The sequence below is a fragment of the Muntiacus reevesi genome, chromosome 19 (genome assembly GCF_963930625.1).
Source record: "Muntiacus reevesi chromosome 19, mMunRee1.1, whole genome shotgun sequence".
Taxonomy (NCBI): Eukaryota; Metazoa; Chordata; class Mammalia; order Artiodactyla; family Cervidae; genus Muntiacus; species Muntiacus reevesi.
The window spans coordinates 32,065,976-32,138,064 of record NC_089267.1 but is presented as its reverse complement, the minus strand read 5'-3'; the positions used below and the strand labels follow the sequence as shown (position 1 = coordinate 32,138,064).

The 72,089-nt window shown below is 36.7% G+C and overlaps 1 protein-coding gene across 1 annotated transcript; it reads left to right on the top strand.

Annotated features, from left to right (window-relative positions):
• The first annotated feature begins 43,264 nt into the window (after positions 1–43,264).
• Positions 43,265–68,013, top strand: LOC136150642 (amine sulfotransferase-like). Its single transcript, XM_065911306.1, is given in 8 exon segments — positions 43,265–43,282; positions 43,284–43,331; positions 46,644–46,794; positions 48,828–49,036; positions 55,714–55,840; positions 56,708–56,802; positions 62,943–63,129; positions 67,892–68,013. Coding segments are annotated over 8 exon segments (957 nt in total).
• Positions 68,014–72,089: the final 4,076 nt, after the last annotated feature.

Below are 72,089 nucleotides of genomic sequence, written 5' to 3'. Positions count from 1 at the left end.
TCCAACCTTGTTATGGTTTTCTGCAACCCTTTAGGTTTTCTTTTTGCCCTTTCATTGAAATCGTGGGAAACAACAGAAGGTAAGCAAACGTATTGTTTTCCTTGGTTCACAGTGTTTTTAAGGCAGCCTCCTGAGGTGGAAAAACCAAACCAAAGCAAGAGAAAAATCACACTAGGCTGACACCGTTTTGCAAAGTGCTGACATAATGTTGTAGTCCTTTTGAGAAATACTTAGCTACTAGAACCTTGTGAAATAAGTGTCCTTATCTCAAGTTTAGAGATGAGGAAACTAAAACTTAAAATAGTCTAGCTACATGGCCTCAACCAGTAAGTGAATGAGTTGGGATTTGGTTCAAGTTTCATCCTTTTATGTTTACATTTGTGCCTATTTCTGGTTATATTTAAAGATAGATCAACAACCCTGCTGATAATTTGATCTGCTTGACTGAAGTGAAAAATCATTCACCCATCCCAGAAACATGTTCTCCATTTCCTCAGTGTATAGATGTAATGTTTTTCTCTTGTCCTTGATACTAGTATTTTTAGTAGCTTTTCTTGTCTTTGTGTCTTGGCATGTTTTGAAATTGTTTTCTGTGGAACATGATGTTGAAGATTTTTTTCTATTCTTAGTCTATTTGGAGTTTTACATTCACTTTTGTTTTCGCACTCTTCAGAAAAGGTCTAATGACATAAAACGCCTTTTTTGGCAATTCTGAAGATGTCATGCTTTTTCCTGCCCTTTAATCCACAGTGAAATAAAATTGAATAATAATGATATTTTATTCCTGGAATAAATTTTACTTACTTATAATATTTGTTTTAACAAAATTCTTTTGAGTGCAGGAATTTTCATGTGTAATTATTTAGAAAATAGACTTTAATTTTCTATGATTATTTTATCATTATTTGATTTTATTATGGTAAGTTTAGTCTTGTCAAATAAATTTCAAATCTCTGTAGTTTAGCTATGTTATCAGGTAGATTAAAAATATAGATAAACTGAAAAATGAAAGATTTGATTAAAGTATATTATAAATATGTATATGATCCTGTCAGGTATTTATAATCCTATCAGGTTTATCTATAATCCTACCACATTTTTGTTTTCTCATCAGTTTACTCAAATCAGCTGCCTTTTCCTAAACTGGTATTATATATTTTTATAATTTTTATAAAAGCTAATTGTCCCCGTAGCATCTAGATTTCAAAACATCAAAAATGTTTACACCGTACTTTTTCAGAAATATATCCTTTATTTTCTTAGATGTCAAAGTTTTGCTTTCATATTTAAATCCTTAATCCAGCTGTAAATGCATTTTAGTGTAGGGAGTGAGATAGAAATGCATTTCCTTTCTCTTTTTCTATATGGATAATTATTCCAAAATCATCTAATAAGTAGTTTTCCCTTTTTTTCACTCATCTCCAGTGTTAACTGTGTATCAAATATCACTTGATACTCACCACAAGTGAATTGAATATCTCTGCAAGATAATTTGTGATATTAATCATGTGTACAAACAACTTCACTTTAAGAAATTAATCCGATATGATAGCACATGTAAAATGTCTTGGAAATGAAGTTATTTATTCTATCAGTTTTTGAAATAGCAGATATTGGGAACAACCTACATGTCCATGAGTAGCAAGCTGATGAAATGAATTATTCTGCATTCCTGTAATTAAATACTCTGTAGAATTGGTAGAGAATTTAAAGGCTCAAGACAGTTTTCTATGACAGGTTAACCTGGGGTATCCTCTAATACACATTAATGAAATCTCTTTTATGTATGGTTGGTGAAGTCCCCTGGAGGAGAAAATGGCAACCTACTCTAGTATTCTTGCCTGGAGAATCCCATGGACAGAGGAGCCTGGTGAGCTACAGTCCATGGGGTCACAAAAAGTTGGACGTGACTGAGCGACTAATATTTAGGGTGTTAAAATCAAAACCTGTAAGGATAACCAAGAATTGTTAGAATTGTTTCATTATTTCCTCTGCAGATTATTTACATCTTTAGAAACCCTAAGGATGTTTTGATCTCACTATTTCATTTTCAAATTTGATAGCTACATTTGAGTCTTCAGATAACATAGAACATTGGATGAAAAGGTTTCTGAAAGGAAAAGGTAACTAAATTTACCAGGAAACATGCTATGTTGCTCTTTAGTCAAATTCTCAAGTATAAAGAATAGATTTTGGGAGAAGGCAAATGATAATCATGAGTGAGTGAGTGTTAGTTACTCAGTTGTGTTCTACCCTTTGCAACCTCATGGACTGTAGCCTGCCAGGCTCCTCTGTCCCTGGAATTCTCTGGGCAAGAATACTGGAGTGGGTTGCTATTTCCTTCTCCAGAGCATCTTCATGACCCAGGGATCGAACCCATGTCTTCTCCACTGCAGGCAGATTCTTTACTGTCTGAACCACCAGGAAAGGCATAGAAAGTAGAATGCACATAAGTGGTCACTATTGTCTGTTCATTTAATCTATTACCCAGTGACTTTTCTAATTTCAGCAGGACCACTTGGGGATTGTAAGGTTGTGAAGGCACATTGTTCAAGAAACCATTTTGACTAGATCATAAGAGTAATATAGCAATTCATCTAACCAAACCCAATGCATGTGTTCTAGAAGAGCCAATGTTCAGGGTGGGTGTAATTTTCTGTGTTCTGTCGTGGCCCTGGCATAGGCTTTATAAGGCACCTGTAGAATGTTCATTCCAACTCTGAGGAGGATAAATGAAGCAAGAGTCTTTTGTAAAGTGAAATTGGGGCTCTCAGTCATTTGGAAGATTACATTGTGTTCCTGACCCATTGTAGGTAGCTAAAGTTGCTACCCAAGACAACAAGACAGAAAAATAGAGATATACTTTTGGATAGTGTATGCTAAATTGTTTGAGCTGTGTCTGACTCTTTGTGATACTATGGACTATAGCCTGCCAGGCTCCTCTGTCCATGGGATTCTCCAGGCAAGAAAACTGGAGTGAATTGCCTTGTCCTCCTCCAGGTTTCAGGTAGAGAAAGTAGGAAAAGGGAGAGATTTACCTTAAATAGATATTTACAATTAGGGATCCTTCTACATTCCCACTTTCCTACAGACAGAGTACCTTGCAAAGGCAAGTTTCTATTAAAATCATGTCATTGTTTCGCAGAGAACCATTTGTCAAAGGGAACACATGTTTAATGGTAGAAGCAACTTTGTAATTCTGAAGAGTCCAGAACAGAAAAGAAAGGTCCTCATGTACTCTTTAATTGGTGCAACATCTTTACCTTGTTACTTATTAATTTCTACTCTGTTAGGAAGCCTCTGGTTTGATTGCAACAGAGGCTGGTATGAACATGGGCATGACTTCAATATTCTGTTGGTGATGTATGAGATGAACAAGGTAAGAGAAAAAGGTTTTTTTTTCTTTTTAAAAATTATTTCTTGGAAACCTTTCCTTACCCTTGTTTCCATGAACCACATTCTTCTAGTTGTCTTTACCTAATTGCTTCTCAAAACCCTAATTTGGTGCTCTTCCCTGCCATTTAACAAAGGCATACTCAAGTGTGTGGAGCATCCAAAGTTTAAAAGAAAGAAAAGGCACAACGATGCACTCAAGTTAGAGACCACTAAGATATGGCTAATTAGCCAGAGAAGAACGTGGGCCTGTTCTACAAGTTCTTCCCATTTTTTTTTTTTGTTTGTTTTAAATGAGAATCTTGAAATGTGGCTTTGTTGTGATACCAATAATGCTTACATTTGATTTCCATTCAATGCTGTTTTAAAACATTGCATAAATCAAACAAAATGCATTTGAATGTAACTATTTTTTGATCTCTGATTAATATGTTGATTCACTAATACAGTTTTACTGCTTGAATTGTTAGTGAGAATTTATTTTTCAATTTAAAATGAAATATTAAAAGACTTCAGTCATGAAATTCAGCATATTGCATTTTATTCAAAAATAGAGAAATTGATTAGAATGGTTCTTAAGTATATAAGGAAAATACATTAATAAAAATATACAAATTATGGGTTCTTTCACTAGGAAGTACATTGTTACATTTCATGGAATCAGGCATTTATCTATGATCTAAATTCTATGATGCCTTTAGTAATAATTCTTATGCTTTTCTTATGTAAAGCACATAAAAGAATAAAGTGGGACTATGAGTCAAAATGATAGAAATACAGGTTTTTATATTTGTCCATGTATTTACCTTCATTGGAATTCATTGTATTTTTGTAAGGATTTGAGCTACTGTGCTGTGGTTTGTTGTTCCAACTTAAAGGACTCCCTTTAACATTTCTTGTAAGGGCATCTTGTTGGCAATGGAAATCTTAAAATTTTGCTTATCTCAGATTGCCTTCATTTCTCTCACCTTTTCAAAAGGAGAGTTTTGGTGCACACAGAATTCTTGGTTGATAGTTTTTCTCTTTCAGCATATTTCATGCATCATCCCACTTCCTGACCTGCAAAACAACTATTGAGAAATTTGATCATTATCTTATTGAGGATACTTTAAATTACATTGTTTTGCTACTCTCAAGATTCTTTGTCTTTGACATTCAACAATTTGAGTATAATATGTAGTACTGTGGTCTCTGTGGGTTTCTCCTACTTGTTTGTTGAGCTGCTTCTTTAGGTAGACCTGCTGCTGCTGCTAAGTCACTTCAGTCGTGTCCGACTCTGTGCAGCCCCGCAGACGGCAGCCCACCAGGTTCCCCCGTCCCTGGGATTCTCCAGGCAAGAACACTGGCGTGGGTTGCCATTTCCTTCTCCAATGCATGAAAGTACAAAGTGAAAGTGAAGTCACTCAGTTGTGTCTGACTCTTCGCGGCCCAATGGACTGCAGCCTACCAGGCTCCTGCGTCCATGGGATTTTCCAGGCAAGAGTACTGGAGTGGGTTGCCATTGCCTTCTCCCATGTCTTTCCTAAATGTAGAGATATTTCAGTCATTATTTCTTTAAATACATTCTCTACCCCTTTCTCTTTCTCTCCTGTTTTTGACATCCATGCAATACACTTATGCATATTAATTCTCTTTGATAATATTCCCCAAATCCACTTAGGTTGTGTTTACTTTTTGTCATTCTATTTCTTCTGACTCCTCACATTCTGTAATTTCAAATGACTGGTCTTCAAGTTTTCAGATTCTGACTATTCAAAACTTCTGTTGACTCAGTCTAATGAATTTATCAGTTCAAGTACATAATTTATTTGGTTCTTTTAAAAAAAAATGAATGCTTTATCTCTTTGTTGATATTGTCGTTTTGTTGATTAACCATCTTCCTGGTACCATTTATTCCTATCTCTGTTTTCCTTTATCTTGTTGATTTATTTCAGACAATTATTTTGCTTGTTTTGATATTCTAGTCAAATTTATTTTTAGTGTTTTTTTTCAGGGTTGGTTTCTGGAGATTAATTTTTGCCTTGGATTGTGGCTAATTTTCCTGTTTCTTTGTATAACTCTTGAATTTTTGTTAAAAATTGGGTATTTGAAAAAAATACGTCTCTCAGTCTTTGTAGACTGGCTCCAGGTCTTCCCCTGTGATTCAAATGATAAAGAATCCACCTGCAATGTGGGAGACCTGGGTTTGATCCCTGAGTTGAGAAGATCCCCCGGAGAAGGGAATAGCTACCCATTCCAGAATTCTGGCTTGGAGACTTCCATGGACTGTGTAGTCCATGGGGTCGCCAAAAGTCGGACACAACTGAGTGACTTTCACTTCATTTCCATCCAGAGGAAGACCTTCACTAATCCGCCCAGTGTGATTAGAAGCTTTAGGTATTTTTTGGACATGTGTCTTCCCAGACTTGGGCCTGTTCATTTTCCCCAGTTCCCATGTATGCACAGTTATTTTTAAATGTCTTAATTTCCCAGAGTCTCTTGCCTGCCTCTTCTTAGGACTGTACATGCTTTACTGTATTCAGTTGCCTATAAATATCTGGTCCTGATACCCATGGGGTTATAATCCCACTGTGGCTCCCTCAAACTCTGGCATCTGCCACAGCTTTCGTCAAATTCCAACTCATTTGTATCAATTATGTAAGAGAGAAGCAAGTTTTTGTGAATTATTCAGACTATTGAACAATTTTCCTTTCTCCTCTTTTCATTCTAAGTGAGGAAATGGGAATCTGGCAGTTTCTGCTGATTAGTTAGTCTTATTCCAGGGAAAGTCCGGCAAACTGAACAAAATTATTACATATTTTCCTACCATCATGACTAAGCTTTTTTTCCCCTCAGTTGAGAGTTTGTTTGGTGACTGCACTTTCTTAACTGGCTTCTAATGTTCCCTCAGAGGTGCTTTGGTCAATGATATTTACTCAGTGATTTAGTAAAGTCAGGTCAGATACAAAATCTATATATAAAAATGTGCTGCTTTTCTAATAACAACTAATAGCACTGTTGTTAACACTGATAACAAACTATCAGAAAGAGAAACTAAGAAAACAATCCCATTTGCAATTGCCTCAAAATCAATAAAACGTCTCAGAATGAATTTAACCAGAGTTGAACAATTGAATACATTGAAAACAATGATACTGATAAATTAAAGAAGACACAAAGAAGTGGAAAGATAATCCATGCTCATCAACTGAAAGAATTAATAGTGTCAAAAATATCTTACTCCTCCAAGTTATCTTCAGATTCCATGCATCCCTATTAAAGTTTCAATGGCAATTTTTCACAGAAATAGAACAGATAATCCTTCTAAAATTTGTATGGAAGCACAAAAGACAGTGGGTAGCCCAAGAAATCTTAAGAAGCACATAGCTGAAGAAATCACACTTCTCATTCCAACTATATTAGAAAGTTTTGGAACAAAACAGTATATTAGCATAAAAACAGACAGAACTGTGGAACAGAATATACAGCTCAAAAACAACCCACAGATATAAGGTTAATTAACTTAAACAAAGGACCCAATAATATAAAAGGAAAGCCTTCTCTCTTCCATCAATGGTGTTGGAGGCTTCTGAAAACTGATTGGAGGCTTCTCTGTGTTTCAGTGCCAAATTGGGTCGTGTGACCACCCTGGAACAATCTCTTGGAGAAAGGCTTTCTATGGGGATCTTTGGCCAGTCAAGATCATTTCTGGAATGAGCCTGGGTACTGTTGTCAGAACACAGCCTGGGACCTTTGGCCAAGAGAGAAGAGACATAGCTGAATCGTAGGCAACAACAAATAACTGCTGAATATTTATAAATAGCTTTGGTTAAAATCTGCCCTGAAGTCATGATACTAAGCCTAGACTCTCCTGTTGAATCCAATTACCTACAAAGTAGTCAGGTCCTCTATGACAGTATAACCCCCTCCAGTGCCTTTAGCCACTTCTATCTTCAGCCTCATACCGGGGTTCTTCCCTTAAAGCTCCAGGGATACTGAATTTCTATCCTTTCTGTGACCTAACATCTCACACTTTCAATGCAACAGTTGTATTGCATATATTCTTTCATTTGTCTAAATTATATAACTGAAGTTTTGTTCACGTAGAAAATTCCTGTTTCCCCTTTTTGTGCCAAAACAAATTTCTGTTATTTGTTGAAATTTTCTCTGACTTCTGTTCCAGAATTCCTTTCTCAGTATAAGTCCTTGTACTCAACCCCTAGCACTTGACTTTATCGTTATTTTTTTGTTCACTTGAACCATGACCTGGGCAGTCTGACATATAACCCCAAAATGTTTGCTGAGTGAACACAGATAAAACAAAATGTAAGTACTCTTAAAATGCGGCCAAATAAATACTATAACAGTAGACTAATTTACCAAGAAGAGATAACAAAGTTACCTCTCACTGTCCAAATCAAAATTAACAAACAATTTAAGCACTTCCATCTTTCATTCCCTTGATGATACTTAGCTGTCTGTCATATTTCTTATAATTTGCATAATTTAATATTCTAATTTGTTTTAGGGTCTCAAGTTCTGTGTTAAAATCATGCAAATTTGGGGGGAAAGAACTGAATCAGAAGGCCATGGATGAGTTAAGCAGGCCACATTTTGAGAATATGAAATATGAACTAGTAACAAGTTAAGATGATGTGGAAGCAACCAACTTTGGCCCAAGTGAGAAAGCCATTTCCTTCAAAGAGGTGAAGTTGAGCATCTTCTGGATGTCTTGGAATGCGGTGCAAGTAAACCACCGTGTAGCCTTTGAGTTTCCTTCCTGAGTTCCCAAAAATGGGGTCTGGTTTGCCCTCTTCTCTGGTTAGTTGTATTTCCATGATTTCTGCTTCTTGTCTCTCAAGAAACTACATTATCTTGGAAGATAGCTGATGGATATTCGAAAATTGCAAGTTCTTCTACCTGACACTTGAAAATCTACCAGTGTGCATTTAGTGTTCATTTAATGTTAGACACTTTTGCCTCATTAACAACCTACAAATCTGATGATGTAGTGATGACAGGTCTGTTGTCCATCACAGGCCCCTCTTATTTATCTATGGCTTATCCTGAACCTCCCCATGGGGAGAAGTAATTGCACAAATTTGACCTTATTTTGTTATTGGGAGGTGCTAGTACATGTCTTTTATCATACCAGAATTTTATTATTAAATAAGATGTTTATAGAGGCATTTCATTTATCTGACCCCTGGTGATTTGAGTTTGTAAAATGAATGAATTCTTCATAAATTGGAACACATGAAAATACTTGTGTTATTTTATGCATTCATTCTAAATTATATGTTATGATTTTCTAACTCAGGACGTGGAAACCTTGTAATATAAAATTATAGACATAGATTTTGACCTTAACTATGAGGTTATATGCCTCTATGTCCAGTAGCAATAAACACTGGATTTGTGTTTCTCTAAGTTAATGTTTCTTTCCCTTCATCTGAGGGATAACTTTCCCCCTTATCTTGAAAAGTAAGGAGCACCGGTAACAGGTGAAAAAGGGACACACCCTTTACTATTAGCCTGAGCAAACCCTGTTGTGTGCTGATGCTAAGGCCATTTTCAACTGCCAATATTGTTGTGTTGGTATTTTGTTTTCCTTTGAGAAAATAAACTTTCTTGTGTTCCCATGTCTTTAATATGGGGCTTCCCTGGTGGCTCAGTTGGTAAAAAATCTGCCTGCAATACAGGAGGCTACCTGCAATGTGGGTTCAATCCTTGTCTTGGGAAGATCTCCTGGAGGAGGGTATGACAACCCACTGCAATATTCTTGTCTGGAGAATCCCATGGACAGAGGAGCCTGTTGGCCTACAGTCCGCGGGGTCACAAGAGTTGGACACGACTTAGCAACCAAACCACCACCGTCTTTAATAACACCTGCAGGGAGAGTGTGACATCTTTAATAAAAAGGTAGAAATGAGCAAAATTTCTTTGTGGAAAAGAAGCATATTCCTATATGTTTATTTTGCAGAGACCCAAACATTTTTCTTTTTGATGCTGCCTACCTGAACATCATTTGCATTGGCTTTACCAGTCTTCACTAAGTTTTTGTTTGTGTTTTCAATTTTTCAGTTTCATTTGTTTATATTTCTGTGTATTTTTAAAATCAGTGTTTCTTTTATTGCTGCTCCTCCTCATCAACTGGTATTTGTCATCAGAAATCAGTGTCTCTGTAAGTTAGTTTAAGACTGTCTCACAGTTAAGTTGGATAAAGGTGGAGTAATTTTTTTTTCAATTATTTTTATTAGTTGGAGATTAATTACTTCGCAACATTGCAGTGGGTTTTGTCATACATTGACATGAATCAGCCATGGAGTTACAGGTATTCCCCATCCCGATCCCCCCCTCCCACCTCCCCCCCCACCCCACCCGATTCCCCTGGATCCTCCCAGTGCACCTGGCCCGAGCACCTGTCTCATGCATCCCACCTGGGCCGGTGATCTGTTTCACCCTAGATAATATACATGCTGTTCTCTCGAAACATCCCACCCTCTCCTTCTCCCACAGAGTCCAAAAGTCTGTTCTGTACTTCTGTGTCTCTTTTTCTGTTTTGCATATAGGGTTATCATTACCATCTTTCTAAATTCCATATATATGTGTTAGTATGCTGTAATGATCTTTATCTTTCTGGCTTACTTCACTCTGTATAATGGGCTCCAGTTTCATCCATCTCATTCGAACTGATTCCAATGAATTCTTTTTAACGGCTGAGTAATATTCCATGGTGTATATGTACCACAGCTTCCTTATCCATTCATCTGCTGATGGGCATCTAGGTTGCTTCCATGTCCTGGCTATTATAAATAGTGCTGTGATGAACATTGGGGTGCACGTGTCTCTTTCAGATCTGGTTTCCTCAGTGTGTATGCCCAGGAGTGGGATTGCTGGGTCATATGGCAGTTCTATTTCCAGTTTTTAAAGAAATCTAAGGTGGAGTAATTTTAACTCTGCCATTATAAAAGTAGTAGTAGTGAAAGTCGCTCAGTTGTGTCCGATTCTTTGAGACCCCATGGACCATACAGTCAATGGAATTCTCCAGGCCAGAGTACTGGAGTGGGTAGCCTATCCCTTTTCCAGCGGATCTTACCAACCCAGGAATCGAACTGGAGTCTCCTGAACTGCAAGCAGATTCTTTACCAACTGAGCTATCAGGGAAGCCCTTAAATATATAACATTGGACTAGTTATGAAAACCTCTGTGAACATTCATGTCCTCATCATTAAATATTAGCTGATTGATCTTATGAAATTTTTAAGTTACATCTGTAAAATACAACAACCAGTGTTAGCCTGGAAAAAAACAGTCATCAGTTTGTAGTAACTTTTTTCCCCCAGGTGGTTGAAGGCACATTATCTATATCTAATTATAATATAAATACAATGGCAAGTTTGCTCATATGCTCCATAAACTGGGTGAGTCATGGCCATGAGAAGCATAACTAGAGCTCAATAAGGAGAAAAGTAAAAGAGGGAAAAATAATGTTTCCCTTGACACTAAGTTCTCATGTCCCCCCGCCCTTAAAATTCCACTGAAGCAATTTCTTTGCTCTCCATCCCAGGTACTGTTGGAGAATGGAAAAGTCACCTGACTGTGGATCCAAGTGAAAGGTTTCACAAGATTTTCCAATGGACGATGAACAATTTCCCCTTGGAGTTCATCTGGGATATACATGAAGAATATTAGTTCTCAACTCAGCACAAGCAATCCTAAGAGATCACACGCCAAAGGAAATATATTTATTATATACTCTAATCCATGATTGCCTTTCACTTATTACTGAAAAACCTCAGTGATTAATAAGTATTAATCTAGTAGTTTTATTTGCATTTATGGCCTTTTTTTTTTTTAAGCTTCGTTTATGTATTTATTTTTGGCTGTGCTGGGTCTTGGTTGCTGAGCAGGCTTTTCTCGAGTTGCAGCGAGCAGTGGTTGAAGTACCTGCACTTCTCATTGCGGTGGCTCCTCATGCCATGGAGCTGCAGGGTGCACCGGCTTCAGTGTTTGCGCCACGTGGGCTCAGGAGTTGCGGTTCCTGGCCCGTAAACACAGGCTCCATGACTGTGGGGCGCGGGCTTCGTTGCTCCACCGCATGTGGGATCCTCCCGGACTAACCGCAGGGACTGCACCCATTTGCCCATGCACTGGCAGGTGGATTCTTTACTAATGAGTCAACAGAGAAGTCCTGTGGCCTGTTTTTTATTTCCAGGAACTCCTCGGTTTCTGATCAACAGAGAATTCTTTGGCAAACAATGATGGGATATCTTTAAATTTTACATTCAGTAATTCCCGAGTTTTTGAGCAAAAAGGGCCATCATAACATATGATCAAAATGTAATTTGGAAATGGAGGCCTTGTTAATTTAAAATAAACTGCTTCAGGACTTTTTCATTTTTAATATTTTAATTTTTAAGTAATTAAATGAGTCAAACTTTTTGGGCTTCTAAGTCTTGTGTTTTACTTCTGAGCATCCCTGGCTCATATATTTTTAAAATACAAAAATCATTTCATTTCATTGGATATTATTCTTATGTTTAAGAATACTTTATAATGACCTACATGAAAATATAATCTAAAAAAGAGTTGATATATGTATAACTGATTTATTTTGCTGTACAGTAGAAATGAGTACTACATTGTGAATCAACTATACTCTAATAAAAATTAATTAAAAAATAAAATAAAATTTCAAAAAAGGAAAAGTGTTTTTTTCAAATAAAGCAAATTCACCCTTCATTACTTATTGAACATTCCATCATCTTATTACAAGCTAAAATAGATTTCATCTTCTAAATAATTTTAAGTACTTTATTTGATTTATTTATGTGTGTGTTAGTCACTCACTTGTGTCTGACTCTTTGTGACCTCATGGACTATAACTGGCCAAGCTCTTCTGTTGGTGGAATTCTCCAGGCAAGAATATTGGAGTGGTAGCCATTCCCTTCTCCAGGGGATCTTTCTGACCTAGGGATCGAACGCAGGTCTCCTGCAGTGCAGATAGATCTTTACCATCTGAGCCACCAGGGATAATGACACAATATCCTGCTGATATATTTTTCAAAAAAATTGACATTTTAACCTAAAACAATTTTATAACTCTCATAAAGGATCATACTGGAATTTTGTTAGTATTGCTTTAAAATGTAATTTTAAAAGTGACACTATCACAAATTGATTTTTTCCATTCAGGAATATTGCACTTACCATTTATTTGTTTTCTTTCAGGTCACTTGGTAAAGAACATAGTTCTTATAAAAGCCTTATTCCTTTCTTGTTAAATTTATTCATAAACCTGTATAGATACTGTGTGTAGCTACTGTGAGTAGAAGACTGTTTTAGCTACATTTTCTAATTCCTTTTTGCTCTTCCTGATTGTTATTGGCTCCTCAGATGGTAAAGAATCCGCCTGCAGTGCAGGAGACCTGGGTTCGATCCCTGGGTTGAGAAGATCCCCTGGAGAAGGGAAAGGCTACCCACTCCAATATCCTGGCCTGGAGAATTCCATGGACTATACAGTCTGTGGGGTCACAAAGAGTCAGACACGACTGACTGACTTTCACTTTTGCTTTCCAGAATCTGGGTTCAGTTCAGTTCAGTCGCTCAGTCATGTCCCACTCTTTGCGACCCCATGGACTCCAGTATGCCAGGTTTCCCCGTCCATCACCAGCTCCCGGAGCTTACTCAAACTCATGTCCATTGAGTCGGTGATGCCATCCAACCATCTCATCCTGTGGTCCCCTTCTCCTCCCGCCTTCAATCTTCCCAGCATCAGGGTCTTTTCCAGTGAGTCAGTTGTTTGCATCAGGTGGCCAAAGTATTGGAGTTTCAGCATCGGTCCTTCCAATGAATATTCAGGACTGATATCCTTTAGGACGGACTGATTGGATCTCCTTGCTGTTGGGAGAAGTTAATCAGACTGAGGGGGAAGCGATGCAGTTTGTCCGTGGCCCTCAGTAGAGTAGCTGCTGCACCTCTGATCTCAGATTCTGCATCCACTGGTAACTCTCTGCTAGTTTGTGCCCAGCTTAGGGTTCCTGCCTGCTTCACTTGCTTTTATTTCAATTTGCTCACATGTCTGTCATTATTTCCTAAGAAACACATATAGTTTCTTTCCTAAGTTCATACTTTTTTAAACAAGGGTGGAATGAGTCTTGTTTCTTGCATGAGGAGAGGATTTCTCATTCACCATGCCCCCTCTTAGTTCACCATCTCTTGCCTTGATAGAAGAACTCAGAGCTTCCACACATGGGAAACTTTATCTCTTTCTGAACAAGATTTTATTTTCTTTATTAAGGCATAAAGTATAATTAGAGCTGTCTTGTTTACTAAGCTGATATCAAGCTTTTAATTTTTATTGGGATAATCCCTATGAGTAAACCTGTTTTTACTTTCACAATCTAAGGATTATGTTGATGCTAATCTAGTGAAAAGATCATTACAAGAATTTTTGCCTTTACAATTCTTCAGAAAGCTTAACCTAAAAAAGTGAGAATAACCACTGACCATATAACATAATTAGAGCTGTCTTGTTTACTAAGCTGATATCAAGCTTTTAATTTTTATTGGGATAATCCCTATGAGTAAACCTGTTTTTACTTTCACAATCTAAGGATTACGTTGATGCTAATCTAGTGAAAAGATCATTACAAGAATTTTTGCCTTTACAATTCTTCAGAAAGCTTAACCTAAAAAAGTGAGAATAACCACTGACCATATAACAAAATAGTTATGGATTTAAATACAAATAAGGCAGACCGCAATGGTAAGAAACATTGCTACTGACTATGTGGCTGAAAAGCACTCTCAAATGATTATATTATTTAAAGATGTAAATCTTAAAATGAACCAGTATCACTGTAACTTTTTAAAGCTATGAAGAGAAAGTTGTTGAGAGAGAGGATACAGCTTTGCAAAAAATAACAAATGAGAGTGTTATTAACTCTTGGTAAAAGTCAAGGACAAATCATGTGACAATCATGGTTAATTGGCTGAAAGTGAAAGTTGCTCAGTTGTGTCTGACTCTTTGTGATCCCATGGACTACACAGTCCAAGAAACTCTCCAGGCCAGAATAATGGAGTGGGTAGCCTTCTCCAGAGAATTTTCCCAATCCAGGGATTGAACCCAAGTCTCCTGTGTTGCAGGCAGATTCTTTACCAGCTGAGCCACAAGGGAATCCCAAGAATACTGGAGTGGGTAGCCTATCCCTTCTCCAGGGGAATTTCCTGATCCACTGGGGTCTCCTGCATTGCAGGTGGATTCTTTACCAACTGAAATACCAGGGAAACCCTGGTTAATTGGTTAGTTACCTCCATATCCTCAGATGATCTGCTCCTGAATATGCAGATAATTGAATATTTTGTTTCTTATTGTTAACTTGCAATCATTACTCTGGGCATGTTATTTGAATCCTTATTTTTAAAGTCTTTATTGAATTTGTTACAACATTGCTTCTGGTTTATGTTTTGGTTTTTTGGCCTCGAAGTATGTAGGATCTTAGCTCCTTGATCAGGGATGGAACCTGCACCCCCTGCATTGGAAGGAGAAGTCTTAACCACTGAACCACCAGGGAAGTCCCCTGAATCCTTATTTAAAACAGTGTAATTTCCCACCATTTTCTCTTCAGAACCCAAGTAATGCTTGAGGAACTTCTTACAGTGGGACATGGACCTGCTTCTATTCTTAATAAGCAGGCACATGTCAGAAATTTCTGGCAGTGTAGATTTAGAAGGAATCCTCAGGATTTTACTGCTCAACCTTAAATTTTTCAAAACTGATCTTTCTGTTGCCTCATATGCTCTTTAAAAAAAATAGTTGGTGTAAATCATCAAGTTAAATTATCAAAGTTCATGAACCATATGTGTACATAATGAATCTATAAAGTGAACTCTAGTGCAACCATCATTCAGGTAAGAAAAAAAAAGGCATTCTGGGTATGCAATTTTGATTTAGGTCATCTAGGTAGTCACTTCAATTTTTATGCTGTAAAATTGTATACATTTAGGTACTCTTCAGATAATAATCACTTTATAGAGTAATATTCAACCCAATATTTTTGACTAGAATTTAAATCTCACCAAATTCTTCATTTCTATTCATGTGTTGGGATCTCTTGTAAATTTTCTGTCTTATTATTTTTATAGTTTCCAGTTTTCTGTTAAATTTTAATCTAAAATTTATCTTTGATATCTTAAATAGCATAGTAATTTAATTATTTCAGATATTGCAATATGTGTAGTATCTTCATTCTATTTCTACTAGTTTCTGCTGTTTTTTGACTACATATTCTTATCTCTTCCTGTTCTTGCATATCTTGATTTTATATTAGTTATCTTATACAAATATTATTTAAAGAAATAATTTGATAACTTAGGTCCTAATATTTTAGTCACTCCATCACACTCAGCCTCTGCCATTGACTCAAAGGGAAATATGATCTATCTAAAATATAAAGGTACTAAGGTGCTCATCAGGCTTAGAAGGTCATTCATCTTGCATCCAATTTACCAGTGAATCTGTCTAGTCCTGGGGCTTTTCTTTTTTGTGCCCACTGTATTTAATTGTTTGCGTTACTCTTTTCCTCTTGAAATTGTGAACTCTTAACAAGCAAGCTATCAGATTGTTGTTGTCTTAACCTCCAGGACCCAGTACCATCTGAAACATATAAGATCCCAAAAGTGTTATATGAATACAGGAAGGTGATCTATCCTTATAAAATTAAACAGTAGAATACTCTCACAGAGGTGACAACCAGGGCACTGATTTTCATAGAAGGAATTACAAAGTCAAACTCTGGATGTAGAATAAGCCCAAGACCTTCAGTTTTACAAAATATGACAAAGATGTTGAGTTGCAACTCATAGATTCCTTATTGGTTAAGTACTTTCTCATATTCACAATTCTTTCAGAATCTCAAAAATTCCAGCTTAAAATCAGCAGTTTTCTTGAGAAAGAACTGAGCAAGGAGTATGTGAATGTTAGTGTGAACCAGGCTACCTTTCAGAAAATGAAGTTCAATTGCAAGGCAATTATGATATAATTCTAAAATATGAACTTGGGACAAGAGGGAATTAGGCATATTTCCTGCACAAAGGTGATGCCTTATAAAAGTGGTAAGAGTCCTTGGCCCCTAGACTAGTTAAGAAAAGCCTGCAACAGATTACCTCATTAACCTAATCTTCTATAAATTCAATTACTCACCAATATGCTATGAATTTTATTGTGCTCCTATAACATGCCAGGAATTGTTAAGAATAAATTTTCCTCCTGAATAATCTTAAGTTCAAAAATTTTTAATTTAAACTTTTTAAAGTATATTGTTCTAAAACATAATTTTTACTGTTTTATTTTCTTCATATTTTATTCTCTAACATACTAATAGTTAAGCATTATGATAACGGATAGTAGAATTAACTACTTAACTGTGTAAATATACTCTAGATACTAATATTATTACCATTATTATTCTATTTTTTTCTTATTTATTAACAACTTTCAATTTCATTGCTCAAGTAGATCATATATGAAGCATTCTCCATTTCAGCAGTAGCTTGCTAACTTTTCCAAATGCCAATCATAATATCTGCACTAGAAAATCCAACAGCTTGAGATGCTAAATTATTTATTTAAAAATTGTCTCCTATCAAGTACCCTGCAACAATGACAGCTCTGGGAACCCTCTGTCATCTTGACTTTATTACTTGAAAATTTAACAATCTAATTCATTTCAGTTTTATGAATAAGAAATAAGAAATACTTACCTTTTAAGGATTGTTTTAAGAATTAATATTACATGACAGATGTAGTTTGCCAAGAATGGTACCTGTCATTTAGTAAAATATATTTAAGTTTTCAAATCTCTTCATGTATTTTAGTTTTTTTTTTTCTTCCCAAAGAAATGTTATAATTTAATGGTAATGGTTGTTAGAAGTCTAACTGATAATGTCGTGGGCTAAATCCTACTTTCAGTCTTACTACATCCTAAATTTGTTTCTTAGCTGATAACTGTAAGAGAAATGTGAAAGAGCGTACACTATGGAGAACTAACATATGTTTAACTGACTTGAGAACAGACTGAAATAAGTTGGAGAACAGATTAAAGAGGGGTGGAGGAAGTTTTTGCTCTCATAGTGCCACCTTTTTACCCAGTTGTTGATGTTCTTGTCCCATTAGGTAGCCTTGGAGACTGGAAACATCACTTGACCGTGGAGCAAAAATGAAACACTTGACAGGGTATTCCATAGGAAGATGAAAGATTTTCTTGTGAATTTCATCTGGGACATAAATGAGGGATAGAATCAATGGAAAATAATGATAACAGTCTACTAAATTAGTGGGCATATTTTAATATACATTTTAATATGTACTTCTCAAGCTAATATTGATGATAAAACTTTACTATTAAATAAAATTAGTGAAGAGTACTGACATTCATTGCCATGAGTCTGATGAACATTTTGAAATTTCAAAATTAAAATGATTTGGGAGATAACCTGCTTTGGTAACCTGTATGATACAGGGAAAAACAGAAATTATGCAAAGTTAATTGTAAATGCCTCAAGAGAGTTTCCGGTCCTGTGTACTTTATCTACAATTAAATTTTGGGTCAAAGATTAAAAATCCTTTCAACTTTCTAAGTGTACTTTATACTTCAAGTTTTAACCAATGTGAATGTCAAAATAGAGAATTCACATGAAAGGCATGCATCATGCTTTCTTAATACTGGCAAAACCGTTGCGTCTGAGAATTATGCTCAGCAAATCAATGAGATACACCAAAAACTGCAATGCCTGCAGCCCGCATTAGTCAATAGAAAGGGCCCAATTCTTCCCCAAGACAACGCCCAACTGCACATCGCACAACCAACGCTTTAAAAGTTGAATGAATTGGGCTACAAAATTTTGCCTCATCTGCCGTATTTACCTGACCTCTTGACAACTGATTACCACTTATTTGCATCTTGACAACTTTTGACAGGGAATACACTTCCACAACCAGCAGGAGGCAGAAAATGCTTTCCAAGAATTTGCCAAATCCCGAGGCACAGATTTTTATGCTACAGGAATAATCCAACGTATTTCTCATTGGCAAAAATCTGTTGATTGTAGTGTTTCCAATTTTGATTAATAAAGATGTGTTTGAGCCTACTATAATGATTTAAATACACAATCCGAAACCACAATTATGTTTGCACCAACCTAATATTTTTGTGGAAATTGAGATCAGTTCAAATCTTCTTTAAAACTCTTTTGAAACAGAATCAAAATAATCATATTCTATGGTTTCTAGGAAACTCCTAAATTCCTATTCAACTAAATTAATTTTACACAATTTAAAAGTTATCTTCATTACATTTACTTGTTAACTAACATGCTTCCATGCAATTGCCTTATTTTTATTGCACAAATGAAACATCTTTTTACATTTTGTGGAGAACATAAGGCTGCAGTTCTGTCTCATTTTAGAATCTTTCTGATGGCATCCTGGTCAAGCAAAAAAAATTTTTTTTAAAGAATAACTTACTTGTAACTAACTTATGCAAAATAAGGTGATGCATTAAAATGATTCATAGAACATCAGAAAAAAAGAATTGTCATAAACTTCCTGAAAAACTAGAACTAAGAAGTATGAGACCATCAGGGATATGTATATGTTTTCATTTTTTTTTTTCTCTCTGTCTCCTCATCTTAGAGTTTTATGTTTCTCACCTCCGTGAGCTTCAAGTGCAGGATTCATTTTTCCTTCCTTAGTTTCTGAAAACTGGATTTGCTTTAACACTATGCCAGTCATACACTATGTCCAAGTGACCTCACTTCATACAACAAAACAGAGATAGGTTGGTGTTGTGGAATTCAAGTTTAAACTGTGAAAACAAAACCTTAGTGGTGTAGGTTAGGTCTCTTCACTTCCTGGAGCAATCTACCTGTTGTCAAGGCAAAAAGAGTCATGGAGTACAAACACATTACCAGAACCTGGAGTATCTTTGAAATAATGGGGTAAGCAGTGAAAAAATCTATTATTCTTGATTTTGCTTCAATCAACCCCAAAGGATATGTTGAACTGTAATTCTCATTACCTCAAAATGTGACAGTATTTGGAAATAGAGTTATTGCAGATGTAATTAGTTAGATTCAGGTACTGGAAGAGCATGTGTCTTTAATCCAATAAAATTGGTGTCCTTAAAAAAGAGGAAAGAGATACAGAAAGAAAATGGCCATGTGACAATAAGAGTCTGAGTTTGGAGTGATGCACTGATAAGCCAAAGAAAACCAAAGATAGTTGTGAAGGAGGAAACAGACAGAACAGGCTCTTTCTTGAAAGCATGACTCCATCTTAGGCGGGACTGCGAACTTTGAGCTATATGTCCAGTATCTATGGAAACGACATACCAACTGGAAAACCAGATCCCTGGTAGGAAGAGCCCCAAGGCTCGTACCTAGACTCTCCATCACCTAAAAGAATACCCTAATTATCTGTGTAACCGAGTAGAATCATACATTCTATTATGCTTATTGGGGTATGACCACAGGCCTATTGATAATTGTCCACTGTTAACTACCTAGGCTTAAGGCATATGAATCAAGGGTTAACTTTGTATCTTTCTTTTCCTTTGTTCAGATTAGTTTCAAGGAATTTGGGGAGGTGGGTTTGGGCCCATAAACTTAGGGTATATAAGGTTTTCCCAAAAGCTGGTGGGGTCCTTGGCTAAGAGGAGACTCTGCCTTGGGTGCTCTGGTGTAATAAACTGCACTCCACTGTCTGCATTGTCCTGTTAAGCGAGTTTGTTTCCTGGAATGTGTGGCTACAACACTTGGAAAACACCAGGCCCTAGAAGATGGAAGTAAGGGCTCTCTCCTACAGGTTTCAGAATCGGAATGGCCCTCCTGACATCTTAATTTTGAAATTCTAGCCTCCAAATGGTGAGACAATAAGTTTCTATTGCTTTAAGCAGCCTTCATATCAGTATTTTATTACAGCAACCGTAGCAATTGAATACAGTATTCTCCAACTCAATTGAAGAATTGCTATTCTAAATCACAACCAATAAGGCAGGTTCTGGAGCCAAACCAAAGAGGTCAGTACGGCAGCATAATGCTGATTAGCTCTGATTGCATGACATAAATATTAAAAAAAAAAAAGAAAAAAAAAACAGCAAAACTGTAATAGTCACTGGAGATTTAGCTCTGTTCTCATCTCTCTCATTAAGCATAGTACTGAAGAAAGGTCACCTGAGACAATACGTCAAGAGGAAATAAAAGCCATATAGTATAGAAAGAAGAAACAAAACTATTTCTGTTTGCAAACATCTTGATATTATATACAGACTATTTCAAGGGATAAGCAAAACAAAACAAAAATTACCAAAACTAATTAGTGAGTTTGCAAAGTTGTAAAATATAAGTCCGCAACACAAAAAAACTCAGTTGTGTCTCTGTATGCTAGCAATGAACAACTGGAAAAATTTAAAAACAAAATACCATTTACAGTTGCTCCAAAAAGAATCAAATATTTAGGTACACATCTAAAAAATATGTATAGGGTCTGCGTGCTGATGAACAGCAACAACAAAATGTTAATGACAAAAATCAAGAAAAACTAAATGAGAAAATGTATGATGCTCAGTGATTGTAAAATTTATCGTACTAAAGATGCTAGTTTTACCCACTTTAAACTTTGGGTTTTGAAGGAAAGCTACACGGCTCAAAATAGCTTGGAGTTAAAACTCCCCTCCAGGTCCTCCCCATCATTGTATAAAAAGTTCTATAATGAACTTTCTCCCCCAGAGAAAGGAATGGACATTAAGATTGATTATGTTCAGCTCCCAGCCGATCCCAGTCTCTGGCCGGTCTCAGGAATTCCTTGGCCCGGTTGTTGAAAGCTAACTAATAAAAAATAATCATGAGGAAAAACAGACCCCCTCAAAACGATGTATCTCTGCATATATATGTTTTCTATATATTCCTACTCTCTTCTTGACTTAGCGCAGCAACTCACCAATCTGAATGCTGCCCCTTCTCGCCTCGTTAAAGGTGATCTGTTCCTGTAAAGTGCTGGTCTTGTTTATTTTTTTTTCTCGAACGTTGCCTTCTCTGACTCCTTTACCTTACAGGTTTAATTAAATTACTGCTGCTGCCAAGTCACTTCAGTCGTGTCCGGGTCTATGCGACCCCATAGATGGCAGCCTACCAGGCTCCCCCGTCCCTGGGATTCTCCAGGGAAGAATACTGGAGTGGGTTGCCATTTCCTTCTCCAATGCATGAAAGTGAAAAATGAAAGTGAAGTCGCTCAGTCATGTCTGACTCTTAGTAAACCCATGGACTGCAGCCTATCAGGCTCCTCCATCCATGGGGTTTTCCAGGCAAGAGTACTGGAGTGGGGTGCCATTGCCTTCTCCGTAGTTAAATTACTGCCAATATCCAAATATAATTCTTTGTAGCTATAGAAAAGCTAATTATCAATTTTACAACTTACTAAAGATCAGCAGCTAATGAAAACAGCATGGTGTTGCAGAAAAACAGAATAGAGGTTCCACACACAGAGCTACACAGTACACCAACTGAATTTTGATAATGGTTCAAAAGCAGTCCCATGGAGAAGGAGAAATTACAGCAAAAGATTTTGAAATAATTGGACATTAATATACAAAAACATTGACAGCTGACCTAAATATCATGCCTTTACAAAGGAACTCAAAATACTTTTTGGTTCTAAATATGAAACAGCATTCTGTAATACATTTAGAAGAAAACGTAGGAGAAAATATTCATGACCCTGGTGTTGACAAGGAACTCCTAGACATAATGCAAAAGGCAGTAAAGAAGATACCACAAATTAACTTTATCAACATTAAAAAAAAAATCAAAATGTAAAAACAATCAAAATGTTTAAAAAAAATAACAACATAGTCCTTGTTTGGAGATTAAAAAGAGAATCTACAAAATGAGAGGAAATATTTGCAAATCCTATATTTGATAAAGGAATTACATCCAGAATTCCCTAAACTCAATAGTAAGTAAACCAGTAGTCCAATTAGGGGAAAAAAAAGACACTTTACCAAAAGGAGGATAAAGGAATGGCAAATAAGCACTTGAAAAAATGTGTACTTCCATTAATCATCACTGATATGGAAATTAAAAGTGCTGTGAGATACCTCTGCATGTTTATTATAATAGATGATCAACTATTAGCAGCATTATGTCTGACAAAGATGTGAGGCAAATGGATCTCTCTTTCATTGCCAGTGACCAAATAAAATGGCACAGCTAGTTTGGAAGGCAGTTTGTCAACTTCTTAAAAAATTAAACATGTATTTAACATAGGATTCAGTAATCCCTCTGTTGGAATTTATCCTAGAGAGTGAAAACTTATATTCACACAGAACCTTGTACATAAAATTTCAAAGTATCTCTTGTAACATCCCCAAATATGATGCATCCCAAGAGAATAAAAAAACAAACAAACAAACACAAAACTATAGGATATCAATACAGTGGAATTCCACCCAGGAATTAATTGCAAGGGCATTAAACTAAGTGAGGAAAACCAAATGCAAAATATCTCAGTGTTTATGATTCTATTTTTATGAAATTGTCAATGTGACAACATTATGGTGATGAAGACCAGATTCATGGTAGCTAAGTGTTAAAGTTGAAGGCTGCAGTGATGACTAAGATGAAACACAAGAAGTTTCTTTGTGGTGCTGGGAGTGTTTTGTGTCCCAGTTGTGCTGATGGTTACATAAATCTGCATGTGGTAAAGTTTCAGTGAAGTATAATCAACTCATGCCTTCAAAATGCGTGTGTGTAAAAACTAGTGAACTGAAATAATGTCTGTATTTGGGTTTAATAGTCTTGTGCAATGTCAACTTCCTGCTTTTGATAAAGTATTCTGATTATGTAAGATACATATTAAATATCATCTTTGGGCATGCAGCGTAAAGGGAACATCAGGATTATGTATTATTTTGCAGCTCTTATGACTCTTAAACTATTTTTCAAACAAATATATATCATAAAATAGAGTAGTCAATATAATCTTGAAGAAGAATAAAGCTGGGGGATTCATCCTAGAGAGTCACCAAAATACATTTTAATACTTTTTATTATTAAATAAGAGATTACAGAAGATTTCCAAAGGTAGTAAAAAGACTTTCGACATTCCTTCTATCTCTCACAGTAAGAAACTAGTACCTACAATAAACTTGCTTATTTGTTCAGCCCAAGTGTGAAAGTGAACATCTTAGTCACTTGATCATTCATGTCCAACTCTTTGTAACCCCACAGACTGAAGCCCACCAGGCTCCTCTGTCCGTGGAATTCTCCAGGCAAAAATATTGAAGTGGGTTGCCATTCCCTCCTCCAGGGAATCTTCTTGACCTAGGGATCAAACCTGGGTCTCCTGCATTGCAGGCTGATTCTTTACTACCTGAGCCCATGAGTACATGTAAAGTAAGTTAAGAATTATTAAATCACACCAACTGGATACAGAATTGACATTCAGTTTTGTCTTTAGCCTAAGAGCACCTAGACAAAATGCCAGTATCTAAAGTTCTTTAGATCAGATATTTTTCCTCCATCCACTACAGTAAGGCTATATTATACATCTGAAATACAGTTAGATTCATTTTTCACGAGTTGAATTTCATTCTGCATTCCTCTGGCAACTTGGTAGCTTTTAAAATTTACATTTGGGAACATTTTAACTTACCCAAGTAAAAGCCTTTTTTTTTTTTTTTTTTGGTATGAAATGATAGGTGAAGTCATGTAACCTCCACTTCGGTATTTCTAATGGACTGAATGATTGTGTTCCCCGAAATTCACTCTTCTTCTGTTATTGGGAGGGACTATTACATAGCTTTTATTAAACCAGAATGCCACATTATAAAAATTCGAAGTAACATCCCATATAACTGGCATCTAGTGATTGAGATTTTGGAATAAACAAATTCTTCACACCTGGGTGCCCTTTCCCAATAAAATCGCTTGCTTTGTCAGCACGTGTGTCTCCTCGGACAATTCATCTCTGACTGTTAGACAAGAGCCCAGTTTCGGGCCTTGGAAGAGGTCCCTCTTCCTGCAACAAATCCGACTCTGGTGGGGACTTTTCTTCACTGCGACTGACATCCTGACCACTTGGGGTACTCAGGGAAGAGCTTGCCCGCTGATGGGCCAGACCCAGCAGCTGCAACTGGGACCCTTTTGTCTCTGGCCTCCTCCTGATGAGGACAATTGGCCAGACTACCCCGACTCGGTAAAGAACAAGAGACTTTACTGCCCTCTCTACACTTCCCTCTCTCTTTTCTCTGCTTAACCCTTCCTATCCTTTCCCCCTTTTCTAGTCCCCCAGTCCTGGACACAGGAATCTGGTCAAAGGGCCTCAGCGTGAGCTGAGGATGGGAGACTGATCATCTCCTCTTGGCAGAAAACACTAACTCTAGGCTTCCCTGATAGTTCAGTTGGTAAAGAATCCGCCTGCAATGGGGGAGACCTGGGTTCAATCCCTGGGTTGGGAAGATCCCTTGGAGAAGGGAAAGGCTACCCGCTCCAGTATTGTGGCTGGGAGAATTCCATGGACTGTATAATCCACGGGGTCACAAAGTGTTGGACACGACTGAGTGAATTCCACTTCACTTGAAATATAAGGAGCACTGGTAGCACAAAGGAAACGTGAAGAGGGCACATGTCTTTTACTCTTAGCCCCAGAGCGTCCTATTGTGTTCCCATGCTAAGGCTGCTGTCAACAGCCACTATCGTTGCATTGTTTATTTTTTTTAAAAAAGAACATGTTCTGTGTTCATATGTCTTTAATAAAACATGAACATGAGAGACTGAAATAGATAATAAAAAAAATAGTAGTGAGCAAAATTTTCTTATGGAAGTAAAGCATCTTCCTATGTTTTGATTTTGTACATATACAAAAACTTCTCTCTTTGATAAGTCATTTGCATTGACTTTTCCACCCCTGCACTAACTTTTTGTCTGTGTTCCTTGCTGGCTCAGTAATATCTGATTTTATTTTAAAAATGTAAATGCTTCTGTAAAATACAATAATATTAGCCTAGAACAAAATAGTGATCTAATTTGTAGCAATTTTCTTTTTTCCAGATGACTGATAGCTGAGAAGATGGGGCTAATTATATCTAATGATTGTGTATTTGCAACGTTTGCTTAATAATTGTCATAACTGGGTGAGTGAAGAGTCATGACTATCTGGTGGAGTACCTAAATGGGGAGAAATATAATGAGAAAAATATTGCTTCTTCCAACACTAAGTTCCCAGGCCCTTTCCCACCCCCAAAACTACACTGAAGTAATTTCTTTGGTCTTCCTTCCAAATACCACTGGAGATTGGAAAAAACACACAATTGTGGAATAAAGTAAGAAGTTTCACAATATTTTCCAAAAGATGAAAGGTTCTCTTTAGATGTTCATTTGGCATATAAATGAAGAATAGAATTCTAAACCCAGTGTAAGAAATCCTAAGAAAACATTTTCAGAAAAAAAAAAAAAATATATATATGTACACTTTAATCTTTGACTGTCAGTGTATAATTATTGATAAATGTTATTGATACTGTTATTGATAAATGTTAACATAATATCTTTACAACACCTGCCATCTGTGCCTATTTTCCATCTCTTGGGATTCCTCTTTTCTGGTCAAAAGAGGATTCCCCTTCTTTTCAGGCCTATCACTATGGAGTAATTTTTTTTTTTAATTTTACTTTCAGAAATTGCTAAGTTGTCAAGCAAAAGAGGGAGATTGTAACATGGTCAGATTGCTGTTTGGAAATGGAAATCTTGTCAATTGATAAAATCTGTGTATATTCTTTTATCATATTTAATATTTTAATTTATCTGTATACAAATAAGTCAGCCTTTTATTTTATCAGACATTATCTTATATTAAGAAAGCTATTTTTAAAAATATATAGAAAATTGAAACATCATTATTGAATAGTCCATACTATTTTATGTTATCATATTGCAAATAATTGTATGTATGTGAGTTGGATCAAGTATAATTACATATTATCCTGCAAATATACTTTTCTTATTAAAGACATTGACATTTTAATTTAAGATAAATTCACAACTTGTGAGAAATCATATTGAAATTTTGTTAATATTGCTTCTCACTTAAAAAGTAACTTAAAGACTGACATCATTGAAAATTGAGTCTTTACCTTCAGAAACATGGCATTCTTACTATTTGTTTATGTTTCCTTCCAGGTCATTTGGTAAGGAACATGGCCTTTGTAAAAGCCTTGTTTGTTTCATGTTAAGTTTATCCCCAGCATGTATAGATAGTATTTGTAGCTATTGTAAGTTGGACATTATTACAGTTACAGCTTTTTAGCTACTAGTTGCTGCTCATGGAAGGTTTTCATTCTCACCCATAATCTGCATTCTGGTATTAAACCTGGCTGGGGGCGGTCCTAAGATGGTGGATAAATAGGATGGGGAGACCACTTTCTCTCCCACAAATTCATCAAAAGAGCATTTGAATGCTGAGCAAATTCCACAAAACAACTTCTGAACGCTGGCAGAGGACACCAGGCACCCAGAAAGGTAGACTTCGAAAGGAGGTAGGACAGAATATAAAAGATAAAACGAGAGACAAAAGAGTTATGGATGGAGACCCATCCCAGGAGGGAATCGTAAAAGAGAAGTTTCCAAACACCAGGAAACCCTCTTACTGGCGGGCCTGTGGAGAGTTTTGGAATCTCAGAGGGCAACATAACTGGGAGGAAAAATAAATAAAACCCACAGATTATGTGCCTAATGGCAACTCCCAGGAGAGAAGTAGCCCAGACGCTGGAGTCTGCCACCAGCAAGTGGGGGCTGGACAGGGAGGCGCGGGCTGCACTTTTTAGGGTAAGGACCAGGCCTGAATGCCTCGAGGGCAATCTGAGGGAGATAACAACCCAAACTGTGGGTTAGCCAGAGAGAGCGAGAAGAAGAGAGAGAGAGAGAGAGAGAGAGAGAATTTTCCCTCTAAAAGCCCTAACCTAAGCACTGCTGGGCCCACTCACAGAACAAAGGACTGAGCGAATACCAGAGGAGAGCTAGCCGGCTGCAGACTGGCCCATCCCCTGCTGGAGGCAGAGAGGCAGGTGGGCAACAGCCAGAACTGGAAAGGGGCAATCTCGGCCTCAGAGACGGCATCCTCTACCAAACTGCAAGCAGGCTCCCAGTTGCTAACCAAGTCTTCCTGGGATCCTGGATGGTTGACATCAACCAGGACGGTGGTCGCAGGCAGAGGTCAGCTCCCCAGAAGAGACACACAGCGCAGCTGAGATGGCGCTCCCGCCGCGCACCCAGGAAATCGAGTGCCTGGGACAGACGCACCGCTCCTGGGGAGTGTGCGCTCACCAAACACCTGTCGCCTGAGCTGCTCAGACCTGGGAAGGGCACAAAACGCAGGCCCAACTGAATCTGTGCCTTTGTGGAGTACCCGAGAACTTGAACCTGAGCGGCTTAGACCTGGGAAGTGCATGCAACCCAGGGCCCACTTTAGACAGTTCCCCTGCAGAGCAACCTGGAGCCTGAGCAGTGTGGACTGGGAAAGCACACGCCGTGAGCAGGGCAAACCCAGTGTGGCTGAGACACTGTGAGCACTCCCCACACACGCCAGTGATTTTTGTCTGCAGTGTTCCTCCCTCCTCACAGCACGACTGAACAAGTGAGCCTAAATAAGTGACCACCTTTGCACCCTTGTGTCAGGGCGGAAATTAGACACTGAAGAGACTTGCAAACAGAAGAAGCCAAAATAAACAGAGTGAACCGCTGTGGAAGTGACAGGTACAACAGATTAAAACCCTGTAGTTAGCACCGACTATATTGGAAGGGGCCTATAGATCTTGAGAAGTATAAGCTGGAACAGGGAACTATCTGAAACTGAACTGACCCCACACTGCCCACAACAGCTACAGAGAAATTCCTGGATATATTTTTACTATTGTCATTTTTTAAATTAAAAAAATTTTTTTTTTTAAATTTTAAAGTCCTCTATTACTCCTTTAATTTTCATTTTTATAACCTACTATTACCTTGCAAAAAAATAAATACCCTGTTTTTAAAGCAAACTTCATATATTTTTTTATATTTTTTGTGATTTTGTTTTGTTTTTTTAATATTGTATTTTTGAGTCTAACCTCTACTCTAGATTTTTAATCTTTGCTTCTTGGTATTTGTTATCAATTTTGTACCTTTAAGAATCCAATCTTCAGTACCCAGTTTTACCTAGGAGTGTGATTACTGGCTTGATTGTCCTCTCCCCCTTTGGACTCTCCTTTTTCTCCCCTAGGTCACCTCTATCTCCTCCCTCCCCCTTCTCTTCTCTACCCAACTCTGTGAATCTCTTTGGGTATTCCGGGCTGTGGAGAACACTTAGGGAACTCATTACTGGCTAGATCTGTCTCTCTTCTTTTGAACCCCCCTCTTCTCCTCCTGGTCACCTCTATCTCCTTCCTCTCTCTTCTCTTCTTTATGTAACTCTGTGAACCTCTCTGGGTGTTCCAGGCTGTGAAGAACACATAGGGATTTGATTACTGGCTAGATTGCTCTCTCTCCTTTTGATTCCCCCTCTTCTCCTGGTCACCTCTATCTCCCTCCTCCCTCTTCTCTTCTCCATGTAGCTCAGCGAACCTTTCTGGGTGTCCCTCATTGTGGAGAATCTTTTCTCCATTAACCTAGATGTTTTATAATCAGTGCTATATGGATGGAGAAGTCTTGAGGCTACTGCAAGAATAAGACTGAAAGCCAGAGGCAGGAGGCTTAAGTCCAAAACCTGAGAACACGAAAGAACTCCTGAATCCAGGAAACATTAATCGATAAGAGCTCATCCAAAAGTCTCCATACCTGCACTGAAACCAAGCTCCACCCAAGAGCCAACAAGTTTCAGAACAAGACATACCACGCAAATTCTCCAGCAACGCAGAAACATAGCCCTGAGCTTTAAAACACAGGCTGCCCAAAGTCACACCAAACCCATGGACATCTCGAAACTCACTACTGGACGCTTCATTGCACTCCAGAGAGAAGAAATCAAGCTCTACCCACCAGAACACCGACACAAACTTCCCTAACCAGGAAAACTTGACAAGCCACTCGTTCAACCTCACCCACAGGGAGGCACCTCCACAATAAAGAGGAACCACAAACAGCCAGAATACAGAAAGGCCACCCCAAACACAGCAATCTAAACAAGTTGAAAAGGCAGAGAAATACTCAGCAGGTAAAGGAACATGATAAATGCCCACCAAACCAAACAAGAGGAAGAGATAAGGGGTCTACCTGAAAAAGAATTCAGAATAATGATAGTAAGTAAAAATGGTCCAAAATCTTGAAAACAAAATGGAGTTACAGATAAATAGCCTGGAGACAAGGATTGAGAAGATGCAAGAAATGTTTAACAAGTACCTAGAAGAAATAAAGAGTCAATCAATAATGAATAATGCAATAAATGAGATCAAAAACACTCTGGAGGGAACCAGAGTGGAATTAAATTGAGGCAGAAGATAGGATAGGTGATGTAGAAGATAGAATGGTGGAAATAAATGAAGCAGAGAGGAAAAAAGAAAAAAGAAGTAAAAGAAATGAAGACAACCTCAGAGACCTCTGGGATAATGTCAAACGCCCCAACATTCGAATCATAGGAGTCCCAGAAGAAGAATAGAAAAAGAAAGGCCATGAGAATATACTTGAGGAGATAATAGTTGAAAACCTCCCTAAAATGAGGGAGGAAATAGTCACCCAAGCCCAAGAAACCCAGAGAGTCCCAAACAGGATAAACCCAAGGCAAAACACCCCAAGACATACACTAATCAAATTAACAAAGATCAAACACAAAGAACAAATATTAAAAGTAGCAAGGGAAAAACAACAAATAACACACAAGGGGATTCCCATAAGGATAACAGCTGATCTTTCAATAGAAACTCTTCAGGCCAGAAGGGAATGGCAGGACATACTTAAAGTGATGAAAGAGAAAAACCTACAACCCAGATTACTGTACCCAGCAAGAATCTCATTCAAATATGAAGGAGAAATCAAAAGCTTTACAGACAAGCAAAAGTTGAGAGAATTCAGCACCACCAAACCAGCTCTCTAACAAATGCTAACAGATCTTCTCTAGACAGGAAATGCAGAAAGGGTGTATAAACTCGAACCCAAAATAACAAAGTAAATGGCAATGGGATCATACTTATCAATAATTACCTTAAATGTAAATGGGTTGAATGCCCCAACCAAAAGACAAAGACTGGCTGAATGGATACAAAAACAAGACCCCTATAAATATCGTCTACAAGAGACCCACCTAAAAACAAGGGACACATACAGACTGAAAGTGAAGGGCTGGAAAAAGATATTTCATGCAGATAGAGACCAAAAGAAAGCAGGAGTAGCAATACTCATATCAGATAAAATAGACTTTGAAATAAAGACCATGAAAAGAGACAAAGAAGGACACTACATAATGATCAAAGGATCAATCTAAGAAGAAGTTATAACAATTATAAATATATATGCACCCAACATAAGAGCATCACAAAATGTAAGGCAAATGCTAACAAGTATGAAAAGGGAAATTAACAATAACACAATAATAGTGGGAGACTTTAGTACACCAATCACACCTATGGATAGATCAACTAAACAGAAAATTAGCAAAGAAACACAAACTTTAAATGATACAATGGACCAGTTAGACCTAATTGATATCTATAGGACATTTCACCCGAAAATGATGAAGTTCACCTTTTTCTCAAGTGTACACGGAAACTTCTCCAGGATAGATCATATCCTGGGCCATAAATCTAGCTTGGTATGTTCAAAAAATTGAAATCATTCCAAGCATCTTTTCTGATCACAATGCAGTAAGATTAGATGTCAACTACAGGAAAAAAAACTATTAAAAATTCCAACATATGGAAGCTAAACAACATTCTTCTGAATAACCAACAAATCACAGAAGAAATCAAAAAAGAAATAAAAATCTGCATAGAAACGAATGAAAATGAAAACACAGCAACCCAAAACCTGATAAGAAAGCTGTGGTACATATACACAATGGAATATTACTCAGACATTAAAAGGTATGCATTTGAATCAGTTCTAATGAGGCGGATGAAACTGGAGCCTATTATACAGAGTGAAGTTAGTTAGGAAAAAAACACCAATACAGTATACTAACATATATATATATATATATATATATATATATATATATATATGGAATTTAGAAAGATGGTAATGATGACCCTATGTGCAAGACAGCAAAAGAGACACAGATGTATAGAACAGTCTTTTGAACTCTGTGGGAGAAGGAGAGGGTGGGATGATTTGGGACAATAGCTTTGAAACATGTATATTATCATATGTGAAACAGATCGCCCATCCAGGTTCAATGCATGAGACGGAGTGCTCAGGGCTGGTGCACTGGGACAACCCTGAGGGATGGGATGGAGAGGGTGGTGGGTGGGGATTTCAGGATGGGGAACACATGGACACCCATGGCTGATTCATGTCAATGTATGGCAAAAGCCACTACAATATTGTAAAGTAATTAGCCTCCAATTAAAATAAATACATTTTAAAAAGTAAAAATAAAAAAATAAACCTGGCTGAGTGGAAAGCAAAGCAGTTTGCCTGAGGCCCACAGTAGAGCAGATGCTGCCACCTCCAACCATCAGATTCTGCATCCACTGGTAGCTTTCTCTTGACTCATGCCCAATGTAAAGTTGTTGGCTACCTGACTTGCTTTCATTTCTAATTTGTTCATCTCTCTCTTCATCTTTGCTAAGAAATAGGATCATTTCTTTCATAATTTGTTCCTTTCCACAAGAATATAGTGGCTTCAGTTCTTGAATCTGGAGAGGATTTCTCATTCCCCATGCTCCCTCCTGGTTCACAACCTTCTGCCTTTCTGAACTCTTTTGCTTTCAGGAGCTCATAACTTCCATGAGGCTTGGGAGAGACAGTCTGGAGAGAAATATTCCTTTTCTCCTCCTTTCTTCTTCTTTCTTCTCCAGCAAGGGCTTGGGTTACTAGTGGGAGGGAAATCTCGCACTTTAAAAATGTAAATATTGGCACTTTATGCATACAAGAATTCAGTTTCAAATTGTATGTGAATTATCTCTTCTATTAACAAAAACTTTATGAGGTAGGTACTGTTTCATAAATGAGAGAACAACAAGTGTAGAGAGGTAAAATAAATTTTAAAGTACAATATTTGGTGTTAGCTCAGTAATCCCAATCCTGTTCTGACTCTAAGACTGAAAACTCTTTAATACTTTTTTCATTGAGCTTTTGGTTTCCAATGAGGGATTGAGACGGTTTGGGACTAAGTTGTTGTTTAATATAATTCAATTTCTATCTCTGGTTAATCCCCATTACACTGAGAACCCAGAAGATTTCCTTTTCTTTAGGCCTTGAAAGTTGAAGTATTTAGTTTTTTTCTTTGAGGTGTTGATTTTAGTCCCATACTACTTTGTCCTAAAGTTTTAAAATCTGGCCTAAACGGAGAATTGGCAAATGTACTCAGGGAAGGAAATAAAAAATAATTCAAGTTTTTAAAAAAAGACTATTTTTTTTTTAACCTCTGGAATTTTAGTTAGCTTAGTCCTATTGTTCCCAGAGATCAAAGTGACTTTTGTATGTTAAGTGCTTTTTAAGTGTTTTGTCATGGGAGCATTGATACCTCATGACCCAAGAGACACGTGCACCCCAATGTTCATTGCAGCACTGTTTATAATAGCCAGGACATGGAAGCAACCCAGATGCCCATCAGCAGATGAATGGATAAGGAAGCTGTGGTACATATACAACATGGAATATTACTCAGCCGTTAAAAAGAATTCATTTGAATCAGTTCTAATGAGATGGATGAAACTGGAGCCCATTATACAGAGTGAAGTAAGCCAGAAAGATAAAGAACATTACAGTATACTAACACATATATACGGAATTTAGATAGATGGTGGCGATAACCCTATATGCAAAACAGAAAAAGAGACACAGAAGTACAGAACAGACTTTTGAACTCTGTGGGAGAAGGTGAGGGTGGGATGTTTTGAAAGAACAGCATGTATATTATCTATGGTGAAACGGACCACCAGCCCAGGTGGGATACATGAGTCAGGTGCTCGGGCCTGGTGCACTGGGAGGACCCTGAGGAGTCGGGTGGGGAGGGAGGTGGGAGGGGGGATCGGGATGGGGAATACATGTAACTATATGGCTGATTCATGTCAATGTATGACAAAACCCACTGAAATGTTGTAAAGTGATTGGCCTCCAACTAATAAAATAATATTAAAAAAAAAAAAAAAAAACAAAAAAAACAAACTACTTTTGGTGAGATTGTTACTTAGTCTCCATCATTATATTAAAACTGTTTTTTTTTTCCCTTTATTCGAGGCATATAAAAGGCACATAAAAGGAAAGTCTATGAAAAATAAACAAAAATTTGTGACAAAACTGAATTCAATTATGTTAACTTTCAGAGTTACTGAGAATCCTGAACTGAGCTACAGAAATTTCTTCCATTATTTTATTATTTCTTCCATTATTCTATTAACCTTGCTCTTGGGGATAAAAGACAAAGAAAGGGGGAATTTACTTCAAAATTTGGAGCTTATTTAGGAACCATATTCACAGTGAAAATGGTTGTTATATTTTCAGTTGTATATCAGATGAATTTTCTCTGAGTTCTTTTAATGGCTTTACTTGGAAATTATTTACATACCATAAAAATTAATCCATTTTTAGTTTGTGTTTCAGTGATTTTTAGTAACTTATAGAGTTGTGTAATCATCACCATAATTCAGTTTTAGAACAAATTTGTCAGCTCCAGAATTCCTTAAGGCTGATGATAGTTAATCCCCATTCCCCTCACCCCATACCCAGGCTTATTTCTACTTATCTCCACACTAAGCTACTTTCTTCATCTATTGAGTTGTTTCTTTTGGACTTTGCAGTTTGTGCCTGTTGTAGCATGTATTTTGTTTATTTTGTTTATTTATATCCCCAAAGAATATATTACTATATGAATATGCTACATTTTGTCTATTCACCAGGTGATAGACATTTGAATTAGCTCCAAATGACTGTTAAAGTAATGATGCTATGAACAATCACACACAAGTATTTGAAAGGATCTGTATTTTAATTTCTTCTGGGTAGATATCTAAGAGGGAATGCCAACTCCTTTCCAAAGAGACTGTACCATTTCCAGCCCTTCTACATGTGAGTATTCCCATTTATTCACAGCTTTGCAAGTACCTTTTGACTGTGGTTTTATCATTTTCATAATAACAGAGTTATGGGAACTTTCCTCATGGTCCAGTGGTTAAGACTCTGCACCTTCCAAAGCAGAGGGGTGCAGGTTCAATCCCTGGTTGGAGAACTAATTTCTCACATGCCCCACTGTGCAGTAAAAAAACAACCAAAAACCTTGCAGATGCATTTTCCTAACAGAATGACAGAATTTCTCTGATAACTGAGTAAGTGTTGCATGTGCTCATTAGTCATTTGTATGTTTTGTCATAAATGTCTATTTAAATCTTTTGCCCATTTGTCAATTGGGTTGCTTATGTTCTTACTATTGAATGTAATCGTCTGGCTTTATGTTTTTTAAATCAATACATGATTTGCAAATATTCTCTTAGTCTATATCTCATCTTCCCATTTTCTTAACCATGGCTTTTGAAGTGCAAATTTTTTGAAATTTGTAGAGATCCAAATTATCCATTTTTAATTTTATGGACCTTGCCTTTTCTGTCTTAAGAAATTCTCTCCTATCATAAGGCCAAGAAAATTCTTCCCAGGTTTATTTCATGGTTTTATCATTTTAGCTCTTGAATTAGGATCTATTCATTCTGAAGTAGTTTCTGTGTTTGTGATAAAGGTCTAAATTCATCTTTCTGAGGTGGATATCTAAGTTTCAAAGCACCATTTGTTAAGACTTTCCTTTCTCTCATTGAATTACCTCGGCAGCTATGTAGGGAATAAATTCAGCATAGGTACAAAAGTTTATTTCTAAAGTCTCAATTCTATTTCATTTACTCATATGTCTACCTTTACACTTGTACTGTACTATCTTTATTGCTGTTCTTTTATATAAAGGTTTGAATTCAGAATCCAGTTAGGAAGAGTATGTTTTCCTACTTTGCTGCTATTATTTAAAGCTTAAAAAAAAAAACTATTCTAGGTTCTGCTTATTTCCATAAAAATTTCGGTATAAATGTTAACAACAATAGTAATTTTTTCAGTCCCATGAACATGGAATGCTTCTTTTATTTAGGTTTTCTTTAATTTTCTTCAACAGTGCTATAGTTTTGTGTGTATGTCTTGCATTTCTCTTTTTAAAGTTGTATGCAAGTGTTTTAGTACTTTCGCTGATACTGTGAATGGAATTATTTTTGTTGGATTGTTTATTGCTTGTATGGAGGCATGCAGCTGATTTTTGTGTACTGATTTTCTTTTCTGGTGAGAACCTCTAGTAACATATTGAACAGAAGTTGTGAGAGTGAACATCATCACTTTGTTCCTACACTTGGAAGCATTCAGTTTTTCATCATTATGCTTACCAGTAGATTTTTTTTTATAGGTGCTTTTTATCAGCTTGAGGAAGTTCCCTTCTATTCCAAATTTGGTGAGAGTTTTGTTTGTTTTTGTTAATCATGAATGGGTGTTGAATTTTGTCACTTGCTTTTGTATTGCATCATTGAGGTGTTCCTGTGTCATTTCTCCTTTATTCTATTAGCATAATGTATTATATTGGCTGATTTTCACACACTTAACCAACATTTCATTTCTGGAATAAATTTCAGTGGGTTTTAAATTTATAATCCTTTTTGTTTGCTGCTGGATTCATTTGATAGTAATTGTTTAAGGATTTTGTGTCTTTAATTACTAGGGACATTGGTTTATAATTTCATTTCTTATACTGTCTTTGTCTAGCTTTGGTAACAGAGTAATATCACACTCAGAGAATGATTTGGATAAAGTTCCATCTTCTTTATTTCCTCAAAGAATGTGGAAATTCTTCTCTAAATGTCTAATATGGCACCAAGGATGCCATATTGGACTAAGCTTTTCTTTGAGGGAAAAGTTGCTTAATTGCTAATTAAGTTTATGTGTTAAAGTCTTGGGAGGGGGGATCGGGATGGGGAATACATGTAAATCCATGGCTAATTCATGTCAATGTATGACAAAACCCACTACAATATTGTAAAGTAATTAGCCTCCAACTAATAAAAATAAATGAAAAAAAAAATAAATAAAGTCTTGATTCTTTTACCTCTGCATGCCCCCTACACTGATTTATTTGTGTCTTGTTGTTATTTTTTGTTTGGTGACATGCTTTGACTAATTCGAATCCTCTTTCCTGCAATGATCATTGATATCCCTTGTGTTTATTTATTTATTTTTAATTCTCATTTTTATTTGTAAGTTTGGCTTCCTAGGTGCCAACCCTGGGTCAGTCTGGCTTAATGATAAGGCAGGAAGTGTCATAAGTTGTATGTGAACACCTGGAGTTAGTAAGGTTTCTACCTTTTTGCTGAGGTATATGTGGGTTGGTGTGTACATTCAAAGTTAAGACAGTTTACAAATATTCCATGGTTTTTACCTTCTTCTAGCATAGGACATCATATTCATGAGGGAAAAGCTGATAGTTAGAGACGCCTCAATCTTTCCTGTGTGTGCATATGCCCATATACATGTGTCCAAACTCCCAAATTCCAAGGAATATATGTTTGATTACCAAAGTCCACTATGGCTGTCTCATTCTTTAGATTTTTCTGTTAAGTTTCTGGCTGTTCTGTTGCTTAACCAGCCAGTATCACAGCTGCAATACTGACCTTCCCTGAATGGTTGTGACCACTGAGATTATGACTGTTTGACTGTTTTCAACAAGGCCACCGACCATGGGGCTTTTTCAAGCTTTATTCCAAATTGGGTCAGCTCCCTCAAGTCAGTAAGTTTTATGGAGCCTCCAAGTTACAAAATTTTCCAGAAGGAATGGATCATCACCATGTTAAAATGCTACTGAATCATTTACTGTTACTGAGATTTAATAGTTTTCTTAAACATTCACAATTTGTCCTAAGCCTTTTGCCAATTTCCAGATGCATGAAATGGTTTCTTTTTTGATAATTGTGCCTAGGGTTGCCATTTCTTTGAGGGAGAGAATTTTCTGAGGTCCTCATTCTGATATTTGGAAGTTCTGCCTCCCTTCTCTGAGCTTTTGGAGTGTATGCTTTTATCAACAAATCAGCCCTAAAAACTGAAAGAAAAATCACCCTGAGTATTCTTGAGGATTCCCTCCTATCAGCCCATATCAGTATAAAGAGTCAATGTTTATTAAACATTCATCTGTTTGAGTGTGCCATCTAGTTCCTGGGGGCAAAGAATATATGTGCTATAATGACTTCAATCAAAGAAGTATTATTTACAATTCTCATTAAGAAACTCAAGGACTAAGAATTGCACGAATGAGGACTAAGCTACAGTGACTTGCAGAATTGAAATTAAAACAACCCTAATGCATAATGTTCATCAGTTCAGTTCGGTTCAGTTGCTCAGTCGTGTCCGATTCTTTGTGACCCCGTGAACTGCAGCACGGCAGGCTTCCCTGTCTATCACCAACTCCCGGAACTTGCTCAAACTCATTTCCATTGAGTCAGTGATGCCATCTAAACATCTCATCCTCTGTCGTCCCCTTCTCCTCTTGCCTTCAATCTTTCCCAGCATCAGGGTCTTTTCCAATGAGCTAGTTGTTCGCATCAGGTGGCCAGAGTACTGGAATTTCAGCTTCAACATCAGTGCTTCCAAGGAATATTCAGGACTAATTTCCTTTACCATGGACTGGTTGGATCTCCTTGCAGTCCAGGGGACTCTCAAGAGTCTTCTCCAACACCACAGTTCAAGATCATCAATTCTTCTGTGCTAAGCTTTCTTTATAGTTCAACTCTCTCATTCATACATGACTACTGGAAAAACCATAGCTTTGACTAGATGGACTTTTGTTGGTAAAATAATGTTTCTGCTTTTTAATATGCTGTCTAGGTTGGTCATAGCTTTTATTCCAAGGAGCAAGCGTCTTTTAATTTCATGGCTGCAGTCACCATCTACAGTGATTTTGGAGCCCAAGAAAATAAAGTCAGTCACTGTTTCCATTGTTTCCCCATCTATTTGCCATGAAGTGATGGGTCTGGGTGCCATGATCTTAGTTTTCTGAATGTTGAGTTTTAAGCCAACTTTATCACACTCCTCTTTCACTTTCATCAAGAGGCTATTTAGTTCTTCTTCGCTTTCTGCCAGCAATCTTGATTCCAGCTTGTGCTTCCTCCAGCCCAGCATTTCTCATGATGTACTCTGCATATAAGTTAAATAAGCAGGGTGACAATATACAGCCTTGATGTATTCCCTTCCTGATTTGTAACCAGTCTGTTGTTCCAAGTCCGGTCCTAACTGTTGCTTCTTGACCTGCATACAGATTTCTCAGGAGGCAGGTAAGGTGATCTGGTATTCCTATCTCTTTAAGAATAATGTTCACACTGGTCAACAATATGGAACATGCCAGCAAAAGAGATGAATAATATGTGGCGAATTACATTAGCTGTAATCATTTTCAGTAAAAACACAGTGATGTATAGCACAGGGAACTCTACTTAGTATTCTGTAATAACTTACATGGGAAAAGAATTCTACAAAAAAGAGTGGATACATGTACATGTATAACTGATTTCACTTTGCTGTACATGTGAAACTAACACAACATTGTAAATCAACTATATGCTAATAAAAAAATTTTAAAAAGGACAGTGATGTAGAACCTTTGTTGGTAACTATTTTATACATTTGTGATCCTGTGATCTTGTTAGGAGGATATGATAAAGACAACTGAATTATTTATTTTCATTGAATAAGTATTTACTGACTGCTGACTCTGTTCCAGACCCTGAGGTCACATGGGAACAAAAAACTGGTCCCTGTCTTCAAGGAAATTGAAACCTACACCTAAATTTATTATGCAGTCATTGAAATGACTATAAATATATAGTGAGAGAATGTGACAAGTGGGAAACTTAAGTGATAATTAAGGTATGATATTATGACATCCTCAAATTTTTTTTGGTAATAAAATTTGGACATGCAATTTTGCAGTTGTGCTTAGAACTGATTCCCAAGGATTCTTGCTTTAGAATAGTGGGAAAGGGAATGTCCTTCAATCGAATCCGACTCTTTGCAACCCCGTGAACTATAGCCTTCCAGGCTCCTCTGTCCATGGGATTTCCCAGGCAAATCTACTGGACTGATTTGCCATTTCCTTCTCCAGGGGATCTTCCCAACCCAGGGATTGAACCCAGGTCTCCTACACTGCAGGAGGCTGCTTTACCATCTGAGCCACCAGGGAAATCCTAGAATGCTGTACCTGGCCTTAAAGTTTATTTTAATTCCCAATGTTTTACAACTGTGGAAACTGAAACTTAGATAGATTAAATAACCTGCCGTACAATTAGTAATTCATAGAACTGCAATTAGACACCCGGGCTCCTCTTCACATGAAGCCTAAGTAGTTCTTATCTCTTAATACTACATAATCCCAGCTCCTGAACATTCACAGCTCAGCCTCATATCAGTTGTCCAACTGATAGTTAGGCTCTGGACACTGCGCTTTTAATGGTGACATTGACAATAACTAAATCATTGAAGTGTGTTGAATAATAAATATAATGGGCTTTAGCTTTGTATAACTACATAACACATTTTCACAAGCCTATGGTTTAAAATAGCACCCATTTATTATCTCAGAGTTCTGTAGACAAAAGGTCCAGCATGATATCTGGGTTCTTTGTTTAAAATCACCAAGGCTAAAATCAAAGAGTTGGCCATTTTTATTTCTTTTTGAATACTCTGGGGGGGGGGGGGGAAACCCACTTCCAAGTGCATTCAGGTTGTTAGAAGAATTTAGTTAGTTGTGGCTGCAAAACTGAGGACCCTGTTTACTTGACAAGTAGCCCCTTCATCTTCTGGCAAGCCATGGCCTCTTGAATCCCTCCTGTTCTTCAAATCTTGCTGACTTTCCTTTCACCTTCCTCTTCTGACCCACAGAAGAGGGTCAGAATCACCTGGATCACATTGAGCCCAAATGGATAAGCCAGGATAGTCTCCCAACTTTTATTAAGGTCAGCTAATTAGTAATCTTAATTACATCTGCAAAGTCCTTTTTTGCCATGGAAGGCAAACACATGCATAGTTGTACAGAACGGTGGAACTTCTTGAGAGAAGATTCGTAACTCTGCCTATCCCAGAATGTTGATTTGATTCAAGCCCCATAGCAAGGGCTCATCAATTTCTATGAGGATGATAGAAATACTAAGCTACCCCTTTGTCCACTTGTCCTCTGCCTTTTAAAGGGATGGTTAGAGAAGGAAATGGGGAGAATCCTCTTCTTAAGCAAACTGTCTTTCTCTCCATTTAAAAACTTTGAACCTTGGAGTAAAGGCATCTATGAAGGCAGTAAAGGCTTTGTGGAAAAAGTAGTCCATAAGGACCACTTCCAGAAAGGGGGAACCTTGAAACTAAAAGTGGCATGTCCTCCTTTAACGGTGGACCTTAGTGACTTTTTATTGGTCCAGGCTGCACAGCATGCAAGCTGTATCTTAGTTCACCAACCAGGGATCGAACCTGTGCCCCCAGAAGTAAAAGCACATTCTTAACCACTGGATGGCCAGAGAAGTCCCCCTTAGGGACTCCGTAACATGGACTTCAGTGAAGGATTTCTTTGCAATAAAGAACACACAAAAAAGAAGTACTTAAAATAAAAAGTGGGAAACTAGTCAGATAGGTGCAGTCTAACTAATGGAAAACAATGGGCTTATGTGCTCAGAGGACCAGTGACATTATCAATAATCTGGACTATTGCCCAAGTATTGCACCTCATACAATACAGTCCACACTCCCAAGTGAGAAATGGGCCTCTTACCTGCACCCTGAATTCGTATCAATGGGAAAGAACCCAGGAGTCTGGGGGCATGCCAAGAAGTTGGGATAAAAATGGTAATATAGAATATTAGGTTGTCTTTTATTATTTTAGCATAAAGGACAAAAAAATTGGTAATTCTATAATTATAAATAAGTCTATAAACTTATTTCCAGTTTTAGAAATAAGGTATTATCTCACCACTGTGACTTAAGTGTCTGTTCAAAATATTAACTAAAGGCAAAATGGAAGGAAGGGTTTAAGATTCAAATTGTTCCAGAACTGGTCAGATGCAATATTTCAAGGCTGGTTCTGGTGTCCTTTTGACATGTCTCCAAGATTGTTTGTATACCTTCTTTCTTTCTAGCATAATAAGATGATCCATACTCATTTGCATTTTCTTTGCCCCATCTCTGTAATCAGTTATTTCTCCTGATTTCTGTAAATACAGATTGGTATTGAGAAAACAAGAGCTTGGTTTTATTCGCTCACTGCTCTGACTTCTCATAGCTTTTTATGTCCCCCAGCAGACAGACATAGAAAATATAAAATGGTACAGTCTGAGATGATATGAAATAATGCGCTCCCACTTACCTCAAGGGACATAGAAAGAAATGATGAAGTGATTATTTGAAGTGAGGAAGGGAAACCAGTTACTACATCACAACTATATAGGACTTTCTGAATCCTTTCTTCCATTTTGCCATTAGTTAATATTTTGAACAGATAATTATGGTACCATCCAAAACCTTAGAAAGCTAAGATTTCAGTAAGCCTTGGAAAGTTCCATGGAAAAAAAGATTACTAATATTCTCACTTGCTACATGAACCAGATCATTGTTTGGTATAGAAATGAGACAACTAAAACAACGCTTTTGATCACTGATGCAGCACTATTTTTTTTTAAAACTTGTGTTACTGCAGACTAATCTCGAAAGAACGGGGGAAAGATCTCAGAGCATCTCAAAAGACACCTAAAGTATTTAGTTTAATGAAAATTCATGTTATACATTCAGAAATTCTTGACTGAGATATTAATTTTAATAACAATTCTTTTATCATTGATTTTTATTTTTAAGGCTATGCCACTCTCACAAAATGGATTAGTGTTTAGTTTACAAACATTGTAAGAAACCAGATAGATGGAACGTTTAGAAGCTTAACTCCCCCTCATATTAAACACTAGCTCATACCAGTGAAGATTTGTACATTGAAAGGATGAAAAATCTCCTCTAGGATCAAATACTGGGTTTAGTGGAAACCTGAGAATCATTATTGAAGAGCAGCTTATGCAGGTTAGTTAACAGAAGAATGAGTGAAATCTCCAAAGAGATGCTAGCACAGATCTGAGACAAATGTTAATTATGTAGAATATAGAAAAGATGGGCTGAATTTTCTGTAATATCTAATAAAAAAATAAAGAGAGGTGAAATGCCTCATTTAAGTGATGAACAAATCTGGGCACTTTGAAAAATGCACTTAAATACTCAGTGAGTTTATAAGGCTTTTTTTATATTTTCATAGCCAGTTTTACGTGGGGTGATATAAAGAAATGAAGAATGCACATCTGCCCTCTGAGATATATCTACAAGATTTTACTAACCTCCCTTCAGGCCGAACAAAGTTGTTTCTATACCTTTCAAATATTATACATCCTTTTGTGTGTTGTACAGTTTTCAAAGTTAAGTAAATATGACTTACTGGCTACATATATTTCTCTTTAATATCCCCCACAGTTTTGACTACTTTATTGTTTCTGAGAAACCTGATATCCTTTCCCTAATGTCAACATAATCTTAATCTGTTTATCCACACTGGGCTACTAGACGACATGCGAGAACACTACTCATTGGTCAAATCAAACTCTGCAAGGAGTATTTCTTCCTCAGCAATATGTCAATCCCTAACACCCCTAAGGCTGTATCAGAGTGAATCCTGCTTCATCAGTTCACCTCTAACAGTGAGTAGTAACAGGGTAGACTTAGGCTCTTTCAAGTCTTACCCTCTTTTCAGCACCCAAACACATTTAATTTTTTCTCCTCAGTTTTCTGTGTTTTTCCCCCTCTCCTTTTATTTTAGACTTCAGTGCAAGAATAAGGAGAAACAAGATGTCCTTTCTCTCTACTGTCACTTTCTCCTATATTCATCATGAAGGTATATACAAGTCTTGCCAATGCTGAATTCCTGTATGAATCCACCCCATAACCAACTCTTCTCTTGCATCTGTGACAAACAACTCATGATTTTCTCTTAAAGCTGTGCAAAACAGACTGAACTATTAATAGCAAAGAAGTGGTATTCAGAAGGTTTGTGTGGACTGCCTGATACGCTTTCAACTTTTCTTAGCATTCAGTGTCTGGAATCTGTGTTTTCTAAGTGGTTGTTTGGGGCATTGTGGGGTGTCAGGTGGTTTGTGATATTGACTCATTATCATCTTTGCTTGCATTTCAACTATAGTTTCTGTTTATGAACTTCTGCATTTGTCCATGTTATACAGAAAAAATGCTGCCACACCACACTCCACAGTATGAATTCTTCAAGGTTTTTCATGCATCTTTGTGATGCCATGTCAAAATAGCTCTACAGATATTGAAACCATTCTTTGCAGGTTATCATCTATTCTGTTCTCAGTCCTCACTAGTTGAGGTTCTGTGGACTGCAACTTGAGAGAGATAACTACTAGCAGGTTGGTAAAACTCTAACTGAATCTTCAATTGAGAGGCAAATTGTTGCTGTTGTTTACTTACCAAGGCTTGTCCCACTCTTTTGTGACCCCATGGACTATAATGCACCAGGCTTCTCTATCTATGGGATTTCCCAGGCAAGAATGCTGGAGTGGGTTGCCATTTCTTCTCCAGGTGATCTTCACCACCCATGGTTTGAACAAACATCTCCTGCATTGCAGAACAGCATGCCCCAAAGGCTTCTCTGAAAGTTGAGATAAAACATCAATTGAAACAAAGATAGTGAATTAACATTATTTTGATTGTCATTTTTGGAAAGGCTAGTTTGTTAAAATGCAGATTTCCAAGTCATCCTCCCCAGAAATTCTGATTCTGCCAGTCTGAAATACGGCCTACAATATGAAAGCTTGTCCAGACTCCCAGGTGATTCTAATACTCTTCCTTAGAAAACTAAGCCTAACTTTTATCTCCCTTTAATGATAAGGTGGTCTTTCTCAGGTGGTTCAGTGTAAAGAATCTGCATGCAAGGCAGGAGATGCAGGTTCAATCCCTGGGATGGGAATATCCCTTGGAGAAGAAAATGGCCACACACTCCAGAATCCTTGCCTGAAAAACCTCATAGACAGAGGAGCCTGGCAGGCTATAGTCCATTGGGTCACAAGAGTCAGATACCACTTAGTGACTAAACAACAACAGCAGTGATCAAATGAGTTAGATTGTCTGAAAGGATTAAATGTTTCTTTGTGATTAAGAGATATTTGCAAAATTTTTAACAAATTCATTTTCTTGGTGTGCACAGAAATTTTTAAAAAGTACATAACTGAAATATATGCTGGCTCTAAATATAATATTATTAGAACTTCTTGGATTCCCTCATCTATTTAAAAATTAGGAATAGATTTCTTCCTAATAAAGGGCCACTGGACAAGGGCCCTGTCCTTTCCTCACCCAGACCCATCAGCAAATCTTACTGTCTGACAAAAATAATTATTAATAGTAAAGTCTTAGATATAGATTTAAAAATAGAATAGATTTCTCTTTTGGAGCTAATGAAGAAATGTTTGGCAGGCATGATTTTTGAAGATGCATCTTTAGACTGCTTCCAATTTTTGCCATTTTCTTTTTTAGACTTATTTCAGAATTCTGATTCAAAAAGCAAAACAAAACTTCTATTGGAAAATACAATAATTACCAAATAGTATCTTGCAACTATATGAAGGAATATTTCCAATGTAAATCCAATTGGTATTTCTCCCACAGAACATATACCACAATTCATTTGAAAGAGCATATCAGATCCAAGAACCTCAAAAGCTTCTTTCAGGCATAGCAGATTCTTCATGTTCCAGAAGAAAAAGAGAAGTTAAAAGTACATTCATTAAAGAAATGTCTACTTTGAAAACAATGAAAAGCATGTAAAGTGTAAACATATAAGATCATAGGAAACTGTATGATAAAATGTTTAAGACCATGGACTCTGTTGCCAAATTATCTGACATCAAATTGAAAGGTTGTTGCTGAGCTGTGAAAGACGCTGAGATTCTTGGCCTCCAGAGGAGAATTCAAGCTGGGGCCAGCGACAAAGTTTGATTGCTCAGAACTTTTGTGTAATAATGTTTTATTAAAGTATGAGAAAGCTTCTAACACAGACATCAGAAGGGGGCAGAAAGAGTGCCCCCCTGCTAGTCTTTAGCAGTATGTTTTATAGCTATTAGCAGTCAGCTAATTAAAAAAAGGAAATGTCTCAAAACTCAGACAATGGCACCAGGCCCCTCACCCACAACATGCATTCTGAAATAACATTGGCACAGTGTGAGTTGTCCTGGACCATAAAATGATTGCCATGAATCTTGAAGAAAGGCAGGTATCCAAGCAAATACAGTCTCATTAACATGGCTTAAGAGAACATTTGCTTGAGTAAAACATACTGGTTTGTCAAAGTTAGTTCTGAGTCTTAGCCAAGAACTGACTTGAAGACAGAGTCTAGGATAAATAGATAGTTCATTAACATAGCTTAAGATAAACATTTCCATAAGAAAAATGCATTGGTTAGCTCAAGGTTTGAGAAAAGTTAAGTTCAGGTGGAACCAGGTGTCCTCCTTATGTCAACACAGAATTTTAAAAGAAATCTCTTTTTAAAAGAAACTCCTTTTTGAATTTGGATAGAGAAGGGGGAAATATCTAACAATTGTAGTTGGTTTCCTCCTGCTGCTTAAGAGAGAGATTAAAAATGTCTGACACTTGCAGTCTATTTCCTCCGTTTGGAGACCCTGGCCTTTCTGCCTGTTGCCCTCTCAACATCTTGCAGCTCTGGTAACTGGGCCACCTTGAGCCAAATGTTTGAAATCATGATAATATTGCCTTCAAGGCAAGCACTTTAACTTAGTATCTTCCTTACCCCATCTTTAACACAGTGGTAATAACAATATCTCTAGAAACAAAGGGTTCCTCTGAAAATTAAATGATATACTGTATGTAAGCTGGTTTCTCTGGTAAACAAGTTGATCCATATTGAAAATTCAGGAAGTCTTATTCATTATTGTAAATACTAAGAATTTTAATTGCATTCTATCTGTTTTTACTTGTAGGTGATAATTATGGGTGATGAAGACATATATTTATTGAAATTTAAAGGCTATAATTTTGAACGTTCTTTGGTTGATATTGACTTTCTAGAAAATCTAGATGACTTTGAAATTAGAGATGATGATGTCTTCATCATTACATACCCCAAATCTGGTAAGTCTGAGGCATGGCCACCTGTTTCATTCTTCACTCTGATTTGGTAATATGTGTGGACAGATGTACACTTATCCATATTTTGACAGTAGCCCAGCCAACAATTAGGTAACCATTTAGGATCAGAAGAAAAGTTAAACAAATCTCATATCTCTATCTTATAAGGTCATTTAAAATGCTTATATTGTCATCTCTGTTAGCACATATGAAGAAACCAAATAGGAAGTCAATAGGACATACTTAGTAAATGCTGCCCTTGGTCTGAAAATGAAAAAAATACATTAAAAAAGAAAAAAAAAAAAGCAGGATTTTTGTTAGGAGCATATCTCAGTCAGAACTAATTCACGATTTCGAAGTTCTCTAATTGTTTTGTACTTCCATATAATAAGAAACCCCAGTAGCTCAGATGGTAAAGAATCTGCTTGCAATGCAGGATACCTGGGTTCAGTCCCTGGGTTGGGTAAATTCTTTGGAGAAGGAAATGGCAACCTACTCCAGTATTCTTGTATGGAGAATTCCATCAATAGAGGAGCCAGGCGGGCTATAGTCCAGAGGGTCACAGAGAGTTGGACACAGTTGAGCAACTAACACTTTCCATATAACAAGAAAATAAATTTCTCTAGGACAAATTGTCCTCAACATGAAATTTTTACAACTTATTTTTTTTTAAAATATATTGGGCTTCCCTGATAGCTTAGATGGTAAAGAATCTCCCTCAATGTAGGAGACCCGGGTTTGATTCTGGGGGTGGCAAGATCCCCTACAGAAAAGAATGACTACCCACTCCAGTATTCTTGCCTGGAGGATTCCATAGACAGAGGAGCCCAGTGGGCTACAGTCCATGGAGTCCTAAAGAGTCAAACACAATTTTTCATATCAGACAATTTTTTATGTTACACTGTTGAGAACATAAGATGACCGGGGCCACTGAAGCAACGTTGTATGAAGCGAATAATGTTCTCAAAGACACATTGGAATCTAAGTCAATGGAAATAAAAGCTTTCCTGATTTATATGAAAATACTCCAACTCTTTCCTTTACCATCTACTTTGAAATTCATGACCTTGTTTACTTCCCTGAAATAGTAATACATCCATTTACCCCTGGTTTCTTCCACTCTGCCCAACTATTAACACCTCTGATTGGTGATTATTTTTCCTCCCTTAGTTATCAGTGGCATCTCTAGCTTTAGTTCAAACACTGAAGTCTATATCTAGTTTTTCCTTTATCGTTAATTTTTCCCCAAGTATTTTGTCAAGAAATAATAAGTAAGCAAAAAAAATGAAAGAGGTCTTGAGCTCTTAATTCGTCTATTCTTTTAAATGACAAGGCTTCTATATGCAAGACAGCAAAAGAGATACAGATATAAAGGACAGACTCTTTGGCTCTGTGGGAGAAGGCGACGGTGGGATGCTTTGAGTGAATAGCATTGAAACATGTATATTACCATATGTGAAACAGATGACCAGTCCAAGTTCCATGCTTGAAAAGAGCCCTCAAATTGTGCACTGGGGCAACCCTGAGGGGTAGGATGGGGAGGCAGGCGGGAGAGGGGGCTCAGGATGGGGGACACATGTGCACACATGGCTGACTCATGTCAGTGTATGGCAAAAACCACTACAATATTGTAAAGTAACTAGCCTCCAATTAGAATAAATATATTAATTTTTAAAAAAAGATAAGAGATGAAGGAAAGGGAAACAGAGTTAGTCAGAGAAAATTTTGGAAACAGACTTTACTTGAAATAGAGGAAACAGAAAGAGCCGAAGGATGAATCTGTTTCACTACTATTATGGAATCAGAACCCCCACAGCTCTTCAGAGTGAAAAAGGAAGTAAAAGCCCTTGATAACATCTCTAATAATTTTAATGTAAGACACAAACAAACGGAACACTTGGATGAATTCACTGACATCTTTCGGGTGGTAAAAAGAAAGAAAAAGCTCCAAATAATTTTGAGATGGGTGGCATGATTATTGACATTTATTGTTCAAAATTAATTCAAGGTTGAAAACAAGATATATATTTTTACAGGTACCATCTGGACTCAGCAGATATTAAGCTTGATTTACTATGAGGGACATCGTAATAGAACTGAAATTGTGGAAACAATTGACAGAATCCCCTTCCTGGAATACAATCTACACAAAATAGACTATGAGAAGAGACCATCCCCTCGCCTGTTTACCTCGCACCTCCCGTACTATTTAGCACCAAAAGGTCTCAAGAACAAAAAAACTAAAGTATGTCACACAAATAGCTCATGAACCTTTTAAACAAACAAAGATAGTTTCTTTACATAATGTCCTCCCAAACCCACTCATTCACATTCCTTCTAATGTGATGATGATAATCTTTCTGATATTGTTCTTAGTCGCTCAGTCCTGTCTGACTCTTCACAACCCCATGGACTGTATTCCATCAGATTCTCCTGTCCATGGGGATTCTCCAGGCAAGAACACTGGAGTGAGTGGGTTGCCAAGCTCTCCTCCAGGGGATCTTCCCAATCCAGAGAGTGAACCCAGGTCTCCCATGTTGCAGGTGGATTCTTTAGAGTCTGAACCAACAGGGAAGCCCATGAATGCTGGAGAAGCCTATCCCTTCTCCAGGGGACTTTTCTGACCCAGGAATCAAACCAGGGTCTCCTGTACTGCAGGTCGATTCTTTACCACCTGATCTACCAGGGAAGCCCTGGTACCTGCTACACCCCACCAAATAAAAATATTACTTAACACATTAAAGCTGTATTTGAAATTGTAACTATATACATGGATTGGGATCTCACACACATTGTTTGCTGTGTAATTACAAAACATATAGCAAAAATTATTTTGCCATCACATAAAATTCTTTTGTCTTTAACAATTTAGTAGGATTTTATTCTATGACTATATATACAGTATATATGATTGTGAATTGACAAAAAGGTTAAGTTTTAGAAAATGTCTGTACCGTATTGCAATAAGCAGTTTTATAGATCTTCACACTTTTTTTGTTCTGATGAAGTGTTTCCCTAAAAGTGAAAATTTCAGCTTTAGATGCCCAAATTTTTAAATGTTGGTAGGTATTATCTACTTGTCTTATAAAATCTATCACTGACACTTCATCAAATAGTATATAAGAATATTTTTTTCTTTACACACTCATCAAAGAATGAAATTATAAATCTTTGCTAATGTGTTAGGTAAGAACGATCTTATTCTTGAGTAACTGTAGTCCTTTTTTTTAAAAATAAATTTGAGCCCCTTTCTGTTTATTTCTAGGCCTTGAAATATCCTTCATATCCTTTGCCTATCTTTCTTAAAATTTGTCTTTATTTACTGTTTGCTTGAAGCATCTATATGGGGTAAAAATTGTTCCACTTTAAGAGTTTACCTTTTAAACTTGTTGAATGATTTTAATTTCATGTAACCAACTTAACAATCTTTCCTTCATAGTATCTTGCTGTTGAGTTTTGTTAATAAACACTTCCCAGCCAGAAAGATTGTGTAAATACTTTCCAGTTTTCCTGTTTTTATTTTTTATATTTAATTATAAATTATATTGGATATCACAGGTGATTTAAAATATGCTTATTGCATAATAATTGCAATGGGATTGGCCAATTGATCCAATATGCTTTTAGCATTTAGTCTTTCCCTACTGTTTTCAAGTCTACATTTTGATATACTATTTCTATATTTCCATCCTCTGATTATTCATTCCTCATTCCAAAAATTAATAGATATATTTAATATGTGCCCATTCTTCACTGTTTTGAATGATGTAACTGATAAGGACAATCCCATGAAGTATATTCTTTAATATGTTAATTTCCCAATAATATTTAGATACTGATTAGCATTAATAAAATAAGATTAAGTCTGAGAAAATCATTATCATTGCTCTTTTCCAACAACTGCTGTTTTCCATCCAGCAATATTCTATTGCTCTTTATTTATCAGATGTCTGGGCTTCCCAGGCAGCTCAGTGGTAGAGAATCTATCAGCGAAGTAGCAGATGAGGGTTATATACCTGGGTTGGGAAGATCCCTTGGAGAAGGAAATGACAAACCTCTCCAGTATTCTTGCCTGGAGAATCCCCATGGACAGAGAAGCCTGGCAGGCTGCAATCCCTCGGATCGCAAAAGTGCCCGGACATGACTCAGCAACTAAACAAAAACAACATTTCTGTCCACCACGAGTGTTGTGATGCTCTTTGTATGCTTCCTATATTTTTTTCCCTGGATTACCAGTTTTTGGTTTAAATTTTACATAAGTAATTAATTGGTTTTCATTATTGCCTTCTCTATTTAGCTATTACTGTTATAAAGTAAATGATACTGATCTGGTTACACTATTATATTTGGCTCCACAAATCTCTTCATTTGTTTTATTAATTTGCCCTATATTCTCTGAAATACATTTTATTTTAAAATCATGATATATTCTATGTTTCTCTGCTTTTCAATATTTGCACTTCCTTCTTTTCTGTTTCAGGACTTAAAAATCTGTAGAAGAAAAATAGCATATTGAGGTGATGAGAAATATTATGTCCTTGACTGACATTTTTTAGTATACTTTTCTTGATTTTGTTTTCTGTTGCAATGATTTTGAGGTACACAATGCTGAGGAATACTTTCCCCCCCTTTCTCAGTACTCTTGAAATTTGAATTTTGTTCTTCAAACAGTTCTAATCACTTAAAAGTCCTTTTTTGGCACCCTATAGGTACAACATTCCCTCTTTCCCACCTTTAAACTAAAGCAAAAAGTAACTGATTAGATATTTACTAATATTTTATTTCTGAGATAAATCTTACATTTTTATATTATTGTATTTTATTAACATTCTGCTAGAAGAGTTTTATTTATTTTTTCAGGAAATTTTTTCTGTAATTATTTTTAAAATAGACAGTTTTCTATGATATTGAAAGATATTTGATTTTAATATCACTATAAGTCAGTTTGTAAGACAAATTTTGAAGCTTTTAAAATTTGGTTAGTTTTTCAAGTATTTTAAAATTACAAATAAGAAGAATATTTTGAAGATTTAATTAAATTCCACTACAATATGTCTCATACTGATAGCTCTATAGTTCTAAAGCATTTTCCCTTTTTCAGTTTAATTTATTTATTTACCTTCCCCTAAATCATTAGTATAATTTTACTTTCAAAATAAATTATCATCCTTTCATCTATATTTCAAAACTTGGAAAAAACTGCAGCATATACTTTCATAAACTAATGAATATTTATCTAATTCTATGGTTACATCTTATCATTCATTAATAACAGTGAAAATTTTTAGGTTCTTTCCTTTGTACTTTTTTCAGACTATGGACATTTTCTTATTATATTTCTTTTTTTTGCTGTAAAGAACTAAAAGTTTTAAACATAATTTAATATTCTCCACTTCATTGATTTTTGCTTTGATTTTAACTTTTTCTCATATTTTGTTTGAACATATTTTTGTCATGTGGTATCCAATATTTATTTGTTAAATATGGACATTTTAAAATGATGAATATCAATTTCAGCATTGCTATGGGTATAATGTTGTTAGCATCAAAGTAACCTATCTTTTCATTTTTATTTTCTCATTGGTTCAAATTATTCTGAAGAATTTTTATTTTCAAATAAAAGGTTTATAAATATTTATAAAACTAAAATTGTTTTTCAGTGTTGATAATTAATATTATGGAAGAGTAATTATGGAATCAGGTAATGGTATAGTAAGAATTCTAAGTTTTGAAATTCATTAAGAAGTTTTATGGCCAATTACATGTAGATCAATTTTTCAATACATTCCATGACTACATGAGAAAATAATGTATATTCTCTGCTTGGGGCACCAGAAATTGAAAGTGTTAGTCATTCAGCTGTGTCCAACTCTTTGTGGCCTCATGGACTGTAGCGTGCCAGGCTCCTCTGTTCCTGGAATTCTCCAGGCATGAATACTAGAATGGGTAGCCATTCCTTGTCCAGGGGATCTTCCTGGCCTAGGGATCAAACCCAGGTCTCTTGCCTTGCAGGCAGATTCTTTATCATCTGAACTACCTTGGGATACTAACACAAACATATAAAATAAATTTTTCTAAATAATATTATAAATTTATTATGTTAATCCTTTATGCTTATGTCTGAAGATAAGTGTGTAAATTTTCATGATTGTTACTAAATTGAAATCTTTACAGAGTTTCTAGACATTGTGCTATTAACATTTTTCTATTAATGCAGTATACAGATTCCTATTCTGTTAGTCATTAGAACCAATTTTTTTATCATCCTATTAAAATATTTGGCTTTAACTTCTACTTAGCTATATATTATCAATTGTTTTCCCTTTCCCTGAGATTTTGACATGTCTTTTCTTGTTCTTTATTTTCAATATTATTTTTGACTGCTGTATAATTTTGTATGTTATGTAAGTAATTCTATGAGACTCACACTTTTCCTTCATTGAATACTTAGGTTATTCCATTATTCTGTTATTAGAGCTTGCCATGTTACATTACATTTTTGAGCATGTCCTGTGGTGCACGTCAGCATGAACTTCCCTAAGCACCCAAGAATAGAATTGCAAAGCCACAAAGGACAAAAATATTCAACTTCATAAAATGACGCTATTTTTCTCAAACAAAGTTATTGCAGGATAAACAGTGAAAACTACAAAATATGAGTTTTTATTTTTCTTTTAGTATTTTTTTTCTATTGGATTTCCTAATTTTATCAATTTGGTGATTATAAGATGCTATCTAAAATGGATCTTAATTTCCATTTATTTAATCAATAATGAAATTAAGCAGGTTTTGAAAACTTTATTGCCCACAGTTATTTCTTATTCAGTGAAATTATTATCATTTTTGTCAGTATTTTTATGTTACCTTTTTCATAGAGATTTGTATTCGTATCTTCTGTTTTATTTTGTTGTTGTTGTTGTTCAGTCTATAAGTCATGTCCGACTCTGTGGGACCCCATGGACTGCAGCATGCCAGGCTTCTCTGTCCTTCACTATCTCCTGGAAGTTACTCAAACTCATGTCCATTGAGTCGGTGATGCTGGCCAATCATCTTCTCCCCTGTCGTTTCCTTCCTCTTTTTTCCTTGAATCTTTCTCAGTATCGGGGTCTTTCACAATGAGTAGGCTCTTTGCATCAAGTGGCCAACATATTGTCCCTTCAGTTTCAGCATCAGTGCTTCTGATGAGTTCAGAGTTGATTTCCTCTAGAAATGATTGGCTTGATCTCCTTGCAGTCCAAGGGACTCTCAAGGGTCTTCTCCAGCACCACAATTGGAAAGCATCAATTCTTTGGTGCTCAGCCTTCTTTATGGCCCAACTCTCCCATCCATACATGACTATTGGGAAAAACATAGCTTTGACTATATGGAACTTTGTCAGCAAAGTGAACTCTCTGCTTTCTACACTGTCTAGGTTTGTCATAGCTTTCCTTCCAAGGAGCAAGCATCTTTTAATTTTGTGGCTGCAGTCATCATCCACAGTGATTCTGGAGCCCAAGAAAATAAGATCTGTCACTGTTTGCACTTCTTCCCCACTATTTGCTGTGAAGTGATGGGACTAGATGTCATGATTTTAGTTTTTGAATGTTGAGTTTTAAGTTAGCATTTTCACTCTCCTCTTTCACCCTCATCAAGAAGGCTCTTTAGTTCCTCTTTGCTTGCTGCCGTTAGAGTGGTATCATCTGCATATTTGAAGTTGTTGATATTTCTCCCAGCAATCTTGATTCCAGTTTGTGATTCATCCAGCCCAGCATTTTGTATGATGTACTCTGCATAGAGGGCTTCCTAGGTAGCGCTAGTGGTAAAGAACCCACCTGCCAATGCAGGAGACATAAGAAAAGTGAGTTCGATCCCTGAGTCGGGACAATCCCCTGGAGGAGGGCTCACAACCCGCTGGAGAATCCCATGAACAGAGGAGTCTGGTGGGCTACAGTCCGTGGGTTGCAGTGAGACAGACATGATTGAAGTGACTTAGCACACAAGCACTCTGCATAGAGGTTAAATAAGCAGGGTAACAACACACAGCCTTGATGTACTCCTTTTCAATTTTGAACAATCCATTGTTCCATGTATGCTCTCTGCCTTTTCTGAATCCAGCTTGTACATCTGGAAGTTCTTGGTTCACATACTGCTGAAGCCTAATTGCAGGATTTTGAGCATTACCTTGGTAGCATGTGAAGTGAATGCAATTGTATGATAGTTTGAACATAATTCTGGATACTAATCTATTCTTGGCATCTGTGCTGCACTTATATTTTCTTGCTTTTTGTAAAGCTTTGGTACATTTTGATGAACAGCATTCTTATTTTAATGGAGTCTGATTGATCCATTTATATGTATTTCTGAATGGGAATATTTTCCTGTTTGAAAAATAGTTTCTTTACACAAGGTCAGTAATACGTTCTTTATCTTTTTAGACTCTAAAAATTTGCTTTCAAAGTTAAATCGTTTATCCTTTTGTAAATATGTTTCTATACATTGTGTGAAGTAGAATCCATTTTTTAAACACGGATTATTATTTACCCAACATCATCTGTTAAGTAGATTTTCCTTTTCTCACTGATCTTCAATGCTACATTGTATATCAAATATCACTGTATATCAAATATCACTTAATGCTCACAGAGGGTAAATGGAACCTCTTTTACAGAAGGTAATTTGCAAACTTAATCAACCTTACAATAAATAATTTCAGTTTTAGAAATTAGTCCTATATGCGCAAACAAGTGAAAATTCATAAGAATAAAGATTTTATTCCCATGATCCTTTTGATAGAAAAAACCTTGAGAACAAGTTAGTTTCTGTCAGTAGTAGCCTGGATAAAATAAATTACTTTGCATTCATATAATGAAATAGTAAGTAGGTATTAAAAAATCTGTAAAGATAACCCAGAATTGTTCAAATTGTTCATTATTCCCTCTGCAGATAATTTACATCTACAGGAACCCCAAGGATGTTTTGACCTCATTTTTTCATTTTTCTAATTTGGTGATTAAATTAGAAGCTTCAAGTAGCATAGGACATTTCATGGAAAAGTTTCTAGATGGAAAAGGTAACTATGAATTTATTTATCAAGCAACATGTTTATGAGGCCGTGTTGTCATTTAGCCAAATTCTCAAACCAAGAGAACATATTTAGTGAGAAGAGAAGGCTAATCATAATATGCTCAATATACACAAGTGGTTGGTATTGGCTATCTACATGCCACCCTATAGGTTTTTTTTTTTTTTTTTAACTAGGACCACCTATACTGAGAATTGTCAAGGCTATACAGTATATAAGAGAATCTTTGACCAGGGAATAATAGAACCAGAAAAGGTCTAGATCCAAAGCTCATTCCAGAGTAGCTAATCTAGGTGTTGTTTTGTGCTCTGTGATGGTCCTGGGGTAGACCTGATCCGGCAGCTGTGGGATTCTCGTTCCAGCACTGAGAAAGATAGATTGATGCAAGCGATTTGTGGAATGTGGGAAGCGGGATTTCTCACATTAGAAGTTTATATTCATGTGCTGGTTTGTAGGTAAATAAAGTTGTTATCCACAGATCTTTAAATCGACAATAATAGGAAAAATAAAAATGTATGTTTTCAGGTGAAGGAGGCAGAAGAAGGAAGGGAGTGATCTTAACAAAATCTTACTTCTTAACTAATCTTAGTTCTTACCTAAGAATTTAGTTCTTCAAGATTCTTTTTTCTCTCCATTGCTGCTTTCCTACAAAAATAGAATAACTTGCAAAAGCAGTTTTCTATTAAAATGGTGCAACTGTTTCCCACAACTCCACTTTTTAAAAGATAGCATAGATGTCCTGTGGTTTGGAGCTTGGTTTGCCTTTTGAGGATTCTTGAACAGAAAAGACAGACTATAGCTTGTTAAATAATAAGTGTGACATCTTTACCTGCTAACTTATTAATTTTCTCACAGTGATAGGAAGCCTTTGGTTTGATCACATCAGAGGCTGGTATGAGCATAGACATGACTTCAATATCCTGTTCATGATGTATGAGGAGATGAAGAAGGTAAGAGAAGAAAGTTATTTTTAAATTCCTTCTTAGAAATTCCTTCTTAAAAGGTTTCAATGAACCACATTCTCCTACTTATCTTTTTGTGGTTGACTTAAAAAATGCACTATGTAAAAGCTGTGAGTTAAGTTTTATTTGGGGCAAAATGAGGGCTGCAGCCCAGAAGACAGCACCTCAGACAGCTCTGAGAAACTGCTCCAAAGACTCAGGAGGGAAGGTTGGTATATGTGTGATTTTGGTGAAGGGGGATACATGCAATCGAGCACATGTTTTCCCAGAAGGTTTCTTCTAGTCTTGTGGAGCTTTTTCTATCCACGGGAACAGTCGTCATCATGCAGGATTTTTAGTGGTTTTCTAGATATGAAAAGATATAAGAACTGGGCTCATAAAATCAGCTCCTGAAAATATCTAACTACCTGAAGACCTATCCTGCCAGAAATGAGTGCCTCATTTCTGGTCTCCAACTGAACTCCTTTCAGGGGGTGTTGAAGGTCAGCAGCTGCAACAGCTCATGATTTAATCCTTGTAGAAGTAGATGGCAAGTGTCAATTTGTAGTTGACAGTATCTATCTACTTTTCAGGGTTATTTTTTTCTTGGAGGGAAGGGGTTTAATTTTCTGCTGCTCATTCATTACTGGCCTTCGATGGTCTCTTCTCACTGTACCCACTCCTCATTTTTGACTCCTCTTCATATAACCATCTGTCACAATAAAGGCATACTCAACTGTGTAGAGCACTCATACTTTAAAATAGAGAAAGGGCAGTAGGCATCACAGAGGTGAAGAGCTACTAAAATAGGGCTAATTAACTGAGGTGAATGTGTGCTCTGTGATGCAAGCGCTTCCTGTTTTTTTTTTTAAGAAAAATTTGAAACCAGCCTTTCTGCATAATCTCATAATGTTTATTCTTTGTCATTCAATTAAAGGTGTCTTAAAATATTGCATAAACCAAATAGAACACGTTTAAGTTCACTATTTTGTAATCTGTGATTGATATGTTCATTCACTAAGACATCATTTCTTCACTCATTTCATCAAAAATTATTGAATGCCTAAAATGTGACAGACAGTAAATTATGAGAAAAAGAGAAGTGAACCTTTTATTTGCACAGTTTGTCATCTAACAGGAAAGACAGGTATTCCCAAGCAAATATAAATAATTAAAAACTATGATAAGTAATATTAAGAAAAACCGCCGATTTCATAGAAGTATATAGAAGAGGATCTGGTATCATCAAAGGTGATAGGCAGTGTTTTCTGAAAAAAAGTAACCTGAAAACTGCTAATAAAAAGCTAATAAATATGTATCAACAAAAAAGAGAGGCGGAAAAAGGAAGCCAGAGAATGTGCAAATTTTCTGACGCATTAAAGTGGATGAAAAATGAAGGAAGAAGAACAGGCAAAGTGAAAGTATTAAAAGATTGAGAAGTCAGTAAGAGTCAAGCTGCTGAAAGACTGTAATAAATGATGATGATTTGTTTCACCTTAAAGGCAGTAAGAAGTCTTTTAAGAATCACAAAAAGGAGTGTTATGTAATGCAATTAATATTTTTAGAATATCATTCCCTGTTGTGGATTGAAAAAGATGGTAGTGAATACAGGCAAATTAGTTAGAACTAGTGTGATAACCCACTGAACACCAGTGATGCTTTGGGTTTGAATGGTCACTCTGAGACTGGAGAAACTGCGGAGTTTTAACACATATGTTTACAGTCAAAAGGAAAGGGATTATATACAGGAAAAAAGAAAAAGGGAGAAATATTAAGATGCTTTCTATATTCTGGCTCATATACCTGTGTTGACAATGATGTAATTAATTTACTGTTTAAGGAACACTGAACCAGGGTAAAGCTAAGAGAAGATTGAGATTTGTTTTGACATGGAGTTTAAGATGATTTAGAAGTATCCAAGAAGATATTTGAAAATTAGGGGAACATACATTTCAAAGAGGTTTGCTCTAAAATTATCGATGATATTAATTTGGACATCACTATATAGACTATAGTTGAAATCATGATTATGCTTAAAATTGAGAGTGAAGAGGAAAAGGTCAGAAAAAGAGGAGGAAAAGAGAAACAAAGAAAGAGAGTGTATGGGAGAAAAACAAGGGGGACGAGTACTATTTCTGAGAGAATTTAAAACATAACTTTTGGGTAGAAAGGGTGAGCCCATGAAGGACACTGAAAAGGAACTCTCAGAGAGGAAGGGAGAAAAAAGTTGTGTGTGCTGACAGAAGCCAAGCAGGTGTGTCAAGAAACCTTTTTAAGACTTTTTAACCTGTCAGGGCTGAGAAGTCAAGTGAAAATGAAAGTTTAAAATATCCATCAAATCTAATTATGTGAAGTCTAGAGTGCAGCAGAGTAAACTGGGTTGGAGGGGTTGGGGTTAAATTGATGAATCCCAGATGTGTAACACTGGCACAGACACATATATTAATATATTGCAACTGTCTTCTATATACCTATTTTTATAGCTAATATTTGAACTTCCAAAAAATCCTGCCCCCAGTAGAATTATCATCTCCCAACAGAAGTTGCCTGTTCTCTCATGAAATATACTTTATCTCATGATCAAAGTCAGAAACTAGCCTTCATGCTTGATATATCCTTCTCCCTTGCCTCTTAATTTCACTAGTTAGTTAATGTCTGAATTCTGTCTCTGATTCCTTTGTGGAAAATGCAAACATATCAACCTATATAGCCCCTTCCATGGTCCAGATCACCATTATCTTTGCTTAGCTTCTGTAGCAACTCATCTAACTGATTTGTCTATTTGCAGTTCTCAGCCCATCTCCATTTATTCTCTCTTCTTCAATCCGTGTTATCATCTTAAAATGCAAATGTGTTCCCTTCCTTATTTTTATATTTGAGCTGTTCCATAAGAATGTGATCACAAAAATATATTCATAAACAACAGATTTTGCTGAAAATGTGGATATAGAAGACACTGAGTAAGCTATGCAAAATCCTGGAGTATTTGTCTGCTCTGTCATCAGTATACTGTCACCAGGTATCAATTTTATCTTACCTTCCACCAAACTGCCCATTGTTTATATATTTTTGCTCTAGTTTTTTCATCAGCCTTTCAAACATATATTTTTTTCACCATATCTTGGGGAGAAACTCTTAACTTTCTCTCTCCAGGAAAATAGATTTGGTCAGCTCAAGTTTCTGCTTTAAAGCCCTTTCTAAAATAGAATCCCTATGTAGCTCAAGCAATTATGTACCATCACTATTGATGCAGATTTTGAGGTCTTGTTTGTCTATTACTCCCCTTGAATATTTTTTGATAATTTGAGCTAATACAATTTATGTCTATTCTTTGATTGGAATTGACAAGTCCATATAGATTATCACAAAGCACTTTGAAGATTTCTCACAGAGCTGAAGGTGGTATTCTTAACTATATAATGTCTATACAACTGTAGAAAATGTTGAAACATTTTCTAGATACTCGTGAAGTGTATCGAAGTATGTAGCTTAAATGAAGGCAGAAGTAGCTATGTTGTTTGGAGATTCATAACTAAATTATAAAATTATAAGTAAAATCAAAGAAGTAGTTATATAAATAAGGATAGTGGTTATTTGGGGGCAGTAACTGCTATCCTTATTTATATAACTACTTCTTTTCTGCCCCTATTCCCATATCACTGTCTCTCTATTCTTCTGCCTATAATATATGAGTAAACTTAATCACCAAGGTCTTCATTTCTATTCATGAATTGGGATCTACTAATTTATTCATATAGTAAAATATATCAGAATTGCCTTTCTTTTGAAGGGTGAATGATGTTTCATTGCATCTATGTATTTTGTTTATACATTCATCCATTGACAGAGACATGGATGACTTCCACTTCCTGGCAATTGTAAATAATGCTATTCCCATGAGAGTACATATATCTGTTCCTCATCTTCATTTCTTTTGCATGTATGCCCACAAGTGGACTTGCTGGATATGGACTTTAATTTTTTGAGGACTTTGAAAGAGGAAGTCTAATGCCTTTATATGTGATATTCTCATTCAAGACTCTATTGGATATCTAATACCCCTTGAGATTCCATTTGAATTTTACAATGAATTTTTCACTGTGTAAAAATATCATTGGGATATTGATAGGGATTGCACTGAATCTGTGAATCACTTTTGGTGGTATTAACATCTTGACATTATTAAATTTTCCAGTTCATGACCATGAGATGTTGTTCTAGTCAACTTTCTAAAATATTTTCCAGAACACAAATATTTCATCACATTGATTAAGCTTATTCCTAGTATCTTATCAATTTTGAAACAATTGAAATTAGAATTATTTTGCTATAATTTAGCCTTTTGGCGAAGAAAATGGAAACCCACCCCAGTATTATTGCCTGGAAAATCCCATGGACAGAGGAGCCTGGTAGGCTACAGTTCATGGGGTTGCAAAGAGTCGAACTGAGCAACTTCACTTTCACTTTTAGCTTTTGGATTGTTCATTGTTAGTGTATAGAAATATGAGTTTTGCATGTTGGCTTTGTATCCTGCAACTTTGCTCAAATTGTTTATTAGTTCTAGCAAGGTTTTGTGTGTGTGTGTGTGTAGAATCTTTAGGATTTTTCTAGGTATGAAATCATGTTCTTGTGAACAATTTTCCTTTCCAATTTAGATGCCTTTTATTAATATTTGTTTATTTTTTCCTAACTGTTCTGGCTAGGACATCCAGTACTATGTTGAAAAGTGGGGAGAAGTGTTGAAGTGGACAGAATGAGCATCTTTGCCTTGTTCCTGATTTAGTAGAAAATCTTTGAGTCTTTCACCATTAAGTGTGATGTTAGCAGTAGGTACTTTATATAGAGCTTTTTCTTGTTGAGATAGTTTCCTTTAATTCTTCATTTGTTGAGTGTTTTTGAATCATGAAAACTTGTTGGATATTGTCAAATGCTATTTTTGCAATAAGTGATGTGATCATGTGGTCTTTCCCTTCATTCTGTTTATGTGATATTACACTAAAGAATTTTCTTAGTTTGAACTATCCTGCATGCCAGGAGTAAATACAATTTTATTATGGTTTTTAATCTTTTAAATATGTTGTTGAATTTATTATTAATTTGTTGAGGAATTTTGCACCCTATGTTTCATAAGTGATTTTGGTCTTTAGCTTTTTCTTACACCGTTTTTCTGGCTTTTGTACCAAAGTAATTCTTGCTTAAATGAATGCTTTTGGAAATCTTTCATACTCTTCAATTTTTTGGAAGAATATGAAGAGAACTGGTGTTAGTACTTTGTTAAATATTAAGTAGAAGTCACCAGGAAAGCCATCAAAATAGGTTTTTCTTTGTATTCAGTTAGTTGCTTTATTCATTCACTTATGAATTATGGACTCCCGGGGGCTTCCCAGTTGGTGACAGCAATAGAGAATCTCGCTGCCAATGCAAGAGAAGCAAGATACGCGATTTTGATCCCTGTGTCAGGAAGATCCCCTGAAGTAGGTAATGGCAACCCACTCTGCTATTCTTGTCTGGAAAATCCCATGAACAGAGGAGCAGGTGGGTTGCAATCCATGGGGTTGCAAAGAGTTGGACATGACTGAGAGGCTGGGCACACACACGACAAACACAGAGGAATAGTCTGACCTGATAACACACTGCAGAACTTGGTCATTTCTGAAATGCATGCATGTGTGCACGCCATCACCTCAGTCGTGTCGGACTCTTTGCAACCCTCTGGGCTATAGCCCACCAGGCTCCTCTGTCTATGGGATTCTCCAGACAAGAATACCTGAGAGGGTTGCCATGCCCTCCTCCAGGGGATCTTCCCGACCCAGGGGTCGAACCCCTGTCTCACACGTCTCCGGCACTGGCAGGCAGGTTCTTTGCCACTGGGGTCACCTGGGGAGCCCTCTGAAGTGTACATAATAAGTCTCAAAGTGTTGCTTGAATGAGTGACTGAAGTTGAGCTCTCCTTATAAAATCAAATGATAGGAAACTAACAAAGCTGACATCATCACTCAGTTTAAAAGATTGAATGTTACAGATTTTAGCCAAACTTTGGACTTAGAAAAAGCCCAAGCACTCTCAGTTTTCTAAAATGTGGTAAAGATGGTGGGCTATAACTCAGGTGTTCCTTATAGAATGAACAGTTTCTCATACGATTCTTTCAGGATCTCAGAAGTTCTGTGCTGAAAATCAGCAGTTTTCTTGAGAAAGAACTGAGTGAAGAGGATCTGGATGCTGTTGTGAATCAGGCTACATTTCAGAACATGAAGCTTGATCCTCAAGCTAATTATGATAGTATTCTGAAAAATGAAGTCGGGACGAGAACAAACGAGGGACACTTCCTGCGCAAAGGTGGGTTAAGTGAGTAATAGAAGCAAAAGTGTTGAGACTTGTCTTGAGTCCTTGGCTGCTAGATTAAGTTAAAAGTGGCCTGCAACATGTCTCTCCAAGAATCACCACTGAAGCCAAACAGAGAATCAATGATCCTAACTAAGATGAACCTGAAAATTATCCCAGGAAACAGAACACAACTTCAGTACCTGACTAATAAATATTAGGTTCCTTCTTTCTAGACCATATGACCCTAATTTTTAAAATTTGTTTAAAAGTCTTACCGAAAGGCAAAAGATATGTGTCCAGGAGAGCTCCAATTCTTGGTTTACCTTATTGCTCTTTAGAACATTCTAGACAGAAGGTTAATATGTATTTTGTTTTGAGAAGGATTTTTATATCATTACTTTCCCCTCAAGTTCATTATTCTTCATTGTAAAAAGTGGATTAATACCTCATTAACCCAATCTGCTATGAATTCTATCATCTAACAATATGAATAATTTTTTTTAATGCTCCATTAAGTTACCAGGGGTTGCTAAGAATAAATATATTTTCTCCTGATACTCCTTAATTTCAATTTTTTCATTTCATCTTTTTAATGTACATTATTCTAAAACATAATTTGCACTTATCTACATCACTAGACTCATATTTTATCCTAATATATTCATTAGAGCACTAAGACAATAGACACTGATTAAATTTTAATTATGTAAAGATCTTATTAAAATTACCATGGATACCAATATTTTAGAAAGTCATTGCTTCCTCTTTGTCCCATTTATTATCAATTTTCACTTCTCGTTGCTCAACTAGATCTGATATAAAGTATTTCTCATACCCATGTAACTAACTTACTGCCAAATGACCATAATATTTACAAAATAAATTCTGATAACTAAAGATGACAGTTTATTCATCTTTATTACATAATTGAATTAATGTTGGTTTCAAACTTCCATCAAGTGAAACTTTTGTATTAATGACAGCCCTTGGCACCCTCTGTTCCTTGAATTTATGACTTGAAAATCTATTTGTAATGGTTCCTCTTTCCATGGGATGCTCCAGGCAAAAATACTAGAGTGGCTTGCCATGCCCTCCTCCAGGGGATCTTGCTGACCCAGGGATCAAACCCCAGTCTGTGTGTCTCCTACACTGGCAGGCGGGATACAGTTTATTTACAATATTATATTAGTTTCAGTTGTACAGCATAGTTCAGTTCAGTTGCTCAGTTGTGTCTGACTCTTTGTGACCCACAGACTGCCCATGCCAGGCTTTCCTGTCCATCAGCAACTTCTGGAGTTTACTCAGACCCCCTGTCCATTGAGTCAGTGATGCCATCCAATCATCTCATTCTCTGCCATCCCCTTCTCCTCCCGCCTTCATCTTTCCCAGCATCAGGGTCTTTTGTAATGAATTGGTTCTTTGCATCAGGTGGCCAAAGTATTGAAGTTTCAGCTTCAACATCAGTTCTTCCAATGAATATTCAGGACTGATTTCCTTTAGGATGGACTGGATAGATCTCTGTGCCATACAAGGGACTCTCAAGAGTCTTCTCCAACACCACAGTTCAAAAGCATCAATTCTTTGGCTCTCAGCTTTCTTTATAGTCCAACTAGATGGACCTTTGTTGACAAAGTAATGTCTCTGCTTTTTAATATGCTGTCTAGGCTGGTCATAACTTTTCTTTCAAGGAGCAAGTATCTTTTAATTTTATGGTTGCACTCACGACGTGAAGTGATTTTGGAGCCCAAAAAAATAAAGTCTGACACTGTTTCCACTGTTTCCCCATCTATTTGCCATGAAGTGATGGGACCAGATGCCATGATCTTAGTTTTCTGAATGTTGAGTTGGAAGCCAACTTTTTCACTCTTCTCTTTCACTTTCAAGAGGATCTTTAGTGCTTCTTTGCTATCTGCCATAAGCGTTGTGTCATCTGCGTATCTGAGGTTATTGATATTTCTCCCAGCAATCTTGATTCCAACTTGTGCTTCTTCCAGTCCAGCATTCCCGCATGACATACTCTGCATATAAGTTAAATAAGCAGAGTGACAGTATACAGCCTTGATATACTCCTTCCCAATTTGGAACCAATCTGTTGTTCCACGTCTAGTTCTAATTGCTGCTTCCTGACTCGCATACAGATTTCTCAAGAGACAGGTCAGTTGGTCTGGTATTCTCATCTCTTTTAAGATTTTCCAGTTTGTTGTGATCCACATAGTAAAAGGCTTTGGCATAGTCAATAAAACAGAACTACATGTTTTTCTGGAACTCTCTTACTTTTTCGGTGATGCAACGGATTTTGGCAATTTGATCTCTGGTTCCTCTCCTTTTCTAAATCCAACTTGAACATTTGGGAGTTCATAGTTCACATACTGTTGAAGTCTAGCTTGGAGAATTTTGAGCATTACTTTGCTAGCGTGTGAGATGAATGCAATTCTGCGGTAGTTTGAGCATTCTTTGGCATTGCCTTTCTTTGGGATTAGAATAAAAACTGACCATTTCCAGTCCTGTGGCCACTGCTGAGTTTTCCCATTTTGCTGGCATATTGAGTACAGCACTTTCACAGCATCATCTTTTAGGATTTGAAATAGCTCAACTGCAATTCCATCATCTCCACTAGCTTTGTTCACAGTGATGTTTTCTAAGGCCCACTTGACTTCACATTCCAGGATGTCTGGCTCTAGGTGAGTGATCACACCATCATGATTATCTGGATCATGAAGAGAGTTTTTGTCTTGTTCTTCTGTGTATTCTTGCCACCTCTTCTTAATATCTTCTGCTTCTGTTAGGTCCATACCACTTGTGTCCTTTATCGATCCCATCTTTGCATGAAATATTCGCTTGATATCTCTAATTTTCTTGAAGAGATCTCTAGTGTTTCCTATTCTATTGTTTCCTCTATTTGTCTGTATTGATCACTGAGGGAGAAGGCTTTCGTATCTCTCCTTGCTATTCTATGGAACTCTGCATTCAAATGGATATATCTGTCCTTTTCTCCTTTGCCTTTCTCTTCTCTTCTTTTCACAGCTATTTGTACGGCCTCCTCAGACAGCCATTTTGCCTTTTTGCATTTCTTTTTCTTGGAGATGGTCTTGATTCCTGTCTCCTGTACAAGTCACGAACCTCCATCCATAGTTCTTCAGGCACTCTGTCTATCAGATCTGATCTCTTGAATCTATTTGTCCCTACCACTATATAACACAAGGGATTTTATTTAGGTCATACCTGAATCATCTAGTGGTTTTCCCTGCTTTCCTCAATTTTAGTCTGAATTTGGCAATAAGGAGTTCATGATCTGAGCCACAGTCATCTCCCGGTCTTGTTTTTGCTGACTGTATAGAGCTCCTCCATCTTTGGCTGCAAAAATATAATCAATCTGATTTCGGTGTCGAGTATCTGCTGATGTTCATGTGTAGAGTCTTCTCTTGGGTTGTTGGAAGAGGGTGTTTGCTATGACCAGTGCGTTCTCTCGGCAAAATTCTATTAGCTTTTGCTCTGCTTCATTCTGTACTCCAAGGCCAAATTTGCCTGTTACTCCAGGTATTTCTTGACTTCCTACTTTTACATTCCAGCCCCCTATAATGCAAAAGACATCTTTTTTTTGGTGTTAGTTCTAGAAGGTCTTGTAAGTCTTCATAGAACCGTTCAACTTCAGCTTCTTCAGCATTACTGGTCAGGGCATAGACTTGGATTACCGTAATATTGAATGGTTTGCATCGGAAATAAACAGAGATCATTCTGTCGTTTTTGAGATTGTATCCAAGTACTGCATTTCGGACTCTTTTTCCGACTATGATGGCTACTCAATCATACATGTACAGCATAGTGATTCACTATTTTTGGAGGTTATACTCCATTATAAATTATTACAATGTACTTGCTATGATTCCCTGTGTTATACAATGTATCCTTGTTGTTTATCTACTTTATGCTGGAATCCTGGAGCTCAGAGTTCTCCAGCCTCTCTAACTGTCCCAGTGGTTTTCCAACCAGCCCAAGTCTGAGATGCCCAGATCATGGCTCAGTCTGTTCACTCCCCCGTATCTGCTCACGTGATCTCTCTTTCCCTCCGAGTCTCTCCCAAGGGTCAGAGGTCCTGACCTGATCACCCTTCTTCCCTTCATACATGTGCTACATGTGTAACTTTCTGATAGTCCTGGTTTTCCAGGAGTCTGACTGCCCGTTTCTAGGTAGAATTCTTTCTGTGAGAAAGAATCAGTGAGAAGCAACGTTTCAATGAGAATTCTTCCACACGAAGGTAGATTTTTGATATGTTCTTGGGGAGAGGTGAAGTTCAATTCCTTTTGCTCACCATCTTGATCTCTCTTCTACTTAAAAATCTTTGAGTCTCTCTCTTTTTTTTTTTTTTGCAACTTTAAAGATGAAGAAAATACTTACTTTGAAGGGTATCATTAAGAACTACATTATGTGATATAATAGATGTGGTTTGCCAAGTATGGTGTGTGGAACTTTGTAAGATATATTTAAATATTCTAATCTCTTTGCATATTTAGCTTTATTTTTCCTTCTTAAGAAAGTTCTATATTACTGGTAGTGGATAATGAAAGTATAAGATAAGGAAGTAGATGATAGCTCTATTTTCTGGGCTACCATGTCTTAAGTGTGTTTTTAGCTCAACCATGTATAAGAAAAAGTGAGGCATCAAATTCCACAGAAAACATATCTCCTTGTGAAGATAATAAAGTGGACTGAAGGACGCTTTTGCCCCAGCAGTGCTACTCCTCACCCTGGGCTGTCCGTGTGTTTATCCCACTAGGTACCATTGGAGACTGGAAGCATCACTTGACAGTGGAGCAAAATGAGCGATTTGACAGAGTATTCCAAAGGAAGATGAAAGATTTTCCCTTGAAGTTCATCTGGGAAATAGATGAGGAGTAGGGTCAGTGCAAAGTACAATAATATTGTAAACATCTAACAACTGGAAAGCATATTTTAATATACACATTAATTTGTGCTTCTCATACAAATGTTAATTATAAAACTTTCTTAATTAACAAAATAAGTAAACTGCTAAGATTCATTTCCATGCCTTAATGAAACTTTGCGATTTCACTCATTAAAATGATTTGGATAATCGGCATTGTTGGCCTATATGATAAAGTGAAAGAAAGAAGGCATGCAACATGAATATTTTGAGAGTGTTTTCCATAGCAGGCATTCATTATTTATCTATAATTTTCTAACTGAAATTTGACGTTTTGGCTTAAAACCAATGTGAATATTGAGTAAACAGAAAAATCACATGCACCTGAGAAGCAGATGCATCTGTTTAATGATTTACCAGATCACAAAGTTTACACTAAGGAATTAAGGTTCAAAGGTAGATTGATCATCTAATGGTCCAATTATTTAAATATTTGAATGGAAAGAAATATTTGTATCTTTATCACTCACTAAAATAATTCTATGTGTATTTAAGAGTTGAATATTTAGAATAAAATTACTTTGAACAAGAAAAATATAGATAAGTATGTCTTTTCATTACTAAATGGAGAAAACCTTGTGATGTATAAAAGTGTTGTAACAAAATTAATAAAGTTTACAAATTCACAATCAAACACTTCAAGGTATCACCCTCCATAACACTCAATAAATAAAAACACCTCGATACTTAAGCATAGTAAAAATAAGTAAGTGCATTGTAGTATTTCATATGAGAAAACTCTATACATCAGTAAGGATGCAAGAATTGTCATTACATGGTAAACGTATGTTAACCCCAGAAACACGGTATGCACTGGAAGAAAATCTGTATGTTTGTTTCAGAATTCATTATACAAGACAGGAAAATTGATAAATTTAAACTATGGATTTAGAAAGGGTGTGGTGAGCTTTGCAGAGGGAGGAGTATAGTAATTGGTCAGGCAAATGAGATCGATCATTCCTGGATATTCAGTCAATTCAGTTGCTCAGCCATGTTCAACTCTCTGTGACCCCATGGACTGCAGCATGCCAGTTTTCCTGTCCATCACCAACTCCCAGAGCCTGGTTAAACTCAAGTCCATCGAGTCAGTGATGCCGTCCAACCATCTCATCTTCGGTCATCCCCTTCACCTCCTGCCTTCAATCTTTTCCAGCATCAGGGCCTTTTGCAGTAAGTCAGTTCTTCACATCAGGTGACCAAAGTATTGCATGTTGGTATTGGATCCTGGGGGTTGGTAATACTCTGTTTTTTTAATCTTAGTACTGGTTCCATAGGTGTGGTCACTTTTTCAATATTATGAAGCTGTACTTGTGAAATTTTGTGCATTTTGTCAAATGTTAATAAAGTATGAAATAACTAATAAACATGAAATCATTCTGTTAGAGCAGATCTCTCCCCACAAACTCTTGAAGTTTATAGAAAAGACAAAACATTGATTCAAAATAAGCAAAAGTTTAAAAACTAAGTAATGCTCAATGTTAAGAGAGAATAAGGTAAAATAAATGTTCTCTTAAATAAACTGTGGAAATGGAAATCAGTTCAAATATACTTCATAACTATTTGAAAACAAATTTTTAAAATCCTAAAAAATAGTCACATTCTATAATCCTGTAATTTTACTTTAAAAATTTCTGATTACTTCAATGAACTCAATTTTCTGCAATTAAAATTTTACCTTTACTATATTTCTTTTTTAACCACAAGCATTTCCATTTCCATGAAATTGGTGTATTTTTACTGCACAGATATACACACATTCATCTCTTTGTGAAGAACAGGAATCTGGAGTTTTCTCTCATTTTTTAAACTCTTTCCCCTTGCATCTTGGTTAAACACTTTGTTACACATAAGAATAATATACCTCTAACCAGATTATGCAAAACAGGGTTCATGTGTGCGTGCTAAGTCACTTCAGTTTTATCTGTGTCTTTGCAACCCTAGGGACTGCAGCCTGCCAGGCTCCGTTGCTTATGGGATTCTCCAGGCAAGAATACTGGAGTGAGTTGCCATGCCCTTCTCCAGGGGATCTTCCCAACCCAGGGGTTGAACCCATGTCTCTTATATCTCCTTCATTGGCAGGTGGGTTCTTTACCACTAGCGCTACCTGGGAAGTAAAACAGAGTGGTTCATCAAAATGATTAATCCCCATTCTTATATCCAAGACCCAGGCACATACTAAGGAAGTAAACAGCATAATTTCTGCCTCTATGACTTGACTTTTCTGGACATTGAAGTTCATTCATGTTGTACCATTGTATTAACATTTTTTTCCAGTTTTATTCCTAATAGTGTGCTGTTTTATGGATATACAATAAACATATTTTACAAAATTTACCAACTATATACATAATATACATTAATTTTGTGCAATGTTAATTATAGTTCAGTTTTAGCAAAGAGCATTGTGGGAAAGAAAAGAAAGAAAAATAGAAGGAGTGGGGTATGGTAAGGTGCAGAATTGCTTTCCAAGAGCATAGAAAAGTCCCATCAAGCTCTATGAAGGATGAAGAAGTGATAATAGAACCTACATAAATATTTATGAATTTTGTAGAATGTAAATTACCTGCATAATAAGAGGCGATCTGTGGCATCAAAATACAAAAGGTAAGGAGAAAAGGGTAAATTCAATAAAGGCAAATAAAGATAAGTTTTTATCAGCAGAAAAAAAGACTATTTTAAACTATTCGATGTTTTATGTAAGCTTCTAGACTAAAGATATGAAACATAAAATAGAGGGGGACCTAGCGCATTACTATGGAAAAACCACCAATTCATAAAGAAAGAAAGAGAAGAAATAGAGTTACAAAATATCTAGAAGTCAGCTGCAGTCCATGGGGTCACAAAGAGTCAGACAGGACTGAGCGACTGAACTGAGCTTTAAGAAACAGTGTAAGCAACATGAAAGTGTGTAGTCGCTCAGTCGTGTCTGACTCTTTGCGACCCTGTGGACTGTAGCCCACCAGTGCTCTGTCCATGGGATTCTCCAGGCAAGAATACTGGAGTGGGTTGCCATTTCCTTCTCCAGGGGATCTTCCCGACCCAGGGATAATACCTGGGTCTCCTGCATCACAGGCAGATGCTTTACCCTCTGAGCCACTAGGGAAGCACAAGGAACATGAGATGGTACATATTGAGTGTGCAGCAGGTCAATAAAACCTTTGAATGCTAAGACTTGGGCAGCTCGTTGAGGACAGCAAATGGTAAATAAAGACAGGCATTTTGCGGAGGAGAGATAAAAGTTGAAGAAGTAGCCAGAATAGGACCGGGAATAAGTTTTCTGATTTTGTTTGTTAGGTTTTTATTTTTGCCCTCTCTGTTCCTGGAGTCGGCCTCAGCGGTACAGCGGTGCTGTTCTCAGTCACTTCAGTCGTGCCTGACTCTTTGGATCCCTTGGACCAGAGCCCTCCAGGCTCCTCTGTCAGACCGTGAGCACTGTAGTGGCATGCTCTCATTCAGGAGATCTTTCAACCTAGGGGTCAAACCCTAGACTCCTGCATTGCAGAGGGATTCTTTACCTGTGAGCTACTGGGGAAATTGGCAACTGAAAGCACGATAGAGTCTCTAATCACTAGATGGCACTTGAGAACCTAATATTTTTCAAGACAATGGTCTTGATCTGGTTGATAGGTGTTAGAGGAATTGGGAAGGGTCAAAAAAGACCAACAAAGGTCCATCTAGTCAAAGCTATGGTTCTTCCAGTAGTCATGTATGGATGTGAGAGTTGAACTACAAAGAAAGTTCAGAGCTGGAGAATTGATGCTTTTGAGCTGTGGTGTTGGAGAAGACTCTTGAGAGTCCCTTCGACTGCAAGGAGATCCAACCAATCCATCCTAAAGGAAATCAGCCTTGAATATTTATTGGAAGGACTGATGCTGAAGATGAAACTCTAATACTTTGGCCACCTGATGTGAAGAACTGACTTATTTGAGAAGACCTTGATGCTGGGAAAGATTGAAGAGGAGGAAAGGGGACAACAAAGGACGAGATGGTTGGGTGGCATCACCGACTCAATGGACATGAGTTTGAGTAA